General features: G+C 36.0%; 2 protein-coding genes across 4 annotated transcripts in view; one reads left to right on the top strand and one right to left on the bottom strand.

Moving 5' to 3' along the window:
* MRPL19 (mitochondrial ribosomal protein L19) overlaps nt 1-10,100 on the top strand; it is an 11,778-nt gene extending 1,678 nt beyond the window's left edge. The window contains exons 3-6 of the mRNA XM_081069769.1: nt 1,362-1,480; nt 1,691-1,825; nt 4,475-4,656; nt 4,787-10,100. Of these exons, the coding sequence (XP_080925895.1) occupies nt 1,362-1,480; nt 1,691-1,825; nt 4,475-4,656; nt 4,787-5,008 (658 nt within the window). The 3' untranslated portion in view covers nt 5,009-10,100. The remainder of the gene's footprint in view (nt 1-1,361; nt 1,481-1,690; nt 1,826-4,474; nt 4,657-4,786) is intronic.
* An 11,045-nt stretch (nt 10,101-21,145) lies between these two features.
* Nucleotides 21,146-64,473, bottom strand: GCFC2 (GC-rich sequence DNA-binding factor 2). Of its 3 annotated transcripts, none has more exons than XM_081068015.1 (17): nt 64,066-64,473; nt 61,020-61,145; nt 57,005-57,229; nt 55,991-56,088; nt 52,033-52,148; nt 44,940-45,126; nt 43,087-43,210; nt 42,052-42,133; nt 41,396-41,508; nt 39,910-40,109; nt 38,060-38,210; nt 32,648-32,769; nt 28,681-28,757; nt 27,257-27,323; nt 25,073-25,219; nt 22,504-22,628; nt 21,146-21,689 (listed from the first exon to the last, which is right to left on the bottom strand). In XM_081068015.1, the coding sequence occupies exons 1-17, from the start codon at nt 64,346-64,348 to the stop codon at nt 21,572-21,574; spliced, it is 2,361 nt and encodes a 786-aa protein (XP_080924141.1). In that variant the 5' UTR covers nt 64,349-64,473; the 3' UTR covers nt 21,146-21,571. The 3 variants fall into 3 exon arrangements, 2 of the variants coding, with proteins under 2 accessions (XP_080924141.1, XP_080924142.1); XM_081068016.1 differs by having other exon boundaries at nt 55,991-56,085; XR_013994580.1 differs by having other exon boundaries at nt 21,456-21,689; nt 38,060-38,197.
* Between the last annotated feature and the right edge of the window lie 7,616 nt (nt 64,474-72,089).

Here is a 72,089-nt window from a genome sequence, read left to right as displayed (position 1 = left end):
CCACTTTCACAGAGCAGTCAAACCTAGCTTTCCCAATAGTGGTACAAACTGATATTATGTACCTCCTGATGTGGCAAAATAAGATCACATCATCTCTAATATTTTTACCAAAAATATTTAACCTTAGTTTAGGCATGTGGAAACAATAAATAAATCCAGAATCCAGAGATGGCCTATAAGACAGGCTTTGATTCTTCAAAAATGTGTTATAAAAATACAAAGATGGGAAATAGTTCTAGTTTAAGAGACTAAAGAGACTAACAACCAGATACAATGTATAAAGGTTGATTGTAGCTTGGATTGAGTAACAAACAGCTGTAAGAAACATTTTCCAGGACAATCAGGTATATTTAAATACAAACTATGTATTAGATTATATTACTGAATTAATGTTGAAATTCTTAGGTGTCATAAAGGAATTGTAATAAATGTAGGAGAATGTCCTTATTCTGAACAGAAGCCTTCTAAAGTGTTGAGAGATGAAAGGCCTTGCAGCTTGCCATTTTCAAATGGTTCAGGAAAAAAATTAAAAAGATCTCAGGATTCTTTTTTGCTTTATGTATATATAAAGCAAATAAATAGCAAACCTGGTGAAGTATATATAGGTGTTCATTGTATTACTATTTTAACTTTTGGTAGGTTTGAAAATTTTCAAAGTAGAAAATTGAGGAAAAGGAAGAAATTCATAGGAATACTAATCTCCAAATTTGGTTAATTCCATCATAGTAATTAACTGTGGGGGTAGGGAGGGATGTACAGGGGCTTCAGCCATATTGATAATTTATTTTTTGAGATGGATGATAGGGACATGAATTTGCATTGTAGTATTATTTATACTTTTCTATAAATTATTCCATAATAAGTTTAAAATCAGATAAAGAAGAGAATAGGGAAATTATTTTTAAAGTCAGTTTGCAATTGATGATTTATGTGTTTATAACTTTTCCAGGCCTGTGGTTGTGGTTGCAGGCTTTGGAGTCTGCCAGATAACGGCTACATTTAAATCTTAATTTGATAAGTTTATAGCTAATATAATAATACGTCAGTTATTTACCCTCCCCAAGCTTCAGTTTTTTCATTTGTGAAAAAAAGATAATGACACCAAACCCATCTGCTTGTCGTAAGGATTAATTTATGCTAAAAATGTTTAATAAAGCTTTTAACACAATGCCAGGCGAGTACTCAGGGTTGTTAGCTAACTGCATAAGCACTGACAACAATTTTAGAAATAAAATTGACTTTTCTTATGTAGTGAGGGAAGAATAAAACACTTCAAACTCATAATCCTTTTTTAAAAAGAAAGCAACAGATTTTTTTAATGGTCTTTAAAGTTTGCATTTAATTTTTTTTTTTTCCTGCAGGTTCTTGAGTCCTGAATTCATTCCTCCAAGGGGAAGAACAAATCCTCTGAAATTTCAAATAGAGAGAAAAGATATGTTAGAAAGGAGAAAAGTACTCCACATTCCGGAGTTCTATGTTGGTCAGTAAGAGCTGGGTGCTTTCATTATTAGGGGCTTGCGGGTTAGTTTTCTTGCATAGAGAAGATTGTTTTTTCACACAACTGGGTTTTGCCCATATGAGGTACTTATTACTAATATTAAAATCTTCAGGAAGTTATGAAGTTATATAGAAATGCCATTGTTTGTTTCTGCATCGTATGTGAAAGTTCATGTCACTTTTGAATTTATAGGAAGCATTCTTCGTGTTACTGTGGCTGACCCGTATGCCAGTGGAAAAACCAGCCAATTTCTGGGGATTTGCATCCAGAGATCAGGAACAGGACTTGGAGCTACTTTTATCCTAAGAAATACTATCGAAGGACAAGGTAGGTTCCATTTCACTATTTTGATTTTCTGGAAAATGTGATCTCAGGATTCCTTTTTGTTTTCTGCGTCCTGGGATAAGATATCTGGAACTTGGAAGTGCAGGGGGCTCTGACTGGTATGAGAATTGTGGCTGCTGATTGTTGGTGCTCTGCTTTCTCTTGAAGACTTCTTTCTTCTGTTGCAGGGACAACAAGCGTTAGAAGCAGACTTTCCAAACTATGGCAGCATCTCATAGGAGGAGACAAGTGACTATACAGCAGTGTGGGGACATTCATTTTAGGTGCAAATAACCCATCAGAACATTGTAAACATAATGATGTCCTTATGAGTTACTTTCTCCTAAAATGAATGGCCCCCATTTTGCTTTATATTACACCAGTCACCACAAGGATCAGTTTTATGAGAATCAGAGGAATTTTTAAAAAGCCAAAATTATGTTTGCTATGCCTAATAAGGCAGAGGAACAAGTGGAACAACATTTTAGAAAGATTATGAATCAAAATGGCCGGAACAGTGAAGTTTTGTACTTAATGTTGAATGCGTCATTGTCTCCAGCAGTGAAGTATTATATTCAAAAGAAATTGAACGTACGAGAGTGATTGCTGTGGTCCTTATCCTGTAATGACCTGGGTGCTGTGCGTGTAAGAGCTCAGCAGGAATTGGCTGACTGATCAATTGATTGAACTTGTGCATCCAATTGGGTTGCGTATTTGGGGAAACCTTGTCATAGAAAGACATGAGCATAGGTGTGAATCAGAAAAACCTGGGTTTGATTTTCTTCTTTAAAGTTGAGATAATAATAGTTTCTATCTCCCAGGGTTGTGGTCAGTGGATTGTACATGAAGTGCTGGACACAGAATACTCAAAAGTCTTAGCTCCTTCTGCACAGTATGTTTTGACTGTCACCTGCCTGTACCTTTCCCATTGATACTTCCCTTTTTGGTGGTGTTTTCTAGCCCACTGGCTTTAAATACTACCACTATGATGACAATTCCCAAATATGTATCTCGAGTACTGACCCTTTCCTGTTCCAGATTCGCACGGACAGCTACCAATTTGGCATCTCCATATGGATGTCTTACAAGCATAAAACAAGTTCAGAAAAACTCTTTATTTCCCCTCTCAGTGTGTTCTTTTCACGTTTTCTTCTATTTCCATAAATGGTACACTCCCCACCCATTTACTTAAACCAAAAACTTAGGTGCTGTTTTTCATTATTCTCTTTCACCCATCCAGTCAACCAGCAAGTTTTCATGGTTCAGTCTCCAAAAAGTGTATCCCAGTTTTGTCTGTTTCTCCATCTCCGTTGTTGCTGCTCTTGTCCATGCCACCAGCCCCTGGTTGTATTACTTTCCTGGCCCCACCAAGTTACTGTGCTTCACACAAATGGGCCTTTTTATGGTTGTTCCAACATGGCACGTTTGTTAAGATCCCAGGGCCTCTGCATGTGCCATTCTTTCTGCTTGGAGTATTCTTCGCCCTCTGTTGTATCAGTGTAAATGTCCTTTTTTCAGAGAGGCTTTTTCTGACTACTATTTAAAGTTGCTCCTTTCCCAGTCACAATGTCATTACCCTTTATTGTTTTCACTATATGAAATTACCCTGTTGGTTGGTTTATTTATTATTTGTCATCCATTAAACTGTAAGTTTTATGGGAGGAGAAGGATCTTACCTGTGTTGTTTTTGCTATAGGCACAGCTCCTAAATCAGTGCCTGGACCAAAATAGTTGTATAGTAAATATTGGATTATATCCAGGTATTAAACAATAGGTGTTAATGTTCATATATTTTACTATTTGTATTTCTCTTGGGATTATTTCAGGAAACCTCAGAATACACTCTTGCCCTTAAGTGTTTTATGATACAGATGATATATCTTAAATTATTACTTGTAGCATCTTGGAAGCACTCAAAGCTGTTCCTAGCTTGCTTCATGTGAAAAACTCTAGAGAAGGGGTGTCAAAACTGCGGCCCACGGGCCAACTGTGGCCTGCAATCCATTGTTAATTGGCCTGCAGCAAATTCCAAAAATATATTTAGTTTACTTAAATAAACCAGGTGAGGCAATACGTACTTCACCTCGAGTGAGTGGCCCGGCTGTTTGTGTATTTTACTGCATATGGCCCTTGGTAAAAAACGTTGAAAAAAGTTTGGACACCCCTGCTCTAGAGTGTTACAAACCTAGGCCATCCTTAAGAGGGCTTCTAAACCAAAGTTGGAACTGAAAAATATACTTACTCTTTTTGCATCATTAATCCTGTTGCTCTTAATGTAGAAGATAGTTTTATTTAAGTAATTGGGAAATAAACAACATGACAGAGTGAAGAATTTACTCAAATTTTTCTCCAACTAAGTTAATGCTATCAGAACTGAAGAGATAACGTGACTCAATATATGTGACGCAATAATTTATAGATGACATCATTCTGACTGTCACGCTAATTCCAATTTCCTTATTTTTTAATCTATATGAATTTTAGTTTCTGTTTCTTTCAATCATCTTCATTTTAAAGATTACAAATTCATGTCACATTTCCTATGTGCAAAACCCTGTGCTAGTTCCTTTACGAAATGGTTCTTACTGTAGTGTGAGGTTTCTGCAGGAATCAGGATTCACATTGTAAGAATGTTATTTTTCTCTTTTTTAGGTGTTGAGATTTGCTTTGAACTTTATAATCCTAGAATCCAAGAGATCCAAGTGGTCAAATTAGAGAAACGGCTGGATGACAGCCTGCTGTACTTACGAGATGCCCTTCCTGAGTACAGCACTTTTGATGTGAATATGAAGCCAGTAGTACAAGAACCTACCCAGGAAGTTCCTGTTAATCAGGTATATGTTGTACCTTTGGAACTGGAAGTTCAAGTATAAAACAAGACTCATCTTAATGAAAACTTTTAGAAGAATTTTGCTTATAACTATCAGCCTAATTTATTATTATTTTTTTAACTGTCTTCCTTAGCTGAAAGTAAAAATGAAGCCTAAGCCCTGGTCCAAACGCTGGGAACGTCCAAAATTTAATATTAAAGGAATCAGATTTGATCTTCATTTAACTGAAGAGCAAATGAAAGAAGCTCAGAAATGGAGTAAGCCGTGGCTTGAGTTTGATATGATGAGAGAATATGATACTTCAAAAATGGAAGCTGCAATCTGGGATGAGATTGAAGCATCAAAAAAGTCCTGATCTGAGAATGAATTTAGCTACTTGCAGAAGATATACGGACTCACAGAAGACTTTTAGAGACCAGTTTAATTTCATGTATAAGGACATAGTCATTAATCAACTAAGCATTCATTATTTTATGAATACTATTTAAAAAAATAAAATTAGTACATCAGTTTATTACTTTAAAAAGAGAAATGCATGCCAAGTGGTCCGGTGTCTATTCTCTTACTGGAGGCAGAGCTACAATACAGTCAAACTATTACCAGAATGCTCTTCATTAAGCCTGGAATCTGAACAAAGAAGTGCGTAGGATGATTTTTACATTTGTGACATACATTATGAATACAGAAAAACATAAGGTTTAGAGAATAATAGTAAAGGGAGCAGTCATGTATCCACCATCAAATTAAGAAGTAAAACTTTTAGTAATACCTAAGAAGGTTAAGAAACAGAGTTAGGATCTAAGGAGCTTCCTGTGTGTCCGGAATTGGATCCCTCCCCTCTGTCCTCACTTTGTGTTAATCATCCCCTTGCATTTCTGTTAGTTTGTTATGTACTTATGTATTCTTAAACATATATTTACTTTTGCAAAATCTGTTGGCGGGGGTAATAATTGTCATTACATGAAGGCTTCAGGGAGAACATAAAGCCTTTGGGTCATCGTCTGGCTTCAGTTTCCATGGAGTTTACAAAAATCATTTTTGAGAAAGTTCCTGGCCAAGGTCATGAGTGAGTTCTCTTAAATAGAAGGCTCGCCACAGGGCATTTGGCAGGGTTAGGGCGTAGACTGAGTAACTAATGTCTGGCAGAAATGTTGGAGGGAGTAGACTAGTCTGTATTTTCTAGTTCTCAGCTCATGATGACTCAAGCTCCAGCTTGTAAGAGTGGATCAAAACTACTTCCGTAAGGTGATACGAGTGTCTTGTTGCGAATGGAATGGAAAGCTAGCATGTAATCAATCCTACATGGATAGTTAGGGCCAGGCTCTCCTGGGCAGGTTGTTCCACAGGTAAAATTATGGTGGTAGGATAGATGGGTCTGGATGAGGGCAACCCTCAACCTGTCTTGAATCGCTGCTCAGATCTACGCGCTCGTGCCCAGTTATTTTGGGTTTTGCATTCAGTGGTCTGCTGTGAATCCAGATCTGTTTTCTGGATTCTTTTTTTCATTTTATTGGCTAGTAACTCATTTTGGTGGAGCACAACCTTTGGTAGCTTCTGGAGGAAGTATGTGTGGAGGTACATTTTTGGAAACCTTGCATATCTATTATATTTGATGTTGGATAAAATCTAGACAGGATGTAATTTTCCTTCAGAATTTTGAAGGTATTGCTCCAATGTCTCGTTCCCAGTTGTGTTGAGAAATCTCACACCATTTTGATTTCTGCTCCTTGTGTGTGACTTGAAAGCTTGTAGAATGTCTTTGTCCTTGGGGTAATGAAATTTCAGTGACAGGTCTCGGTGTGGGTCTGTTTTAATTCATTATGTTGGACATTTGATGAACACTTTCAAGATGGTAACTCATATCTTTCAGTTCTGGGAAACTTAGTGTTCTGTCTTTCTGGAACTGTTGTTTTCATGTTGGATTTCCAGGACTAGATGTCTGTTTTTCTAATCCCACCCCTGCCCCATCTCTGTTTTTTTAGCTCTTTAATTCAGTCTTGCAACTCTGCTATCATATTTTAAAATCTCAAGATCTCTTTGATTTCTGAAAGCTCCTTTTCTTACATAGTATTCTGTTCTTATTTTATATTCTTGTCTATGGATTTGTTCTGTTACCACTGAGGATGTTCATGATAGTGTTGGTGTTTTTTCTTGTGAAACTGCTTTTCTACAGCATCTGTTTCCTCCCAATTTTTTTTCTTTCTGTGGGTATTTATTTCTCTTTTTATGTTTTAGGCTATGCTAAGACATTTGGCAATACTTGATTGTCTTCTTATGGTTGACTAGTAGACTAAACTGATTCGATGTTGGACTTGTGGGAAGGGGTTCTCTTTAGGATAATCTGGGTGTACTTTTTTTGGAAGTCCTCTCCATGTGAATGTCTTGTTTTGGTCAGACTCTCCAGAATAGACTTTTCCAATCTTCCTCGAGGGTAAGACTCTCTGCCAATGTTTTGGGAGCCATAGTGGGGAAGAAGTTTGGGATTTCTGACACTGTACACGTATATGGACATCCTGTCCACCCCACTCCCCTTTTGGCTTAGTACCCAGTGCCTGCAGTAAACCTCTGGACTTCAGCTTGTGTGTGGGTGGGCCAGACAGGCCTCCAAATAGTTTTCATGAGGTTATTTTAGCTATTGTCCTTCACTCCAGTTGCCGAGGTACTGGATCTGCCAATGGGACAATTCTGAGGAGTGAACTGGATTGATTTTCACCTTTCTCCACTGCCGGCTTGATTTGCCTTTCTTTAATCTGCTACTCCATCCATATGCTTTTTCAGCTTTCAAAATTTTGTTCTGGTTGTTTCTTGTTCTGTTCTCTCCTGTGGTTTTATATGTCATCCCAAATGCTTTCCAACTTTCTTACTGCTTGTACATTATCCTATTTTTTCTCCTTCCTGTGGATTTGTCTTTGTCCCTATGGTATATTTTAATCGTCATTTGAATAGTTCATCCGACAGATTAATTTATAGCCACTTTTCCACTAATAGTGTTCTTCTCTAAAAGAAATTTTTCAGACACTAACCTTTGAGGTTCTCAATATTCAGGGCTTCCCTGATCCTTTTCACTATGTGATGTTACACATCCATGTAACTACTTTCAAAAAGCAATGGACATGCCATCATTCACTTATTTAGATTACTTGTTGAGATAGCCTCTCAAAATAAAATTTTAACACGAGCCTATATCTAATTTTTCTTTTAACTTGTTGGAAGATAGCCAATGCCTGTTCTCATTTTACATTGATAAACACACCAGTCTTGGTAAAAGGGCAGATGAATGAAACCTATCAAGATCTAAAGCTGTGTAAATGTATGATCAGCTCATAAGTACATGTACTCATACCGGCAATGGTTCACTCTAAGATTATCTGTAAAATTCTTGTGAATTTTCCCCCAGAAACAAAGCAAATCTTAATACATTAAATATGGGTAGTATAAAAAATTTTTATTGTGGTAAGACATACATAACACAAGATTTGTCATTTTAGCCATTTTAAAATGTACAATTTCAGTGGATTTAATTACATTCACAATGTACAGCCATCACCACTATCTCCAAAACGTTTTCATCACCCCAAATAGAAACTCGGAGCATTAATAACTCCTTATTCCTCTCCCCTCAGCTCCGGTCAAGCTCTAATCTCTATGAATTTGCTTATTCTAGACACTTATAATTAGAATCGTATAATAATTGTACTTTCGTGTCTGGCTTATTTAATATATTTTCAGATTCATCCATGTTGTAGCACGTATCAATTTCTTTTTATGGTTAAATATTATATACCATATTTTGTTTATCCGTCTATTGATGAATACAGGATATTTCTACCTCTTGATTATTTGAATAATGCTGCAGTGAACATTGACATACAAGTATCTCTTTGAATTGCTGTTTTTATATTCATTTTAAATGTACTCCAGGTATATACCTTGGAGTGGAATTGTTGGATCATTTCACAGTTTTAAATTTCCCTTATTTCTTTGACCCATGGTTGTTCAAGACTTTTGTTGAATTGCCACGTGTTTATGAATTTTCCACTTTTCTTACTGATCTGGACCTTCATTCCATTGTGGTCAGAGAAGATACTTAGTATGATTTCAATCTTTTAAAATTTTTTGAAAATTGTTTTGTGGCCTAACAAAGGGTATATCCTGGAGAATGTTCCATGTGCCTTTGAGAAAAATGTGTATTGCGTTGTTTGTGGGTGGAGTATTTTATATATATGTCTGTTAGGTCTAGTTGGTTTATAGTGTTGTTCAAGTCTATTTACTTACTGATCTTCTGTCTAAATGTTTTTTTCCAATAGAATATTGAAGTTTCTAACTATTCTAGAACTATCTAGTTCTCCCTTTAATTCTGCCAGTTTTGCTTAATATATTGTTGGGCCCTATTGTTTGGTGCATACATTACTATAATTATTTTATGTTCTTGATAAATTGACTCTTTCATCAATATATAGTACCCTTTTTTGTTTCTTCTTCTTTGTAACAATTTTTGGCTTACAGTCTATTTTGTCTGATGCTAGTATAGCTAGGCTGCTCTCTTTTGGTTACTATTTACATGGAATGTCTTTTTTTCATCCTTGCACTTTCAACACATTTGTGTCTTTGGAGCTAAAGTGAGTCTTGTAGACAGCATATAGCTGGATCTGGATTCTGTGTGTGTGTGTGTGTGTGTGTGTGTGTTGTGTGTGTGTATCCAGTTAGCAACTCTTGGCTGTTTGGAGAGTTTAATCCATTTATATTTAAAGTAATTAGTGTAATGAAGGACTTCTACCATTTTGTTATTTGTTTTCTTTATGTCTTAGTACCATTTTTGTCTTTCATTTTCCCCATTACTGCCTTCTATGTTAAAATTGATTTTTTTTGTAGTGAACCATTTTGATTCTCTTCTCATTTTATTTTATATGTTTCTTAAATGTTTTGCAGTTACCAGAAGATTTCATTTAACATCCTCAATTTATAATAATCTAGTTTGAATTGACACCAGTGTGACTTCAATAGCGTCCAAAATGTCTATTCCTATAAAGCTCTGTTCTCCTTTTATATTATTGATGTCACAAATTACATCTTTATGTATTGTGTGCCCAATAACACAGATTCATAATTATTTTCTATGCATTTGTCTTTTAAATCACGTAGGAGATAAAAAATGGAGCTACCAAACAAATTGACAATAATACTAGCTTTTGTATTTTCACATGTATTTACCTTACTGGAGATCTTTATTTCATCATACAGATTGAAGTTACTTACTGTCTAGTATCCTTTCATTTCTGCCTGAAGGACTCCCTTTAGCATTTTGTGTACGGCAGGTCTAATTGCAGTTAGCTTCCTCAGGTTGTGTTTATCTGGGAATGTCTTTATTTCTCCCTCATTTTTGAAGGATAGTTTTTCCAGATACAGAATTCTTAATAAAAACAAAATATTTTTTTCCTTGTGATGAGAACTCTTAGAATCTACTCTCTTAACTTTAAAATTCACCATACGACAGCGTTAACTGTAGTCATTGTGTTGTATATTACATCTCTAATACTTACAACTGGAAGGTTTTACCTTTAGATCACGTTTATCCAGTTACCCACCCCACACCTCTGCCTCTGGTAACGCATATCTGATCATTTTTTCTACAAGTGTTTGTTTCTGTTCCACATAAAAGAGAGATCATATAGGGTGCCTGGATGGCTCAGTTAGTTAGAGCGAGAGCTCAACAACAAGGTTGCTGTTTCAATTCCCACATGGGATGGTGGGCTGAGCCCCCTGCGACTGAAGATTGAAAACGGTGACTGGCCTTGGAGCTGATCTCCTCCCTCCACAACTAGATTGAAGGACAACAACTTGGAGCTGATGGGCCCTGGAGAAACTGGAGAATATTGGGGGCCCCAATATTCCCCAATAAAATAAAACAATCATACAGTATTTGTCTTTCTCTATGTGACTCATTGCACTCAAGAATAATGCCTTCAAGACTCATCCATGTTGTCGCAAATGGCAGTGTTTACTTTTTTATGGCTGAATAATATTCCATCGTATGTATCTCACAACTTCTTTATCCATTCATTTGTTGATGGACAATTAGGTTGTTTTCATGTCTTGGCTACTGTAAATGATGCTGCTACCACCGTGGGGGTGTAGATAATCCTTTAACGTAGCGGTTTTGTTTCCTTCAGAAATATACTCAGAAGTGGAAATGCTGCATCATATGGTAGTTCTATTTTAATTTTTTGAGGAAACTCCATACTGTTTTCCAAATGGTTGTACCAATTTACAATCCCACCAACAGTGCAAGAAGGTTTCCTTTTCTCCATATCCTTGCCAGCATTTGTTATCACATGTCTTTTTGATGATGGCCATTCTCACAGGTGGGAGGTGACATCTCATTGTGGTTTTGATTTGCTTTTCCCTGATGATTAGTGATGTTGAACACCTTTTCATGTACTTGTTGGCCATTCCTATATCTTCCTTGGAAAAATATCTATTCAGGTCCTTTGTCCATTTTTAAATTGGATTATTTGTTGTTTTGCTATTGAGCTGCATAAGTTCTTTATATAGTTTTGGATAATTAACCCCCTATCAAATATATGGTTTTCAAAATTTTTTTCACATTCTGTGGGTTGTCTTTTTATTTTGTTGATTATTTCTTTTGCTATGCAGAAGCTTTCTAAATTTGATTTAGTCCCACTTATTTATTTTTGATGTTGTTGCTTGAGCTTTAGGTATCATATCCAGAAAATCATTGCTAAGACCCACGTCAACGAGCAATTTTTGCTGTGTTTTCTTCTAGGAGTTTTAAGGATTCCAGTCTTACATTTAAGTGTTTAATCCATTTTGAGTTAATTTTTGTGAATGGTAAAATAGGGTTTAGTTTCGTTCTTTTACATGTGAGTATCCAATTATCCCAGCACCATTTATTCGAGAGACTGTATTTTCTCTGCTGAGTATTTCTGACTGCCTTGTCAAATATTAGTTGACCATTTAAGCATGGTTTATTTCTGGGTCAATTTCCACTGGTCTTTCCGTTTTTATGTCAGGACCATACTGTTTTGATTACTGTAGCTTTATAATATAGCTTGAAATTAGGAAGCGTGATGCCCACCTTTTTATTTTTCCTCAGGATATTTTGTTTGTTCAGCTTCTTTTGTGGTTCTATATAAATTTTAGGATTATTTTCTCTTTCTGTAAAAAAATGCCATTGGAATGTTGATAGGGATTGCATTGAGTCTATCTATAACTGGCTTTGTGTGTAGTATGGGCATTTAAACTACTAATTCTTCCAATCTATGAACACAGATATTTTTCCATTTATTTGTCTTTCATTTCATTCCATCAATAGCTTGTAATTTTCAGTGTAGAGATCTTCTACCTTCTTGATAGAATTTATTCTTAAATATTTTTATTGTTTTTAATGCTATTGAAAATGGGATTTTCTTATCTCTTTTTCAGATAATCCTTATTAGTGTATAAAAACACTATTGATTTTTGCATGTTAATTTTGTATCCTGCAACTCTATTGAATTTGTTGATTAGATCTAACAGCTTTTTGGTAGAGTCTTTAGGATTTTTCTATATACAAAATCATGTGATCTGCAATAGAGCCAATTTTACTTCTTTCCAATTTGGATGTGTTTCATTCCTTTTTCTTGCCAGGTTGCTCTGGCTGGTACTTCCAGGACTATGCTGAATAGGAGTGGGTGAGAGTGGGTACTTTTGTCTTGGATCTTAGGAAAAGCTTCCAATCTTTCATCATTGCTGGTCAAATATGGCCTTTATTATGTTGCAGTATATTCCTTCTATAGCTAATTTGTTAAGAGTTTTTACCATGAACAAATGTTGAATTTTGCCAGTTGCTTTTTGGCATCTGTTGAGATGATTATATGATTTTTTTTCTTTAATTCTATTAACACGATATAGCACATTGATTTGTGTATGTTAAGCCATCCTAGCATCCACTGTATAAATCTCACGTGATCATGGTGAATAATCTTTTTACTGTGACACAGAATTTGATGTGCTAGTATTTTATTGAGAATTTTTGCATTTTTATCCATCAGGGATATTGGCCTGTAGTTTTGTTGTAATGTCCTTTTCTGGCTTTGATATCAGCGTAATGCTGACCTTGTAAAATAAGTTTGGAGTGTTCCCTCTTTTCGTGATTTTTTGCAAGAATTTGAGAAGGGTTAGTATTAATTCTTTAAATGTTTGGTAGAATTCATCAGTGAAGCCATCTGGTCCCGGGCTTTTCTTTGTTGGGAAATGTTCTGATTACAGATTCAATCCTATAGTAACTAGTCTGTTCAGGTTTTTTATTCCTTCCTGATTCAGTGTTGGTAGGTCATATGTTTCTAAAACTTATTCCACCTCTTTTATGTTATCCAGTTTGTTGGTGTACAGTTGTTCACAGTAGCTTTGTGTTTTTGTAGTATCAGTTTTAATGTTTCCTCTTTCATTTAAAATTTTGTTGATTTGGGGACTCTCTTTTTTCCTTTTGTTAGTCTAGATTAAGTTTGTCGATCTTGTTTATTTTTTCAAAAAAATAGCTCTTTTGTTAATCTTTTTTATTGTTTTTCTGTTCTTCATTTTATTTATTATTGCTCTAGTCTTTATTATTTCTTCCCTTTTGCTAACTTTGCGCTCAGTTATTTTTTGTTGTTGTTTTGTTTTTAGTCTCTTGAGGTGTAGAGTTAGGTTGTTTATTTAAGATCTTACTCTTTTTTCAATGTAGGCACTTATTGCTATAAACTTTCCTCTTAGAACTTCTTTGGTTTTGTTCCATACATTTTGGTATGCTGTGTTTACATTTTGTTTGTCTTAAGGTAATTTTAAAATTCCCCTTTAATTTCTTCTTTGACCCATTGGTTGTTCGGTAAAGCAGTATTTAATTTTCCTGTGTTCATTAGTTTTCCAGTTTCCTCCTGTTGATTTTAATTTCATACCGTTGTGGTCAGAGAAGATACCTGATATGATTTCAATCTTCTTGAATTTGTCAAAACTTGTTTTGTGGCTTAACATACGGACTATTCTAGAGAATGGTCCAGGACTCCTTTGTCATTATATAATTGTCTTCTCTGTTTCTTTCATCACTTTTAGTTTAAAGTCTGTTTAGTCTGATATAAAGTATAGCTACTCCTGCCTTTTTTAAAAATTACCATTTGCTTGAAATAACTTTTCCATTCCATCAGTCAGTGATTGTGTCTTTAAGGTGAAAGTGAGCCTTTTGTAGATAGCAATTGTTGGATCTTGGGGTTCTTTTGTTTTTTAAATCCACTCAGCCATTCTGTGTCTTTGATTGGAGAATTTAATCTATTTACATTTAAGGTAATTATTGATAGGTGAGGGCTTACTCTGGCCCTTTTGTTCATTGTGTTCTGGCTGTTTTGTAGATAGTGTTCTTGCTTTTTATCATGCTGTGTGTTTTTTTGTTGTTGTTGTTAGGATGTCTTTTGCTTTGACTTCTTCATAATGTTCTGTGTATTTACTACAGGTTTTTCACCCTTGTACTTTCTGTGAGGCTTACAGAAAACATCTTAAAATTATAACACCCTATTTTAAACTGATAACTTTGATAGCGTTCCTAAAATTTAGACTTCTCTCCCCTCAGATTATAGGGTTCATGTTATAGTTTACATATATTTTCATATTGTGTATCCAGGAACAGATTATTGTATTTATGGTTATTTTTACTATGCTTGTTATCTTTTAAACTATAGAGTTATATGTGAATTACACACCATCATTACCATATTATAGAATCTAACTTTGACTATATATTTGTCGTTACCAGTGAGTTTTACACTACTTTATGTTTTTATGATGTAAATTAGTATCCTTTTCCAATAAAAGAAATTCCTTTAGCATTTTTTTGTAAGGTCTGCCAAAGTTCCTGTAGGAGTGTTGCTGGGCTATGCAGCTTTCCAGGTGGTCCCAGTTAGGCTTTTTGGTTAGGTGGGGCTGGGAGCTACACCTAGCAGTTGCCTGGGCTATAAATTAGCTCCCCTGCCCCCACCAATCAGGAAAGCGAGCTTCAAGCATCCTCCCAGGTGTTCCTGGTCAGGCTTTCTGGTCTGGTGGGGCGGGGAGCTACAAATATCAGTGGGTGGAGTTATGGATTAGCTCCTCTGTCTGGGCGAAGCAAGAGAACCAGCTCTGAGCCCGGAAAGCTCTTTATGTGTGGTCTTGACTCAAAGCCAACCTGGACCCCAAATTCCCTGAACAGTGTAACTGGCTTTGCTCTGCGGACAGTCAGCTCTGCCTGCTGTACTCTGCTACACTGTTTCTCAGCTATGAAGCTTCCAGGTGTTCTGACCAGGCTTTTCCTGTAAGGTAAGACTGGATTGGGACTCCCAAGCAGTGACCAGCAATGGAGGGGGAGCTGGATGTGCACCCCAGGCTGTCTTTCACCACTGGAGTAAACGTAGGCTCCGGAGACCTCTTGGTGGGGCTCTGTCCTGGCCTGGGGGAGGGGGCCAGGTGGTCAGCATGTAGCTGCTCCTGCTGTCTCCCTTGGTCTCTGTTGTACAAGAGGTGTTTCAGCTTCACCCCATTCCAAGATTTTCTCAGCGGTGTCCGTCCGTGAATAGTTCAGTTGTTCTTTTGACTGGGGGCAAAGTCTGGAACTACTTATGTCTCCCTCTTGGTGACTTCCTACCATTTTAAAATTGCATTTTGCTCAATTCAGTATTTGCTTAGTTGCCATAAACTTTTGACTGTTTTCAGAGTTATGAAAAAGTTGGTTGTGCCTGTTCCTGTTTGTTTTTCAGTGTTTTTGTGGGAAGACAAGGTCTTGGACCTGTCTACTCCATCATTTTGCTCAAGTGTGTGTTGTTTTTAAACCTCCCTCTAGTGTTGTGGTAGGGCAATTGTTGGCTTACGTAATTCCTAGTCTTTTGTATTATTCAGACTTCAAAAAGTCATGTTTTTCCTACTAGAAATAGAAAAATGACTTAAAATTTCAGTTTTCAGAGATAGGTTAGTCTACGCCCCTTTAGAAGGTCTCCATTGTTTCAGACGTCGGGCAAGGCACGCCGCGTCTCTTAATGTTCAGGAAAACCTTCTGAGATGGGTGCTTTTTATTTTACAAATAAGGTAGCTTTGGAGAGGTAAGCAGCTTATCTAACGTGGCGCAGGAGAGTGGTGAAGCTAATGTCAAAACTTAGAAGTGTCTGAATCTGGACTTTTAAAATATCAGTTTTAAAAAATCTCTCGACTACATCAGAATATGAGGGGAAGGGGGAGGGATGGATGTTAGTGTTTGACAAAGCTCCCCATGGGATTCTAATGTATAGCTGGTTTTGAGAACCGCTGCACTTAACATCTGCCTAGTATAGAAACGGCAGAATGAAGGTGAAATTCAAAGCAGGTCATTTTGCTCTAAATTCGGTAGCTAACCAAAATGCACAGGTACTGTTTTTAGTGAAGGCTGTACAGTGACTGTCTTGTTTGGGTTTGCCAGGGACTTGCCCCAATTTTATCACTGAAAGTCCTGCATCTTGGGAAACCCCTGATTCTTGGCAAACCAGACCACCCAGATATTTATGAAATTTATCTGTAATAGCCTTTTAAGGTTTAAAAATCCCAGATGTTTTCCTGAAAATTAGAGCACAATAAGGTAAGTGGTTTTTCTATTATTCCTTTAGTCTTAAGAAGCCCAAACGGGCCTAGGAATGCTCTGCATTTGTCAATGAAAAAGCTATCAGTGCTTCTAACTTCCTCAGTTCACAAATCCTTCCATTTTGCAGAAATTTTTTCAAGGTTGTCCTTGACAAAGAAAGGCCAAAAGAAACAGTGCCGTTTATTAACCATTTAGGTTCAAATATTTAAAAATAATACACATAAATTAAAAAATATTGCACCCTTAAATAAGTACTAATGGGGATGTGTGTATCTGTTGGCCACTGGGCGATTTATCAAACTTGGGAGTCAGATTGAACATTACCACTCATTTCCTGTTCCACATGGAATTTCATAGGGCACTTGCTTCTCGTCACAGCATCTTCTGACAGCCTAGCTTCACAAATACATATCGTCTGTAAAACTGAAGTAACACGATCTAATATTGAAGCTGAACAACCTCGAGCTCTAAGTTCCAGTGGCTTCTGACAGATGTCAAATACTGCTGTCCCCCTTGAACATTTAAAGTGTCCCACAATGCCTCTGTGAGTTCACATCTGTACCCCAGGGCATCTCAGCGCATAGTTAGGGAACTGTGGATCTATAGGCATTTAATTTTCACACAACAATTTACATGAAAATATTCAAATGAACAGTCAACCTCAATGCTCTTTTGACACTTACTAAAAAGCCCGTAAATTTTGCATTAACAATTCTTATTTCTCTGGACTAACTCCATAAGACTTGAATGTGTAAGAGAACATTGTCAACATAAATCAGTGTTTATAATTGTCTTACAGAGTCTTCCTGGGACATTTCTGTTTAGCAGATCATACTGAATCCCCAACACGAAATAATACAGAGCAGTTATTCTAAGACGCTATTCTTAATGGAAAATTTGTTCTGTGTAGGTATGTTTGAGTAGAAAATGGATTAAGAACCATTGGTCTAATGGATTATGCCATCAGTTTTCCTTCACTGATGTCGGTTAACATCCACTTATGACTTCTGAAAACAATATCATGAAGGGCAATCATTATGGCCTTTGATGGTGCTAAGCTCATTGGTAACACTGTCAGGTAGTTCACTATTCCAGACACTTGTCTGACCTATAAGGTAGTTTAAAAAATTGGTGTGTAATTAAAGTACAGTAAGTTACACAGATCCTAGACTTTGTGTTCAATGAGTTTTTAACAACTGAATACACCTATGTACCCAATGTGCAAATGAAGTTAGAGTATTTCCATTGCTACTGCAAGTATCCTCCTTTTTACGCCTCCATTACTCGTTATAGCTGTTCTTATATTTAATATATATTGAATCATAAGGTATTGTTTTCTAACTTCTTTAACAGTGTGAGATTTACTTATTGTATGGCATGGATTAGTTCATTTCTAATGCTGAGTAGTTTTATCCAGTTTATCCATTCTGTTTAGTTTTGGGCCATTGTTAATAAGGTTCCTACCAACACTTTTGTACAAGGGATTTTGTGAACATATTTTCACTTTCTTGGGTAACACCTAGGACTAGAATTGTATGGTAAGTAAATGTTTAGTAAGAAACTGAACAGTTCTCCAAGTGGTTGTTCAATTTTACACTTCTTTCAGCAACGTACGAGTGTTCCAATGGCTTCACATTCTCGGCAGCATTTGTTGTTAGTCTTTTTCAGTTATCCTAGTGGGTGTAAAATGGTCTGTCATTGTGGTTTTAATTTGTACTTCTCAGAGGACCTAAGATGTTGAATACTTTTGCATAAAGTTTACATTTTGATAAGTACAACTTTTCCTTCTTGGTTAGTGTTTCCTGTGTCCTACCCAAGAAATGTTTACCTATTCCAAGGTCAAATCTTTTCTTCAACAAGCTATTGTTCTTAGTTTTACATTTAGATTTATAATTCATCTCTATTTGGGGTGGTGGTGGTAGGGGTAGGGGATTGTTTGCATATAAAATAAGAGCGTAGGCTCGTTTTATTTCATAGATGTTCAGTTGTTCCACTAATGCTGTTCTAAAGACTTTCCTTTTCCCACTGAGTTAACTTGGCACCTTGGTCAAAAATTGACTGCCTGTGTTTAGGTCAATTTCTGGACTCTTGATTCTGTTCTATTGATATATTAATCTATTATCCTGATAGCATAGACTTGATTACTGTAGCTTTACAGTAAGTCTTGAAATCAGAGCAAGTCTTCCAACTGTTCCTCCTATTCAAGATTAGTTTGGCTATTTTAAGGTATTTGCATTTCCACATTAATTTTAATATACTATATTTTAATCAGTCTATTTTGTTTAAACCTGATGGAACTTTGATAAGGACTGCATAACTTTAAACCAGTTTATAGGGAGAATAGACACCTTAACTAAAATTTGAGTTTTCCAATTCATGAACATGCTATCTCTTTTATTTAGGTTTTTTAAATTTTCTCAGTAAAGTTCTGTAGTCTTCAATGCAGAGGTCTTGCACATCTTTCTACAGACTTGTTCCTAGGTATTTGATGTTTTTTTTGCTTCTCTGAGATGCTATTTTTGAAATGTAAGTTTCTAATCAGATCATTAGCATGCCCCTAGGCTTTGATTTTTGTAAGATCTTTCTAAATATGCTTATTAGGTCTATTTTTTTTTGTACAGTACATTCAAGTTTTCTATGTAAACAATCATGTCATTTGAAAACAATGACTGTTAATGCTTGTATTCCATCTTTATGCCTTTTTCTTGACTGTGTATGGCTGTGACCTACAGAACAATGTTGAACAGAAATGGTGAGAGAAGACATCCTTGCTTTAATTAATATTTCACCATTAATTATGATGTTAAGTGTAGGTGTTTTGCAGATGTTCTTTATCAGACTGAGAAACTTATATTCCTAGTTTTTGTACTGAGAGAGGGTGTTGAATTTTGTCCAATGTGTTTTCTGTAGTCATTGAGATGCTCATATAGTTTTTCCTTTTATTCTGTTCAGGGGTGAATTATACTGATGGACTTTCTATTGTTAAACTAACCTTGCCTTCCTAGAATAAACCTTTAGGTTTCATGTATTATTACCCTTTTTTATACATTGTTGGTTTCAATTTGTTAATATCTCAAGGACTCTATGTTCATGATGGATATTGGTCTGTTCTTTTCTTGTAATATCTTTTTTCAGGTTTTGTATCACATACAGTATTTCTAAGGAGTCATCCACATAAATATCACTTTGTCAAAAGCCTAAGAAAGGCAAAAGTCAATTGGTTCGAGGTGTTTTTCATGGTTACTTTTTGGTTCCTAAACCATCATGAAAAAAAATTTTTAAAAAGGTCTGTCTCATTCTGTAAAAATTTCATTTGAAAAAATTTGAAAATTTCCTTGAAAAAAATCCAAGGAAAGAACTGAGATGTGCGGTGAGTTGCTAACTCAATGTTCTGTTCTTGCTACTTGTATTCCTACCATTCCTTCTATCCGTTTCACAGCAACAGGGGAAAAAATAAGAAAAAAAAATCTGTACTGAGGTTAGGCAAGCTTCAAAAATAAAATGTTTTTGAATATCCTCAATTATAGTATATGGTAGATGAATCTTGAGGTTCAAACTCCAAGCACAATGAAATTTTAGTTGAAAGATATTGAAATTTAAATCAATTTGTAGTTCTGAAAATAGATCTAATATTTTCCATTCTATGAAAGGAGAAATCTCTGTCCAATAGTTAAAATGTTAGGGAACACATCCAACAAATCTTTAATAAAAAATCTTTAATAAAAATGCAAAAGTCAAAGGGAAACTTACAAATGTACTTTTTAATAGTAAAAAATTACAAATTTCATATACAATAAAGTATGTCTCATTTATGTAAACAATCAAGACACACACACGTTTTTGTAAATAGAGAAAAGGTCTCAAAGGGTAACACTGAAGTGAAAACAGCAACTACCTCTGGTAACAATAATTGTGGGAGAATGTGAAATACTTTTCATTAATGGCTTGAATTTTCTAGATGATAGTCTATTCCTGTATAATTTCTGTAACTAAAATAAACTTTTAAAAAATTGTTTGAGTGAATCATAAGTCTTCAGTGCAGTAGAAATAAACACATCCATCTACTAAAATACATGCAGTTTCAAAAGTGCAGGTGATAGTGTCACAGGCCACATGCTCAAATCCTACAATATAATCAATTTTTTTCTGATTATCTTTTGTGCAACAATATGCAATATATATATATATACACATATATATATATATATATATATATATATACATATATATATGTATATATATATATATATATATATATATATATATGTAGGGTTGCCACTGAGTTTCTTTACAAACAGATTTAAGAAAAATTATTAGTAAACCCTTACTTTGAAAAATATGCTCAACTTTTTGATTCAATTATCTTGCCTCAGATTTTAATTATACAAATATTTCATTAGAAGATGAATCACATGTTCTGAATATTTAAAATACCTATTTCTTCTCTAAGCTTACCACCAATGACAAAAACCATAACAAAAAAGAGTAGTAACTACCTAACATGTAATGACTTAGTATACCAAAAACATCATGCACAAAATTAAAAGAACAATGGCAGATGAAGAAAAACTAACACCAATATCTTTAAAACGTGAAGTCCTTACAAATCCGTAAGAAAAAGATGAATGGAAATGTCAAGAAGAATTACAAATGGCCAAAAAAAACCAAGCATTCACTTTCAAATGCCAAAAGAAACAATTAAGATTTTTTTCACCTATTAAATTTACAGTGAGTTAAAATGATAATGCCTATTGCCCATTGGCCTCTCTTGCACTTGTGTTGGTACAATACAGTGGTATAGATTTCAGAAGGACAATCTGATAATCATTAGTCATCAAAGCCTTAAAATGCCTTAATCAATTAATACTTAACAAATAATTCATTCCAATTAAGATTTCCATTTTAATTTATTTGTAAGTAGAGGTAACTAAAATGAAGAGAACTAAAAGATGTATTTATGAATCAGGACAGAAGACACCAAAGCCAAAGCAGCCATATAAGCAAGGTTTTTCCAAATCCTCTCTTAAACTGGAAAAGCATCCAAAAGAATCAAAGGGAAATACGTTAAACTCTTCTGTCCCTGTGTGCTTAATTCCTGCAAACACCACAGAATTAGGAGGGGCAGCCTTTCCTGCTACCAGAAGATAGAAGGTGGAAGGAATGGAGGGATGAAGTCCTTTGTTTTTTTTTTTCCCCCAAAGACTTGTCTCCATTACTAGGAATAAAGAGGCACCAGGTGTTTTTTTCCCCCAGCAAAGGAGCAGTGTGACTATACTAAAATTTCATTTTAGTACTTTCCTATAAAGTTACTCAAACTTCTTTAATTACTGATTTAAGATGGTCTAAGTGGTATTCTTCTATAAAGGATTCTGCTTGATTCAAAGCTCTTACTTTCACCAGAATAAGGATTATTTCTTTGACTTCATCCCTGAAAAATAAACAAAAAAAGCATTTTCCCCCTTAATGCAATGTATGAGAACACAGTGAATCACCAGTTGTTAATCTGAAACAAAAACTTTACCTTAAGCCAGTATCTAAATAGCATAGATGCTACCCTCTCCACATAAAGTTGGAACACAGACTAGTTAGTGGATGTATTCTGGCAAATTTTAACGCGAACGATTTTAAAAAGCAGAAAATCACAGAGCAATCTATCATCAGGAATCTGAACTGTGGTGAGCTGCTGCTAGCCTGTCTGGGCTGTTATGGTGGAAGCCTCGGTGGGAACACTCACCCCACAGACATCATCTAGTTCTACAAATGGGGGGGGGTTTACCTTTTTTTTTTTTGAGAAGTGGTTTACCAGTACACCACTGTCCTTACGCCCCTGAACATCTAATGCTGTGAATGAGGCATGCAAAACAGAGATCCCGCTACTGTTGGGTAAACAGCAGGCTGCAGATCTGTACTTAAACAGTGTTGACACTTTAAAAATAGCCAGGGAAATTAAAAACATACTTAAAAAGAGGCTTTTGATTTATGTTTTTTAATTCTAAATTACCATGTGCTATAGTTTTCTGGAAGTGCATATTTTGGAAGAGATTTACATTTAAAAATATGAACTAATATGCATGAGGTGTGAGTATAAAATAGTGAGTGATTCCTAAGTTTACACATGAAAATGTCTAACTACAGTGATAGTCTCAGCAGATTCTTAGAATAAAAGTACGAACCTTTCTAAAAATTGCGAAGAACAGACTCTTTGAACTATGCTTATGGGGGTACAATTAAATATGCATTACCTGAATTCACTTCTAGATAATTTATGTGCAGACTGCAATAAAAACTGGATGAAGTTTTCAAGCTGGGGAATAGATGTTCTCATGGCAGAATTTTCAAACCATTTTTCTGGTAAATATGCTGCTATCTGTTAATCAAAATATACAGTGGTTTTTAATAATGATAGTTATCATCTAAGGACTTTCGCTAACATGAGCCTCACAGCGATCATGCAGGTTGCATATTCTCCCATTTTATAGTTTATGATTAAATAAATTTTGAAAATTCTCCCTTTCTTTGGCAAGGGTTATACACTTGAAAAAAAATACCTTATTTTATTGCCAACAGGTTCAAACAGACTACTCTTTATGAATATTCTCTAGTGGTACTTGTAGTACTTTCTATACTCTGTATTCTTGAGCCATTAAATCTGTATAAAAAATAATTTACAACTAAATGCCAGAAATTACTAGACACAAAACATTTCTAGTCAATACAACTATAAAATACATACATTGAATATTATTTCACTAAGATATAAGGTGACTCAGCATATGATCTACAAATTAGAGTTGAGCAATCAAGTAGGTAATTCTAAGATACATAGAATTAAAAAATTAATTATGGCTTTGATTTTCTTATAATTTAATAAATTGCTTTTAAATGTCCATGGCAGCATAAAGACAGTGTATGTGCAATTTTTCTTTTGAATAAAACAAAAACAAAAACAACCGCTTATCATCATCATGCTAAAGGTAATACATGATTTGGGGAAATGTTTTGGTAAAAACAGAAAAATGCTAACAAAAGAAGAAGAGAAAAACTTCATAGCAGGAGAAGAATAAAAGGGAGAGGAAAGGGGAGAAGGGAAAACCATTCAAACAAATTCTTGGACAACCAAATAGGTTATGCTACAGTTAGTAAGATCAAGATCAGTTCTTATATAAAGTTGGGGGGAAATGTACCACATATTTATTATAAAACGTGTTAAATGAAAGTTCTGCAATGCACTCTTTCTAAAATAAATCTGATCGGTGGCATTGAAAACACACATAAGGAAAAAGATTTACACTACTCCTTAATTACCCTTTGCAATTATCCAGAAGAAATGCAGAAACATTGCCTGACTAAGGGAAAAAGTCCTACAAATTTTATTATGCAAACTATATCTCATGTTTTAAACAGATAAACCAGCCCTTACTGGCTTGAAATTTAATGTCATTTGCACTTGGCTTTCCCTTTTTTTATCAAAAGTCTCAATAAAATTCTCATGAAACCATCTAGCTTTTCCATAAGTGATCCCAGGATGTAAAACCACATTGTCTTGGCCTGGTTTTCTAGCCACAAGCTGTGGAGAGAATGTCATGTGTCCTCTATTTCTGCATGGTAGACTCAGGGTCAAGGGAGACTAAGTGGAACTGAAACACACATCATTGGATGCTTTAAATTTTGGTAGATAATGTAGTTTAAAACTGCATGATATAAAAACTACAGCCAGAGAAATCATGGTTGGCTAGAAACTGCAACCTAACATTTTATATATTGTTTTTTATTTAATTTATACTGTAAAGTAAACATTTTCCCATATTAAAAATTCTTCAACATTACTTTTATGGATAATGTTTTTGGACAATTAGGTTGTTTTCAACTATCTTCTATTATACATAATGCTACAATAATAGTCCTATTGTTAACCCTCCTTCCACTGGTGCAGACTGTTTCCCAGAACCACTGCACCAAGTATTCCAAGTGAATGATACCCCTGGAATAATACTGGGGCTGTTGTTTCCCTGTGCTGATGACAATACTGGGAATTATAATGAAAACAGTAAAAAAAGTTTGCCAACACAATAGGTAAAATAATATTCTTATTGTATTATTTGCATTTCTCTGACTACTAGTTCTGTTCATCTTTCCACATGTTTAGAGGTTATTTTGCGTATTCTTTTTTGGTGAATTGAATGTCTTTGGGCCGTTTTTAATTGGAATATTTAAATTGTTTACTGATTTATAAAGAACTTTTTTTATATGTAGATATTAATCCTTGTTATATAACTTTTATCTCTCAGTTTTCAACTCCTTTTCTTTTTAACATTTTATTATAGAAAATTTCAACCAACTGGAGAAAACATAATTATAGTGAGCTCAATGAACCCATCTTCCAGTTTTGACAATGATCAAATAATCTTGATACCTTTTTGGTTAATGTTTTTTGATCCACTGGAATTTTGTATTTTTATCAAATCTATTCTTTCTTTTATCATTTCTTCTTTTGGTTTTAGGTTCAGAAAGGACTCCCTTACCATCAGATATAATCATTTATCTTCTTAGTACAGTATTTTAAATAATTCTTTATTTTACCTGCAATTTATATAAGTATTTAGTGAGAGGTAAAGATCTAATATTCTTTTTGTAAACAGTTAACCAGTATACTAATTTTTAAATATTGAGGGGTTGCTTCTGGGTTTCTGGTATGTTAAACTAATTTGTCTGTTATTATGTGAGCAACACAATTTTAATTTCTACAAAATAGATTTTAATAACTGAATTTTAAAAAATGATAAAATTAGAACAATTTCCTCCATAACTCACCTGGCTGCACTTTTTAACACTATCTGGCCCCGGTATGGCATTAAGAAGAGCTATGATAAGGTACCGATTTAGCAGCTTCCCCAGTCCTAGCTCTTGCAAGGTGTCATCTGGGAGGAGTCCATTCCATAAAAGAATATTGCCGAAGAGCTGAAATAAAATAAAATGTCAAGTGACTATGTACCTTCCTCCAAAGGAAAACTGGAACAGTCTCCAAACAAACATAAAAAGTTGGCCAAACTCTTACCTTCACTACAATTAGCACTACTGGAACTGTCCATTTTAGAAACAATAGAAAATATTTCTAAATAAGTACCTGACACTTTCCAACCTCCTCCTATTTGCTCATCCTATTTTCCTTTTTTAGGACAACCACCTAAAAGCCCTCTCAAACAAATTCACTGGAGCCTTTCCAGATCAGTAACCTTCCTTCTCAATCCATACTCCCAAAACCTAGGGCCAGCAGATGCAAGACCACAGGACCCCAGGATTCATAAAGGACTGTTAAAGCCAGTGCCACTGTTACCAATGTGTGTGACCTTGAGAAGTCAATCAAACCTGAGAACCTCATTGCTCTGATATACAGAATAAGATTAATAATAACTTGTAAGTTTGGAGATAACTTGGGTAAAATACTTAAAAGAAATCCTAATAAAATTAATATGAGTTGCCTTTCCCTCCTCTAAATCCAGATCTTTCTGTGAATTTGACAGTGTTTCCCACTTTCCAGTATTATATTTATCACTCTGAGTGCTAAACTACATGCCATTGTACTAACCTGCAGTGCTCTTTATACTTGGTCATTGTGATGTTGCTCCCTCTTCCTGGAAAGCCTTTTCCTTGACTCAACCACATGACAAACATGAATTTACCCTATTGATACTATTTTTGCTGAGGTCACCTATGATCTCTTAATCATCAAATACAATAAACATTTTCAGTCTTTCTCCTAATTCTTTTCAGTGGCATTTAACACTTTAAGACTTCATTCTTGAAAACCCCTCGCTTACCTACCCTTATGCCACTCTCTTGTGACCATTCTAAGTTTCATAATTCATTTTAAGGTTTCTTTGAAGACCGAATTTTCTCTATTCACCTGTTATGTCAGTGTTTTCCAAGGGTCTGTACTTAGCCGCCTTCTCATGCTTCACCCAATCTCCTCAGAGGCTATCTCATTAATGACAGTGGCTCCGAACACTGCCTACATGGGGGTAACTCTCAAATCTCCAGCTCAGATTTGTCCCCTGCAATTCAGACTCGTATGTCCAATTGCCTCTTAGACCTCTATTCCTGTATTTGTCCCATAGGTATCTTCAATTCACTATGTCTAAAACAGATCTTATCTATCCTCCCAAACCTGTTCTTTCTGTATCCCATCAAATGCCCTTAAACAATGTCATAAGTTATCAGGCTGCTGAAGTCAGAAACTTGGCTAACACTATACATTCTTCACATATAGTCAACTAGTCATCAAGGCCTTTCACTGGTTCAGCCTAAATATCTTTTGAACCCACCTTCTCCTTACCATCCATCTATTGCTACTGAATTAACAATGACTTCATCCATCACCTTTCAGATCAGAGGTTAGGCCAAGTATGGCTTGTGGTTTAAATCAAACTTACTGTCTGTTTTTCAGAGCTGGTGAACTACGAATGGTTTTTATATTTTTAAATGATTGAAAAAAATAGAAGAAAATTTTGTGACATGTGAAAATTATAATATATTTAAATTTCAGTGTTCATAAGTAAAGTTTTATTCGAACACAGCCCTGCTCATTTGTTTACGAATTGTCTAAGGCGGCTTTTGCAGTGGCAGACCTGAATAGTTCAACAGAGATTATATAGTTTACAAAGCCTAAAATAGTCACTCTCTAGTTTAGGGGTGTCCAAACTTTTTTCAAAGTTTTTCACCAAGGGCCATATGCGGTAAAATACACAAACAGCCAGGCCACTCACTTGAGGTGAAGTACGTATTGCCTCACCTGATTTATTTAAGTAAACTAAATATATTTTTGGAATTTGCTGCGGGCCGATAAAAAATGGATCATGGGCTACAGTTGGCCCGCGGGCCGCAGTTTGGACACCCCTGCTCTAGTCCTTTACAGAAAAAGTTAGCTGATCTCCACTCTATAGTACACTGGATTTAAAAGAAAAAAAATTATTTTTATTTTTGCTGTTTTCGGCTTACCTTTAGACCTGACCAGAACTGTCTTTCTTGGAACTTTGAATGTGGTGATGTTTTATTTTCTACAGCACTAATTTGAAATGAAAGAGAAAGGAGAAAATGCAAATGACTATTAGTGTTTCAGAACCATAGTTTAAGCCTTAAAGGAAATGGAGGTGCTTTTGTATCTATCAAAATTATAAATATATGCACACTTTGACCCAACCAACCCATTTCTGAGAATGCCTTCTGTAGATATTTTTGCACATGTACAGAATATATTTATAAAATTATTCACAATATTGTTGGTAATGGTTTATCACTTATGTGCCCATCAATTACAGGACATCTGTATGATGGCCTATTATGCAGCTTAAAAAAGAATGAGGAAACTATTATACTTATATAATCACATGGAAAGATCTCAAAGGTGTGCTAGGTAAAAAAAGAAGGTAAAGACAATGTATAACTATTTACAATATACTTCCTTTGCTATAAAATGAGGGGAAAATAATATTACAACACATATAAGTATTTAATTCTAATTGCATAAAGAAATTCTGGAAAGATTAAAAAAAACACTAACAGTGACTATTATTGCATGCATGTACATGCATAGAGGAGGAAGGGCAAAAACCTGTGGATGGAGGTCAGGAATGGCAGGGAATAAGACTTTTCATTTTAAATATAAATTAAATTTAAAAAATATACTCATACTTTTAAACCATGTGAATATATTACTTATCTAAAATATTAGAACACAGACCTCAACAGGGCAAAAGTTTTACATGTACACATTTTCTTGATTCAAATTCACCAGAAAGCTTAGAAATTCCTTTCTGTTCTCTCCATAAAGCTCTTCCATCCTGTGAGTACTTGCTGGATAGCTTGAGTTCATGATCCATTACTATAACTGATGCCTTCTTAGCAAATGGATGGACATGCATCAAATACTACTTGTTTCAAAATTTAAAGCTAATACAGAATTCACAGATGCAGTTTCTGGCCCTTCAGTGATGTTCTAGGCCTTATGCTGTGGTTTCTCTATGCCAAGCATTGTTCTGAGCACTCTGCACCTTCATAATGTCCTTTGAAGTAGGCAGTAATTTAATGCCCCATTTTACATTTTCAGTCACAGAAAGGCCCAAGGTCAAATGTCTAGTAATGGTGAATCTGGGCTCCAAAATCTGTACTTTTAATCATTCTGCTATGCCATTTGTCATGTTCTTAGGAACAACATTAAAAAAAACCCCTATGTCCACGTGCCAAGCTTCATACATGGCATATAGAAGGTGACTGAGAAGTATTTGTTGAAATCTCAATTTGAATCTTAATAGTGTATGTGTGTTTTGGAGACACTTAATATAGTTTGTTTTGTATTGCATTCTAAACAACTCTGTATTACATGATTAGCTATTTCATACAATTTAGAAATTAATAGCACTTACCTCTTTGGATACAGAGGAATAAAAACATCATCTTCAATTGCCTTCTTTATTCTTGAAACAATGGATTTAAGTAAATCCTATTAGTTAAAAATTTAAAAGCATCAGTGACAGTCATAGGTAGAAATAACTTTTCCAAAAGAAGTAATTTTAACAGTATACAGCAAATTTGTACACTCACAGAATGAGGTGTTAAAATATCAATTAGGTACAAGAGAACTTTATTCATCCATGTTGTTGCATATCACTGTAGTTGGTGCATTTTCATTGCTGTATAGTATTCTGTTGCATGCATACTACTGATAGGACATTTAGATGCTTTCCAGTTTGGGGGATATTATGAATAATGTTCCTATAAAAATACCTGTACGTCTTTTAGTACTTGTATGCATGGGCATACATTTCTAATGGGTATTCACAATGGAATTTAGTTGCTGGAATATAGTTCATGTCTGTATAGTCAACTTTGTACAGAATGCCAAATTGTTTACAGAAGTGGTGTCCCATTTATATTCCCACTGGCTGTGTATGAGCAACCCTGTTTACCTGTACCCTTACTAAAATGTACTTTGTTTGTTTGCAATTCTAGTGGAATTTTAGTTGTATTTTATATTTTAATTTTTATTTTTCTGTTGAGTAATGTGACGTTGAGCATCCTCTGATATTTTTATTTGCCATTTGTACATGTCCTTTTAGAAAGTAGCTAAGCTGCCTGTCTACATATCTGTTTATTTATTAGGTCTCTTTCTTTCTTACTGATTTATAGACTTTTATATACTCTAGCTAGGGGTCCTTTGTTGGTTTGTCAGTGTCCTTTGATGCACTAAATTCACTTTGGCTAATTCATTTTATTTCCGTATGTCAAAAATTGGAAAACAACTAAGATACTCAATTATAGGAACTTTTAAGAATATCAAGTTATACTCATTTATATTGCTGAAACATTTAGCTAAAGTTTGTGAAGATTGCAGTAAGATACAAATTTAAATATTTAATGAGGCAATGTTAATTGGAAGAAGTAGGTTACAAATGTACATGTCTGTTAGGATTATAACTTTGAAATAAAAGGCTGGATGAAAATATCCTACAGTGGTATCATATCAGTCCTTGAACTAAGATGAAAAGGGGAGTTAAAAAAATTTTTTCCTTGTATTACCAAAATTTCTAAAATAAGATATGTCCTTATTCTTAAAAAGGAATCTATAGTGGAAAAATGAAAATGTATACTACACACTAGAGTGAGTTATTTTTTAAGTCAGTGACAATGTATATAGCACAAGTTAAGCTATCATATACCCTATATACTAAGTAAATTACTCACAAACAGCTTTTTTCAACTAAATATATTTTTTCATAGAAAGTATATCTAACTGAAGTTCTATTTCTCTTTCTACTTAAGTATCTAACATTTTCCTTAAGTGGCCACAGAGCAACATTTAATAAACATTAAAAACAAGTAAAAGGTCAATTTTCTTTTATTCCATTTGTTAAACATTTTGAGTTCTTTTATATGGGACATGGAAGGTGACGAAGGTCATTTTTCTAGGCAATATCTCAAGTAGTATACGAGCTTGTGTAAATTATTAAATTAGTGCTAAAACGATAGTTATGCTTTGATATTTTTCCATTTAATTTAAATAAATGCCAACCTTGACAAATATTTCCCTATTGTTCAAATTTTTGTTTCATCCAGTTCAATAAAAATACTGACCAGGGCAAAGTTGAGAAGATAATCTAATACTAAAAGACTCCCCTGTAGTCACATCCCAATTGGTCAGTATTCTTTAGGTACACTCTACCAGCTTTTTTGTATCTAACTGTACCACTAAGCTTATCTTTCCCCAGTTGATCCATAAGAACAATCAAATATATTACCTACTGTATTGTATGTTACCTTATTTATTAGTGAAAGTTACAGATAATGTAATGGGAGAATATGCTTTGATAAACAATCGTTTGTATTTAGGAGCCTCGTCAATGAGAGATTCTAGTAATCACTTTCTTTTCTAAGTGTTCATAATCCACCTCTGTAGTAATTTATTTTAGAACCTTAACCAGAATCAAAACTATTCTCACCAGGCATTAGCTTATAAAATTGTTTCTTACTTCAAAAACAGGAACTATGCTGTCTGACTCCTTGTGGAACTTTTCTCATTCTCTTCAATTTCTTATACATCACTGAAAAAAAATACAGTGGTATCTCACTGGCAAACTGTCTTAGTAACCCAGAATATTATGTAGTTCCCTGACTCCCAACTAGGAGTAGTTTTGTTATCCAGGGAGTATTTTACAGTCTGGAGATATTTTTGGTTATTAAGAGTGTGGAGTGCTACTGGCCTCTAGTAGATAGAGGCCAGGGCAGCTAAGCATACTACAATGCACAGGACACTCTCCCACAACAAAGAATTATCTGTTCCAAATGGCAAGTGCCGAAGTTGAAAACTCCCGATGTAGTCCAGTATAATAATGTAGCATTATTATTACTAATAATGCAAAGAACACATTTTTCAGCATTAATAGCGGGAGGGCTTCCATAATAAAAATTATCAGTCTAAAAACTTCCTGTTGCTATATGTTCAAATCCTATCGTTTCAGTTAGATCCCAGCTCAAATGCCACCTCTAACATAAACTCTTTCACTGTAGAAAGTATCTTCTCTCTCCTGCCTCCATTTAGAAGTTTCATAGCACTTTACCTGTGGTGCTCACGGCGACGCAATGTGGTCAGTGAGATGAGCTCAGACTTTAAAGTAAGACTAACCAAGGTTCAAGTAAATCCTAGTTTCCTAGTTGAAACTCCAGGTATTACTGTAAACAAGTTTTTGAGACTCAGTTTTTTCATGTGTAAAATGAAGCTATCGCCCATTTTTCATAGGACTGCTGGGACTAAGCAGGATGATAAAAGTGTACGACTTACCAGAGTGCTTAGTATATAACAGGAATTAAATAAGTGTTCTGTGTCTTCCCCACTTCTCACTTCCTATTTGAAATGATAGTTTATGTACATCTTACTTCCTCTAAGATGACATGCTTCTTAAAGGCAGAATCATGCCGGTATCCCTCATCTCTTACTTCCTATAGCTTCCCTCCTTCACGATAGTAATTTCAAGTGCTAAAATTTAATGGTGTTCAAAATACGAATGTCACATGCCTCCCAGCTTTTCAACCACTTTGATTATTCTACTCTGGGTGCTCTCCAGTCTGCTTTCTTAAAGCTCAACATAAAATTCATTTACTTATGTAACTGCATTAAGTATACAACATTTTCATCAACAAAAAGAATGCTAAAAAACAGAGTACTACAATAAAAGTAAGACTGAACAGATTCTTACCAGGGACTTTAGAAAGTTCCTCTTTGTGTCTCATGTTCAATAAAACACAATTCTAACGCACAGTACGATGAAAATCTATCCTACTGAACTCTGGATCCTTCAAGAGATCTCTGCTCTTAACTTCAGCAGATTACAATTAGTTCATATAATGAATGTCAGCCTCATTTAAAAATCACTGTTAAAGCAAGTCCATAATACCACTAGGTTTTTGCCAAAAGAACACAGGTAATGAGGTGGGTTTTGTTTTTCTTTTTTCCTTTTATAAGGAATGAATTTGCACTAATGCACTGATGCCCATTCATCTCGGTACAAACCTGCAGGATGGCTGTCTGGGCCATGAGAACACACATCAGACCGACGAACAGAGAGACGCTAATAAAAGCAATAACCTGGGTCTTATTAAATGTATATGTGTCCTTTAATGATTATCATTCCTGTTGTATTCAGGAATATCAAGGTACATTCTTTTATCTTATTATTATAAAAAGGAAAAAATGGTCAATCCTAGTTTCTATAAATCAGAACTGTTTTTCCCCAAATAGTTTTCTGATAATTACTTCTTGTACATCATCTGAAAACAAAGATTTATAATAAAATTATACTGATTTATAAAGAAATTAATAACTCTGGAAATTATTACCTGTTTGCCTTTACTAACTTCACTCTCACTTGTGGAATGTTCTTCAAGAATCATTCTGCAGTGCGTTATTAAACTTGTTGTCTGTGAAGTTGACAAGGGATCCCATATGAATTCTACGAAGTCTGAAACAAAAATTTCACTGGTGCATGACTTATTAAATGGCTTTGTTACATATAAACAACCAAGGTTTTTAGCAAAGACTACTTCCTTATATGGTTTGAAATCCATGCCAATCATTACCATTACATACGAGGTGTGCTCAAACTATCCTGTAAATGTTTTAAACAAAAAAACAATTATTACAGTAAAAGACATATTGCCATTAATCCCCATCAAAATACTCCCCCTCGCTTTGAACACACTTATCCCATCGTTCTTGACACTTTCTGAAGCAGTTCTGGAAGTCCTCTTTCGTGTCTTTAATTGAGCTGTGTGGCTGCCTCGATGTCCTGAATTGATTCAAAATGTTTACCTTTCATGCTCGTTTTTACTTTGGGGAAGAGCCAGAAGTCGCAAGGTGACTGATCTGGTGAATAAGTTGGATGAGGACACACCGTAATGTTTTTATTTGACAGAAATTGCCGTACCAGAAGCTTTGTGTGACATGGAGCCTTTCCACTGTGATCACAAAATATGGTGAACACCGCTGCCGAGTGCCATCCAATGGAAAGGCCAGGATCTTCAAATATGGGAAGCGGCGTGTCAAACCTTAGTAACAGTGTGTGACAAGTTTCAACTTGTTCGGTGCAGTCAGTTAGGTATGAATTATGGTTGAGAGGTGTGTTTTAAAGTGTGCTGTAAATACTCATTCCATCATTACAATGCTCCGTGTCACACATCACTTCTGGTATGGCAATTTCTGTCGAATAAAAACATTACGGTGTGTCCTCATCCACCTTATTCACTGGACCTGGCACCGTGCGACTTATGTCTCTTCCCCAAAGTAAAAATGACCAAGAAAGGTAAACGTTTTGAATTGATTCAGGACATTGAGACAGCCACGACAGCGCAACTAAAGACACTCATAAAAGAGGGCTTCCAGAACTGCTTCAGAAAGTGGCAAGAATGATGGGAGAAATGTGTTCGAAGTGAGGGGGAGTATTTTGAAGGGGATTGATGGCAATGTGTCTTTTATTGTAATTTTTTTTTAATTTAAACATTCTCTGTATTGTTTGATCACACCTCATATTTGCATACATCTTCAATTTCCTTGTCCTTTTTGGGCTTTTTTGAACTTGTCTGGCTAACCCACAACTCTAGTTAAATCCACCATGTCACTGAGTCTGTGCTTGCAACCATGCAGCTAAAACGTGGCTGGAAAAAAAATACACTTTAAATTCATCTCAGTGAAACTCTAGTGAGACCTACCTTTATGCCGCTGAGCAATCATATTCTGTTTCCCTAGTTCATCCCTTCTCGCCTAGAGGATTATTTCCTGTCTTCTCCTCCCTCCTTGCTTATGGAGTTAAGAAAAGTCCAGAACTTAATGGATTTTACTCTTCTAGATGACTGTTTCTTACCATCTATCTTCTCCTCCCCTTTGCTCTCACTCTTAGCTGATTACTTCCTAGTTTGATGAGAAAACACAATCGAGCAGAAGAGAAGCTCCACAAGCTCCTACGACAGCCTCTGCACACCAACCCGGCATCTCTGCCCACAAACTTGTCTCCCATTCCTACGGATGAAGCGCTCATGCTCCTCCCTACGGCCAACTCTTTATTGGGATAAAAGGGCCAAATCCCTTTGGCTTAGTTGACGATCTTGCTCTGGAACTTTATGTTCTCACTCTGGTATTTCATCACTTGTACTGGATCTTTCCCATCAGCCCACAAACAGTTGTTTATCTTGTATTAAAAGTAATTGCTCTCTTGACCCTATTTTTCCCTCCAGTCCGTCACTATTTCTTTCCTTCATTTTTATAATAAAATTCTTCAAAAAATGGTCTAAACTTCCTATCTCCAATTTCCTCCCATTAACTCTTGAATTTACTTCAATTAGGCCTCATCTCCAGCCATTCTAACTAAACTACTCATCAAGTCACAGATGACCTTTACATTGCATGGCTGATTTCCAGTCCCCATCTGATTTATCAGCAACAATTACAATAGCTGACCATTTCCCCTAGAAACACTTGCTTGACTTGGCTTCCAGCATACCATGGGTTTCCCACCTACTTCTCTGGTCTCCTTTACTGGCTGCTTGTCATCTCTGACTTTCTAAATGCTGGAGTACCTCAGGATTCAGGTCACTTACTTTCTCTTTCCTACTTATATCTCATATGTCTCTTTCCTACTTAGCATTTAAAGTCAGTTTTGTGGCTTTAAATGCCATCTATGTGCTGATCAGTTCCAAATTTACATCTTCTGTTTGGACCTCTCCTTTCACTCATATACTCAACAAGCCTCATTAACATCTCCACTTGGATGACAGGTATCTCAAACTCAAAACATGTCAAACTGAGCTCCTGGTGATACACTTTCTACCCTAAACTTGCTCCTCTCAGTCTTTTCCACTTCAAGAAATGGCAACAAAAACCAACTGCTCAGGTCAAGAATCACCTAGTCATTCTTGATTTCTCTCTTGCTCCACAAGCAACATATTAGCAAATTAGCAAACTCTGTCAGTGCTATGTTTGAAATACATACCGAAGTCGACCACTTTCAGCAACTCCACTTGTAACACCCTAACGCAAGCCACTATATTCTGTTGCTTGGATTACTGCCAAAGCTCCCTAACTGATCTGCCTACAATTCATTCTTAACACAGTAACCACCGTCATTCTAGTAAATATTAAGGTAGATGTCATTTCTCAGCTCAAACCTCTCCACATGCTTCTTACTCTTTCACTTACAGTAAAAGATGAAGTCCTTACAAATGATTTTATAAGGCCCCATACAATGCAGCCCCTGCCATTTTGCTAACCTCTTCTTACTCTCCAGGTTGCTCACTGACTACAGCTACACTGGCCTAATTGCTGTTTGTAAAGCAAATCAGGCTAGCTCCTGCCTCAGTGCCTTTGCATTTGCTGTTTCTACTGCCTTGGATGCTGTTCCCTCCGATGTTCATACAGCCCACTTCTTTACTTACTTTCGGAATCTGCTCCGAATTGTGATATTCTCAGGAAGGCCTTCCCTGGCCAACCTATTTTAAATTGCATTCCTTTTTGATAATTTGTATTCCTTTCTCTTATTTCGTTTCACCTTAGCCCTTCCTTACAACTAACATGCTCTAGATTTTATTTATTTTGTTTAATAATCTGTCTTCTTCACAGAATATAAGCCCCATGAGGACAGGGATTATTTTGTTCACTGCTGTATATGCTGAAGCAACAACAGTGCCTGACATGGGGTAGACCCTTGTAAAAATACAAGTTAAATAAACTAAAAAATAGGTTTAAACAAAATAAAAACCAGTCAAAACCCAAACAGCTATTTCTCAAACATCTAAGTTAGGCTTCTAATAACCTTAGAAATAGTCCACTAATACTGAGAGTCTACTATGTGCCTAGCATTAAATATGGGAGACATAGTAATAAATAAGACTAGGTAGCTGCCTTTGAACAATTTGCTTAATGGCAAATACAAATGCTTACATAAGCAATATAATTTGGTGTGTAGGTGTCGCTGTATGTATGAGTCCAGGGTGCTACAGGACCCCAGAGAGGTCTGCCTAAACCAGTTCCTAGAAGTGATGTCCATAAAAGTCCTGAAATATGAAGGGGAGTCAGACAGAGGAAAGCGTTGGGGCTGGGTGGTTTGTCAGATGGGTGGAGCACAGGAAATGTAAATGCCTAGGAGAGTACAGCTGAAGTGCAGTAGAGTTGAGGATGAGGGGAAGGACTAGAGCTTGGCAAGATGGGGCTGGAGATTTACTAAACATAGCCGTGATTCTGAAAGGCCTAGAAGGCTATGTTAGAGTTCAGACTTCATCCTTCAGGCAGTTAGGAATAATGAGTTTTAAGTGAGGTAAGACAGAATCAGATTCACTTTTCAGACAGATCATTATGGTTATAGTATAGAAAGTAGGTTAGAAAAAGGGAAAAAATAACAGACTTGGCAATTGCTTATAGAAAGAGGTAAGAAAGAGGGAAGGGTGTGTGTCTTGAAGGTTCTGGTCTGAATACATGGGCAAATGGAGGTGCCATTCTCTAGATAAGGAATATCAGAGGAGCAGGTCTGCAGCCCAGATGACAAGCGTGATTCTGCACGGGAGGCGGGGTGCCTGTTGCTCATCCAAGTGGACGTGCTCAGAAGGTAGACTGATAAGAGAGATCTGGTGCTCCAAAAAGAGATGTGGACTTGTTCTTCTAGCCTTTTGGATTTATTCATGTAGAGCAGCAGTATCCAAAAGAACTTTCTGTGATGATGGGAAAAGCACCTTATAGCAGCCAGCACTATCTAATATTGTAGCCGTGAGCTACATATGGGTATTGAACATTTAAAATGTGATTAGTGTGACTGAGGAACTGAATTTTAATTTTACTTAGTTGAAATTTATAATTTAATAGCCACATATAGTTAGTGGTTACCATAGTGAACAACAAAGATGATGGTGACACTAAAGGAGAGCGTGAAATTATCCAGGGAGCTCATGAAGAGTATAAATACGGTCTAGGACAGGACTTGAGAATAAATATACAGTATTAATTTCTCATAATGTTACTTACTTGAGGGACTGTTTATTTGTAAATGAAGTATTTGGAATTTTTAGAAGAGTACTCAAATGAGGCACACATTCTATGCTATCATTAATACAACTAGTTAAAAGTGGTAACTTTCTAATATACCTCATGATTGCACAGCAAATTACACTAAGAAAAATCTAAAGTTTAGTCAAGTTGGCTGAGAAGCAATATATATGCAAAGCTGGCTGCTTCATCTTTTAAGAGTTATGTAGACTTTGCTGTCAGAATCCATTCTCAGCAATAAAAATCCTTATCAAGTACCATTTTAGGTCAAACAAAGGTCTTTAGACAAAAGCAGAAAAATCAATGCTAAGTGCTTCTGACTGTCAGTGGCAGATGTGAGGGAAAAGCAGTAATTTTTTTTTTAAAGAAAGAAAAAAATAGAAGAAACATAAGGGGATAAGTTAAGGAAAAGGAAGAAATACATGTAGTAAGGATGCAATCGACTCTCTAATAAATGAACTAGGAGTTATAAAAGCAACACCAAAACCAATGTCATAAATGCTAAAGTCCAGAGATTATCAACAGCCTGGTAGCAAATTTCTAGCATAAACAGCATTTTTTTAACCACCTTAAATTATGCCATCAGTTGTTTTTTACTGCATATATTACATTTCCTTGTATTCAAAAACTTGTGAGAAAAAAATAATTGAGTATAGCAGAAATTAATGATCTTATACTTTGACCAAGAACAGTTTAATTTTATCAAGATTACAAAGCAGCAGTACCTGTAAGTCGAGGGATAATTGTTTTGTTGATGACAATTGGCAAGATTTTCTTATCAGAACTATCTTCCTTCTTTGAATGTTCCACACTGCTATTCATAAATTCTTCTATAGATGTGAACCATGGCAACTGTTTTAAACCTACGGAATCAAACTTATAAATAAAATTATCAGTTATAAATACATTCTTAAACATTATTTTATTTTTAATGGTTAACTTTTTCAGTAATCAGGAGCGCTTTCTACGGATCAGAGAATAATCCCATACTTTAAGTCCATGTACACAGCACTAGACCACCCAGGCTAGGAAGCATGACATGACTAAGACAGGATGTCTAAGCCATATGCATGCGTTTCATACATTCATTCTTATGACAAATATACCAAAAATGCCATTTGTTCAAAGCCGACCACATGGCAAGTACTGTTAGGAGCAAAATATACATTTATAAGTACAGCACTTAAAATAGCCATGGAATTCATTTATAAAAATTCATTTACCTCATGCAAAATTCACTTCTGCTCCCTCAATTCTCACAGGCCAAATGTGTATTTTGCATGTGGTTTAGCTTAGTGGGCAAACTGCAGACATTTACTACTTGTTGAATGAACGGATCTCTGCTATGCATAACAGAGAACTCCATTCAGCTTGAGTGGTTAACAACCAGGCTGCTGTCCCACCAACTACCTTCCACTTTCTTAGGGACAAGCTTGGTTCCTGTACTATGAAGACTGCATGCCTTGAACTTAACACAGAGCCAACAGGCATGCATGACTAGGGCAAAGAAAGATAAAAGGACACGGCTCCATCCTTTACTTTCTAAAATCCATCCTTTACTTTGTAAAATCTTTACCTTCAGCTCTCCTCTCTTCCTAGAATTTTATTTTCTCATTCCTGTTTGTTTACTAGTAGGCGTATCCACATGGATGTCTGCTATCATTTCGTTATCTATAAAGTGAAATTCCCTTCAAAACCTTTTTCCTCTCTGAAAAGTCCCCACTTCTATTAATGGAATTACCATCGTTCTAATAACCAAGAATCCAAACCTTCGGGCAGGCCACATTTGCATGTGGCGTGTTAGGGTTCTTGTCAGCATTTTAGTGATTCTTACTTCATAACACCTCCTTTTTCAACTCTTTTTTCTCTTCTCTTTGTCACTATCACCCCATGTAAGGAATTCATCACCTTGAACGTGGGCTCTAGCAAATCCTTCCAATATACAGCTCTACTTCTTATCTGCCTTCTCTCCAAGTTAGCCTACTGCTAGGACTTCTGAAAACATTACTTTCATCATTCACTCCTTCAATAATTTACCGAAACAAGTTCATCTCTTAATTTAGGATCTGAGCATCTGTGCATTTTCTAACTCCTAAACTATATTTCTCGCTATGCACCTTTATGAGATACCTTTTTCTCTCTCCCCCTCCTGTTTAAATCTTATATACCCTTCAAATCCCCATTTAAATTCTTCCTCCTTACTGCGTCTTTCCTAACCAACTATTCCCAACGTATCATCTCCAACTTCAGAACTCTTGGTACCTATGTCAATTTCCCCAGATTGTATAATTCTTAAGGACTAATACTACCTTTACTTTTTTTTTTTTTTTTTTAATGATCTTAAACTTATCATAAAAGATGCTAAAAAAAAGTGTTTCCTTTACTGGTGTTTAGTGCCCCTCAGACTCAAAAATAAAGTGAGAACCAAGAAAAGATGGATGGAAACTATTACTCCAAAGCACTAATTATCAATTCCAAATGTAAAGGTGAGGTAATTTTTGGCTAATCTGCTAACAAAAGAATTTAAGTAACTAATGTGATGAGAATTAGTTTTTCACACGTTAAGCTTAAATACCTTAAGAGGATTCCAATCAATCAACTGAACCCGTATTAGGGGATTTAAAAGCTTCGGTATGCATAAACTAATGAAAGCGTCATAGTAAGAATCAGGAAACTTTTCTCGCCATTGTTGAAATTTCAACAAAATATTCTGGATATTACAAAAATCATCATGCACATCTTCAAAAATCTTCTTATGAACCTGTAAAATGTCACCTGTGAACAAAATGAGTGTGTATTATGCATTTTACGTTTGTGAACTTTGTTTGCTTACTATAAACAGTCATGTATAACTGTGTAATCAATAGAGCCGAAAACTTTTCTTTGGTATTAACATATACATTCGTTTTTATTAAACAATCACTTTAGTAATAATGGTAATACTGACCCAAAATCTACCATTTATTGAGCCCCAGCTATATGCCAAAACATTATAAGTACATTATCTCACTATCTTCCCTACAAAGTAGGTGTTAATAGCCTACCTATTTACAGACAGAAACAAGCAAATAAACAACATCAGATTTAGGGAGGTCAAGGAATCTGCACAAGAACAAAAAGAAGAGTCCCTCTTCAAACCCATTCAATTGACTGTAAAGCCCATGACTCTTTCAACTAACATATTTTACCTTCTCATAATGGTAAGATGGTTTTACCATATTCAATTATTTTAAATAAAAAATGAAAATATAGGGCAGCCCAGTGCCTCAGGCGGTTAAAGCTCCATGCTCCTAACTCCGAAGGCTGCCAGTTCGATTCCCACATGGCCCAGTGGGCTCTCAACCACAAGGTTGCCAGTTCAATTCCTCGAGTCCCGCAAGGGTTGGTGGGCAGCGCCCACTGCAACTAAGATTGAACACGGCACCTTGAGCTGAGCTGCTGCTGAGCTCCCAAATGGCTCAGTTGGTTGGAGCCAGTCCTCTCAACTACAAGGTTGCCGGTTTGACTCCCACAAGGGATGGTGGGCTGCGCCCCCTGCAACTAGCAATGGCAACTGGACCTGGAGCTGAGCTGCGCCCTCCACAACTAAGACTGAAAGGACAACAATTTGAAACTAAGACTGAAAGGACAACAATTTGACTTGGAAAAAAATAAATAAATAAAAGTCCAGGAAGTACACATTGTTCCCCAATAAAGTCCTGTTCCCCTTCCCCAATAAAATCTTTAAAAAAAAAAAAAGAAAATATAGAAAGTATGTAACGGAAAAATGAAACCAAAAATGAAACCAAAAATGTTCATGGTTCCTTTATAACAGGAGATGAGAAACGCTGAGGGAAAAAAACTATAAAGATGGCAATAATACTCACAATGCTCCTCCATTTTATCTAATTTTTTGAGAGGCAGGAAAAGTATTAAAGAAGATAAATAAAAAATGTATTCCTTTTTCCCTGAATTTTCCCAACTATTTTATATAGCTTATGTATTTAAGGTCAATCACTGCAAAGCATTTCCCACCATTTTAATACTTCAAATCAAGACACATCAGAAATTTGGTGATTAACCTTGGCTTTTTTGGAAGTCAATCTTGTCTGATGAAGACAGTTCATCATCACTAGATGTCCCTTCCTGATGATCACAATTCCCAGAAAGCTCCCTTGCTTGTCTTCTTTGTGCCCTGTATTTTATGACAAACCAAAAATCAATTAAAAACAAGTAGCTCCTGCTGAAAGTAAATGCCTTAAAACAAAAGGTAGAAGTCATAATTTATTTAAAATGCTCAGAAATATAGCATCATATTAGCACACAGTTTTATGTTCATATTTTTGACATTTTAGCTTCATTAATCTTAACTGGTGGTTTTCTCTTTTTTTCTTATAACACATTGCCATTTAGCGTGTTCCCATAGGCTACCCAGATTTTGAAGAGTGGGCCACAGTATTCTTAGGACTGGCTGCTACTTAGCTGCAGTTCCCAGCCTGATAAATGCCCTCTTACCCATTCCTTTTGACTGATCCAAATACACCAGTGTGTCTTTAAATCCTGGCACTGAGGATTTAAATAAATTTAGTTAAGACTGCTTAACTATATTTTGGTTTTACATCATTCTCTCAAATTAATCTGTTAGGTTATGGTTAAACTATACCACAGGGTTAATTATATATAAGGAGTGGAAAATACTTGCTCAATGACACTTTAAGTCTTCACTTTATATAGCTACCTTCGAGATGCAATCTCTTCTAAAATCCATTGAGTTTTTTCATCTATAACCAAGGTTCCATTTGTTGATGTCTCAGCTTTGCCTGTTCTCAAAAGAAATAACGTGAAACACTTTGAAAATAAAAGTTATATCTTGGGTGTGTAAACATATATGTATATATAAACACACACAATATGATTAAATTCCGTATTTCATCATGCAATGAAATTGCCATGTTAACTTTCACCACAATATTAGTAAGCATTGAGTTTGCAAGCCTAAGAAAATGTACTTTGGCTGGGGACTACAGTTCAGCATTTTAGAACAGTAATAAAATCTGCCTATAAAGTTTTCTTTCCCTCATATTCTTTTTTAGCAGTTCTCACCAGTTTTTTTCTGTCCCTATAGTCAAATGCTAGAAATATTTGCATTACCAATATGTCATTCATATTATTTCCTATGTTAGTATGTACCATAATGCATGACCGACTAAATGTCGTATGTTTGAAAGTCATTTTGCTTTTGCTATTGTCTGCTGCTTGGTTATGGTCTTATCACTTTCACTATCCCCTGAAGCACCTTAATCAAAGGAAGACATCTCTGAAAATACAAAACTAGATTGAGAACTAAAAGGTAGCATTCTAATTTTGTGTAATGAGATTTTATACATAATTCTATTTTGAAACCAATCAGAATTCCTCTAACCTCCCACAACCAATCTGTGGAAGGGCCATGAAAACTTTATATATAAAGTTAGATTTCTGATAATCTATAGATTTATGTAAACTCACCAAAACAGTCATTAACTGGCCATATAAGTATATTGTCTCAAATACTAAGTCATTAGGAATTATTTATTTTTTAGTCTTAGACATAATTTAAGACATTTTGAAGCTCTAATTCTAAATGTTTTCGGGGTTTTGGAAGGGGGTAGGTGAAAGGTCAGTAGGAAAATACACAAAGCATTTTTTATACAGGAATAAAAATATTTTTATTCTTCAGCTGATAATTTAGCTTCATGAATAATAAATCATACTGAACATGAAAAACACTAACGTGATAACTGTTGTAAATACGCTGATTCATGTTTTAATTCATCTTGCCTGCGTTTCAAAAAGGTCATGGCTTGTTTTAAAAGGAGAGCATGCATGGATGATTCTATTTCTTGGATGCTGATAATCTGAAATACAAATAAAAGTAACATTTTGTGGGTCATCAATAATGAATAATAAAATGTTGTATTTATGTATTAGCATATGTATATGTTCAATGCTCATATAAAGGAACATGTTATCTATCACGTCAGTTAAAAAATGTGAGGAACAGACCTAGCTGCCAATACTTTTATTAATAAAACCAGAAAAATCAACTTATCAACTTACTGTACTAAAACAGCTATACATATAAGTCACGAAACCAAAGGGGCTGGAGTCAGGAACATGGATAAGAGTGGATAAAAAAGAAGGATCTTCTTTTTTGAGATAGAAGATGAGGAGGAAATGATGGGTGCAGCCAGTTTTTATAGGCTAAGTGGTCAGATTGCGAGGAGCACTGAGGAAAATGTAAAATTATAAAAAATAGAGAACACGGGCCGGCCCAGTGGCTCAGGCGGTTAGAGCTCCATGCTCCTAACTCCGAAGGCTGCCGGTTCGATTCCCACATGGGCCAGTGGGCTCTCAACCACAAGGTTGCCAGTTCAACTCCCGCAAGGGATGGTGGGCTGCGCCCCCTGCAACTAGCAACGGCAACTGGACCTGGAGCTGAGCTGCGCCCTCCACAACTAAGATTGGAAGGACAACAACTTGACTTGGAAAAAAAAAAGAAAAAGTCCTGGAAGTACACACTGTTCCCCAATAAAGTCCTGTTCCCCTTCAAAAAAAAAAAAAAAAAGAGAACACAAGAGACCTCAATAGACAGATAAGAAAACTGTGGAACTGAGTGATCAATTGAAATTGGCATTCTTACATTTCTTGGGTAACCTTCCCAACTCCAATGATGTTCCATAGCTGCTGCTATGTGCTACCAATGTGTAAGATGACAAGACTAACAGTGTAATCCTTCAAACATGAGTGAAGAAAGTTATACTGTAACAAATACTTCAGAAAGTACCTAGTGATATTAAAAGATAGTCAACTTAAAATAATAGTGAATAAAAAGTAATGCAAAAAGTAGAGTACATTTTTAAAATGGTTAAAAAAAGGACAGCTTAAGAGCCCAATATAAAAACTGAGTATGTGTAAAACAAAAACAGGAACCATAAAGAGAACAAAATGTTTCATAAATCTGATTAACACAAAGATTTCAAGACATCTGGATATCAAAAAACCATTGCAAACAAAACTGAAAGACAAAACAAACTGGCAAGTTTATCTACATCAAGTAGGATAAATCATTAAAAATTTTAAGCAATAAAGAATTGCTCACAATACATGGAAAAAAAAGGAAAAAAATTCCCATTATGAACCAAAAAAATAACATGGCAAAGGAGACAAATAATTCATGAGAAAAAATAAATGTGTTAATAAAGCAAAAGATTTGCCTGAGATCAAAATATATAAAAACAAAAACCATTTTTAATGTAGTAAACTGAAAATAAAACAATCTTTCTGGAGGATAGTTCAAAAATGTTTCATAAGCCTTAAAAATATTTAGAGCTTTTGACTTAATAATTCACCTTCTAGGAATTCTTCTTAAACAGATGAAAACTTTAACACAAAAACTTACATACAAAACTTTCTAATACCTTAACTATCCAACATTAGGGGAATGCTTGGTATCATGGTATATCAAAAATATGTAGGAAAAGCACTATATGAAAGTATTTAGTTGTAAGAGTTAGGCTTTTTGTAAATCACATGGTAAGGGAATTTATGCATAAAAAGGAAACGTAAATATTTACAGCCATGTACCTTTTCATTTAGACAGTCAATTAAATTTTCCACATAAATTTTCATGCTTTTATAGAATTTAAAATTTAAAGCTTGATTTGATGAATTCTCTAGGTTCTGGATGGTATTCTTCGAGCTCTTCACATCTTGCATATATTTTTCATATTCCCTTAGGTGTGAACGGTGAGTATCCTGTAGTAATGTTAATCTATTTAAATAAAATGAAAAATAAAAATTGATTTATTTTTCAAACTTTTATTTCTACTATACTAAATACCGTACTTTCCCAAAAATAAGACCTAACCAGAAAATAAGCCCCAGCATTATTTTTCAGGATGACATCCCTTGAATATAAGCCCTAATGCATCTTTTGGAGCAAAAATTAATATAAGATCTGGTCTTATTTTTGGGCAAACACAGTAGCAGTCTGATGAAAGATTTTTCCAAGTTACCTTATAGAGACCACCAAGGAAATTGCCAATCACATAAACTTGGGCTTATGAGACTTGTTGTGCAAAGGAGAGCATCACAATGAAAGCAGTCTCAAAGGGAGAGGTAGAAAGTACACTTAGAGGTTTTTAGGTGCTCAAGCTCATCATGGGGTAGTTTTAAGTCCTTTCCTACCTTTCCTTGTGCATAAATGCTGAGTTACATGCAATATTAGATGCAATAGCTGTAATTCTAGCTCTTTCAACTGAAGAAGGAATATCAAAAGGGCAGTAACAATAGTGAAATTGTCACAAAAATAATCTTAAATCAAGGCAATCTCATCATTCAACATCACTACTGAAAAAAGAATGATGTAGAACAGATGTCAGAAAACTTTTTCTGTGAAGGTGCAGACAGTAAATATTTATTAGGATTTGGAGACTAGATGGTTGCTGTTGCAACTATTTAATTCTGTGTTGTATCATGAAAGCAGCCGCAGACAATACATAAATGCATAAGCATGGCTGTGTTCTAATAAAACTTTATTTACAAAAACAGGCAGTCGGCTGGTAGTCTGTCTACCCCCTAAAATACAGATAACCTAATATTTGAAAACTAGTACAGATGAATATTTTCATATATTTATTTCACTATAAAATTCTACAAAATATCCCTTTCTATGTCAAACCATTTAACGGAACAAGACGTTTAACGGAACAAGACCATACGATCCAAGACATTTTGTCTGTAATATGATAAAAGTGTGAAGCTATTTTAAAGCTGACTTATACAAAATATACAGGGGAAGAAAATTTTAACCTATTCCCAGGTATAAAAAAGAGGCAATGAAAATGTTCTTTAAAAATACTTGCTCTGGCAGGAGAAACAAACTCTCTCCTTGTATCAAATATTATAAGAATTAGACTCTTACTATCATACTTATTCTTTCATACATCTAAAGATGTATACTAGATCCTTAGTAAAACAGAAAATATATTTAAAACAACCTATCACAGGGTTTGCCTTATTTTTTTGCAAAAGTATCACTTATATTGAGATTAATACTATTTAAAAAGATAACTATTAATAGCAGTAAATAAAGGTTAGCTGTGTTTCAGAAAGGTAATCTGTATCGAGCCATAAAAATATGCGTAACTTTTGTCAAAGTCAACTTTCCCTGGAAATATTTTTTAAAGAAATAATATAACAGATTAAATGACCTACAGAAATGTTCATTTATCTGTAGCACTATCTAAAATAGAGATAATTTAGAAATCAAAATATCCAAAAAATACTTAAGTAAATTATGTCAACTACATGGATGGACAAATGTTACTATTATGCTTATAATTTTTTTATTGTACTTAAGAACATTTAACAATTTAGAATCTTAATGATTTTAAATACAGTACAGTAGTATTAACTATATGCACATTATTGTGTAACCAATCTCTAGAACTTTTTCATCTTGCAGAACTGAAACTTTATACCCACTGATCAACAACTGTAATTGCTGCAATTCTTCTTCCCCATCCTCCTGGCAACCACTATTTTACTTTCTGTTTCTAAGCATTTGACTACTTTAGATACCTCATCTAAGTAGAATCATGTAGTATTTATCTCTTTGTGACTGGCTTATTTCACTTAGTCCTCAAGGTTTATCCATGTTGTAGCATATGACAGGATTTCCTTCTTTTTAAGGCTAATTGTCGGAAGCCATAGAAATCCCCAGGCCTTGCCTAGGCAGAACTTCCTGGTCACAAAACCCAAAGCCCGTGCGCGCCAAACCCAGAGCCCGCGCGCGCCAAACCCAGAGCCTGCCCATTTCCTTGTACCTCATATGGCATCGCCCTGTCCTAGCCTATCAGCCCGCGACAAGTACCTCGCCACCCTATGACATAGCATATCCCACCCCCATCTGACATAGCTATATATATAACCCGCCATCGTAATAAAATTTTGAGGCTTGATCAGATCCCTGTCTTGCCTCCATTCTTCGCGTCTCCTGTCTCCCCTTTTTTTCTCACTCTCAACAGGTTTCTTCCCCTCGTCCCACGTTGCATTTTCCTGCCGGTCGGGACAGCTAATAATATTGCATTGTATGTAAATCCACCTTTTCTTTATCTATTTAACTGTTGATGAATATTAGGTTGCTTCTACCTCTGAGCTACTGAAACTAACGGCTGGAATGAACATGGTTTGCAAATCTTTTTTCAATTGTTTTCAATTATTTCCGCTATATACCCAAAAATGGGTTTGCTAGATCAGATGGTAGTTCTATTTTTAATTTTTTGAGAAATTTCCGTACTGTTTTCCATAGCAGCTGAACTATTTTACATTCCCACCAACAGTAAGTTCTCTTTTTTCTACTCTTGTTAATTTTTTTTTTCATAGTGGTCATCCTAATGGGTATGAGGCGGTATCTCATTGTGATTCTGATTTGCATTTTCCTGATTGGTGATACTGAGCCATGTTTTCATGTTTGAGAAATGTCCATTTAAGTCCTCTGCCCATTTTTTCAGTTGGCTTGTTTTGTTAAGTTGCATGAGTTCTTTATATATTTTGTATATTAACTACTCATCAGATACGTTGTTTAAAAATGTTTTCTCCCATTCCATAGGTTGCCCTTTTCGCTCTGTTGATTGCTTCCTTCGAAGGGTAGAAGCTTTTTAGTTTGTAGTTCCACTTGTCTATTTTTGCTTTTGTTGCCCGTGCTTTTCTTTTTCAAATTGTTTTGGTTATTCAAACCAAAACAGGCCTGGGTCCTTTGAGATTCCATATAAATTTTAGGATTTCTTTTTTCTATTTCTGCAAAAAATGCCACAAGGATTTTGGTAGGGAAATGCATTATAGCTATAGACTGCTATGGGTAACGGACATTTCAACAATGTTGTCTTCTAATCTATAAACCTGGGATATTTATGTGTATCTTCAATTTCTTTCAGCAATGTTTTGTAGTTTTCAGTATATAGATCTTTCCCCTCCTTGGTTAAGTTTATTCCAAAGTTTTATTCTTTTTGATGCAATTATAAATGAAAATGTTTTCTTAATATTTTTTTGGATTTAAAATTTTTAGTGCATAAAACTGACTTTGGTTGATTTTGTATCCTGCAATTCTGCTGACTTTATTAGATCTAATTACCTCTTTCATTTGTGTTTGTGTGTGTGTGTTTGTGTGTGTTGTGTGTGTGTGTGTGTGGTCTCTAGGGTTTCCTACATATAAGATCACATCATCTGCGAACAGAAATACTTTTATTTCTTCCTTTTCTATTTGGATGCCTTTTATTTTTTTTCTTGCCTGAATTCTCGGGCTAGGACTTTCAATTATTTTGTTGAATAAAAGTAGCAAGAAGAGGCATTGCCTTGTTTCTGATAACAGAAAACTTTCAGTTTTCACCACTGACTATATTAGCTGTGGGCTTCTCATATATATAACCTTTGTAACGTTCAGGTAATTTCTTTCTATCCCTAGTTTGTTGAGTGTTTTTTTTTTTAATCATGAAAGGGTGTTGAATTTTGTGAAATGCTTTTTCTGCATTGAGATGACCATGTGATTTTTGCCCTTCATTTTGTTATGTGGTGTATCACAGAGATTGATTTTCATATGAATCATCATTGTAATCCATGAATAAATCCCACTTGGTCATGGTGTATAATCCTTTTAATATGTTGTTGAATTAGGTTTGCTAGTATTTTGTTGCGTAGTTTTGCATCAGTATTCATCAGGGATATTGGCCTATAGTTTTCTCATAGTATCTTTGTCTGGGCTGCTGGGATCAGGGTGATGCCTATCTCACAGAATGAGACTGGAAGTCTGTTCAGTTTTTGAGAAGGGTTTGAGAAGGAATGGTGTTTATTCATCTTTAAATGTTTGGTAGAATTCTCCAGTGAGGCCACCTGGTCCTGGGCTTTCTTTGTTGGTAGGTTTTTGATACTAATTCAGTCTCCTTACTAGTAACAAATTTGTTCAAGCTGTTTTTATTTCTTAGTGAATAAGTCTTGGTAGGTTTTGTTTCTAGAAATTTATCCATTTCTTCCTGGTTATCTAGTTTGTTGGTTTTTCATAGTGGTTATCTCATGATCCTTATTTCTGTGGCATCAGTTGTAATGTTTCCTCTTTCTTACGTATTTTTGTTATTTGAACCTACTCTTACCCTAAGAGTTTGTCAATTTATTGATTTTTTAAAAATTTAGTTTAGTTGATCTTTGTCTCCTTTTTTCCTGTTCTCTGTTTATTTCTGTTCTAATCTTTATTCCTTCTTTCTGCTAACTTTAGACTTAGTTTGTCCTTTTCCTACTTTATTGAGGTATAAAGTTAGGTTTTTGATATGAGACCTTCTTTTTTAATGTAAGCAAATAGTTAGATTAAAAAAAATCCTTCAACTACTAAGTCTTTTGATTGTAGAGTTTAATCCACTTATATTTAATTACTGATATGGAAGGACTTATTATTGCCATTTTGTAAATTGTTTGTCTATTTTGTAGTTACTTTCTCCCTCTTTTTGTCTTGCTATCTTGTGTTTTGTAGAGTTTTTCTTCTTGTTGTACATCTCCTATAGGTATTTTTGTTTACCATGGGGATTATAAAAACATCTTATAGTTCTAGTAATCTAGAAAACTGATAACTTCAATCAGATACAAAAACTACTCCTTTACATCTCCCCTTCTACCTCTTATTACTGATGTCCCACATTACATTTTTAAATTTTGTATCTATTAACATAGTGTTATAGTTATTTTTTGTGCTTTTCTTTTAAATTCTATATCTAAATTAAAATGTATTTTCACACCACCCTTACAGTACTACATGACTCTGTCTATATATTTACCTTTACCAGATAACTTTATATTTTTGTATGCTTTGTGCTAGTCCTTTCATTTCAACTTGAAGGACTTCTTTCAGCAATTTTTCTAAGGCAGGTCTAGTGGTGATGAACTTCCTCAGCTTTTGTGTATCTGAGGTCTTATTTCTCTTTCATATTTGAAGAACAGTTTTGCTGGATGTAGTATGTAGTTGGCAGTTTCTTTCAGAACTTTGACTATATCATCCTACTCCCTTCTGGCCTATACTGTTTCTGTTGAGAAATCTGCTGGTGATCTGATGGGGCTCCCTTGTAGGTGATGAGGTGCTTTTATCTTGAGGCTTTCAAAATTATTTGCCTTTAGAAAGTTTGATAATGTATCTCAGAGGGAGCCTCTTTGGATTCATCTCATTGGAGTCCTTTGAGCTTCTTGAAATTGGATGTTCATTTCCTTCCTCAGGTTGTTAAGTTTCTGGTCATTGTATCTTGATATAAGCTCTCTGCTCCATTCTGCCTCTCTTTTCCTTGGACTCCCATAATATTGATGGTGTCCATAAATCCCTTAGACTTGCTTCACTTTTCTTCAGTCTCTTTTCTTTATGTTCCTTTGACTTGATAATTTCAAATGATCAGTTTTTGAGGTAACTGCTTCTTTGTTGTGCTTGATTAAGTCTGCTGTTGATCCTATCTAGTGAGTTTTTCAGTTCAGTTACTGTATCCTTCAACTCCAGAATCTCTGTTTCTCTTCTATAGTTTCTATCTCTGTTGATATTTTGTTCATATATTGTTTCCGTGTTCTCTGGTAATACACTGAGCTTAAGAGGATTATTCTGAATTCTTTGTCAGGTAACTCATAGATTTGTTTCTTTAGGGTTAGTTCTGGAGATTGTTCCTTTGATTGGGCCATGTTTCCCTGTTTATTCATGTGTTTGGTTCTTCCTTTGCTGTGTTTTGTGTATTTGAAAATACACTTATGGGGAATAACTTCATACAGGGGGGAACTTCACCTGGCTAGAGGTTTTCAAGGGATGGGAGGATGGGTATCTTCTCAAACCTTTTATGGGAGATGCATCTTATCTAGGCTTCTACCTGAAATTCCCCAACTAGAGAGGTTTGTGGGTTTCTTTTACAGGAGAGTTTGTAGTCTCTTGTTCCCTCTGGTGTTTATCTGTAGTACTGCCGCCTTTCTGGCACTGCAACAAGCCACTGAGCTCTCCTTTGTCCACAGGCCCCAGGCATCCAATGTATGACAGTGCCCAATCAGTGCACTAAGATAAATGGGGAAGAAATGAGTCCCTTGGGCAGTCGCCCCAAAAGCAAGAATGTTGGATGTCTGTTCCATTCTTTTTTTCCCTTTCCAATGGAGAAGCCGTGAGTTGGGCCTATTCTATTACAAGCAGTGCGGGCTTATGGGAAGGGCTGATGCAGCAGTTGAAATGAAATGGCGTTTCTTGCCCATTAAAATGTGGATAGTCTTGACTTTGAGCTTGCCTAGGGTACTGTGATTTCTGAACTGGTTTCTAGCGTTCTAATAAAGGCTTTTTAAAACATATATTGTTGCTAAGTTGGCATCTCTATGGGGGAATGAGGTCTAGGGCTTTGTATTCTGGCATCTTGCTGCCATCACTCCCAGCATATTATTTTTTAAAATTAAAGGCTATTTAACAATGCAGATACTTATAAAAACATTAAGTAAAAAGCAGAATTTTCTGTTTATTGATTTTAACCATGTAATATATACCTGTTATACAAAAAAGGTGACTTTCCTGTAAATCTGTTTATATTTATATTTAACAACTTAAAAGATTTTATCTATATAACGCTAATTGTTTTACTAGTATATGTCTAGGACAAATGTAAATTTTAAAATGAATATTACTTACCTAGTATTTAACTGCTTCTTTATAATTTCTAAATTTACTGGTGGAAATGAAATGGAAGTATCAAACTTCTTCACCATTTGAGATTCACTACGGTGGGAAAGGTCTATGTCTCGCCCCTAAAAATAATATGAAAATTTATATTGTTTTCAACATTCATTAATCTTACAACTATTAATAGCATAAAGGCAAACTGGATATACCAAGGTCTCACCAGCTCAAATTCCATGCCACTGACGTTTTTCATAGTTACGATGTTTTTCAAATTCTCACTGTTTTAAAATTTAGAACTTTAAAATAAATTCACATGCAAGAAGCAAATTAAATCTTCGTTTTCACAAAAGCTCAGTTCTTAGTGTTTTTAAAGATAGTTTTATTTATGATCTAATGTACTCTCAGAAAACTAAACACGTGTTTCCCATGACAGAAGTTGCCACTTAACTCACTAGACAAAGAAAAGTTAATGGAAGTCTGCTGGTGGGTTTCTAGATAAAGCTTTTAATTTTGTTCAAGCTACTCTTATCTGGGTTTTCTGTTAACTTGCAGAGGAACGCATTCCTAACTAATACATCTTGTAGAACATGGTATATTTCATATTACTGTCTTCTGGCTAATCATTAGTTATTACTATAATGCTTAGAATGTTGAAAAGCTTTTGAAGAACCTGTTTTAGACAAGGACATGTGAAGAAGTGGACCAGAAAATTAGCTAACTCATTAGCTTAACTATCCCTTTTATATTTTTCATGAGGCACCATCATTTATCCTATCAATTCTTACCAACCCTTCCATCTAGCTCCAATTATACCTGCAAATCCTCAAACTAATCAGACTACTTCAAATCTTCTGTCTTTACTCCTGACATCTTATTTTTTTCTCAGATCCCTTACCTCATAAACATCTTTCAAAGACCCATTCAAATATGACCATTTCTGTAGAGGCTTTTATAAACCTCCCCGTTTACCTTCCAAACTATAAAACTGACCATTCACTTGCTCTTTTGTACTATCTTGGGACCCTGTACACAGTTCTGTCATAGAAACTACGAGATTTCACTCTAATCATTTTGTTTCGCTGCCTCTCCCCTGCAAAGATTGTATATTTTAGTGCTTATCACTGTTAAGTGGCTGTAGAGGATGAATGGTGACTCCAAAAAGATATGTGCATGTCCTAATCTGCCAAACCTGTTACTACTACCTTATATGGCAAAGATGTGATTAAGTTAAGGATCTGGAGAGGAGGATCTTATCCGGAGTTATCTATATGGGTCCTAAATGTGAGTACACAGATCCACATGAGAGGAAGAGGGAGTTCTGGGATGCAAGAAAAGGAAGTGATACAAAGATGCAGTAGAGATAGATATAGCTAAAAGCCAAAGAATGCCACCAGAAGCTAAAATAGTCAAGGAATAGATTATCCTCGAGTACTTTTGGAAGGTGTAGCCCTGCTAACAACTTGGCTTTGGACTTCTGGCCTCCAGAAGAAGTGTGAGAAAATAAGTTACTGTTGTTTTAAGGCACCAAATTTGTGGTAACTTGGTAGGGCAGTTACAGGAAACAAGTACAGTGGCATGTAGCAAATCTTCAATAAAGGAAACAGTAAATGTACCCATTTGAGTAATAAAAATGCAAATCAAATAGCTTGAGATTGCATTTAAACTTGAGATTTCAATTACACTTGTACCTAAAGCTGGCAAGACTGTGGTGAAACATTCCCATAACACTGGTAGCATTACAGACTGATCTGAATTTTCTTTAGAAAGCAACAGATAAAAATTTAGTAAGTGCCATAAAAATGTTCATCTCCTTTATTAATAATACCACTCTTGGCCCTCATCCTAAGAGAATAATTCAAAATACACATTTGAATAAAAGAAAAAAAAGGGAAAGGAACCAAAAGATAAGCAAATATTTACCAATTCTTATTAATAGTAAGAAAAACATTCAGATTCCAAATAACCTAGTGTTCACCAAAAAGAATGGCTAAGAAAATCACGATTCATTGACTCCAATAACTATTATGCAGCTTTTAGAATCAGTTACTATCATAACTATATAGAAATAGGGAAATATTTATAACATGTCAAGCAAAGAAATCAAGATTCAAATCTGTATGCATATTGTGCATACTGTCCCAAATGCATATTATCCCAAACTGTGCCAAGGCATCCCAGTGAACTCCAAGGGGTGGTATGAGGTATTTAAAATTTTTCAGGGAAACACAATACTCAACATTTGTTGGACTACTAGTCCTAATTATAATTTGTTCACAGTTGCAACATTAGCTCACTGTGCTACATTCCTTTTCCTGAAGTCTTATTAGCGAAGCTGGGTTTTGGGCAGAAAAATATAATAAAAAAGCAAGTAATGACAGAAATTTAGTGTGGAACAAGAGATGACGGCAGCCTCCAATCTGATTCCAAGGTCTGAGAGGTCATGAAGCACCCAACAGATACATACATCCCATTATGAAAAGTCTTTCTCTTCAATTTATCTGTATTATTTTTTCCAAATGGATACTAAGTTATCAGGACATAAATCTTATTAAGTTCTTTGGACCTAATTACTAAATAAATGGAATTGTTTGGTAACTTCTTTTGGCCAATGCGCTCCATGCTGAAATTATAGATACTAAGGGCTCCATGAGTGGAAAAGTTTGGGAAATTCTGACATATGCTTTGGGAACTATGACTGCAATTAAACAAATACTTCAAATAAAAAGGAATTACAAATTTGAGCAGTTAGAGTAAGAACTGTGGCATATTTTTTCTAAAAGTATTTTTTTTTAATGCTGCTGCTATACTGATTTTACTAAAAGGGGTGGGTGGGTGGAATCTAAGCCTGTTATAGTCATAAATATAGTCACAAATCATTTTTCTAGTAAGAGAGTTCTAAATTACAATCAAAGGGCTACCTTTACTTAGTTTCTTAGTTTTAATAACATGGAGATTATACTTACTTAAAAGAGCAAATATCCTTTCAAAGCATTCTTATTAAAAAGATTAAATGAAACCTTAGATCTGTATACTATTATAGAATTTATAAGCACTCTGATTTAAATCATTATAATTTTAATCACTGCAGCCTACTCAGGTAGCATTATCATTCCCATTTTATTGATGAGAAAATTGAGATTTACAAAAATTAAATGATTTGCTCAAAGTCATACAAATATTTATAGAGCACTCACAATGTCAGACACTGTGGAATATATCATGAACAAAACAGTTAATAATTCTTAACCTCATGGAGCATATATTTTAGTGGTAGTGCCAGAACCCAAATCCAGGACTTCTGATCCCAAGTACAATATTCATTTTGTTCCTGAGTTTTGTTTTAAACTTCACTATTTATTTGTTTCAACTTCACATTTATACTTGCCACATAATATATACTGTCAGTTACTGTACCATTAAAGATGAAAAAGATAGGGTACTCTCAAGTGGCTTATAATATGTGGAAGGTGTTTATAAGCTAGTGGGCAAGGAACATACGCGTATACATACATGGTATAGAGGGTTGAATGGTGGCCTCCCAAAAAATACGTCTACGTTCTAATCCCTGGAACTTGCAAATCTGACCTTACTTGCAAAAAGGGCCTTGGTAATTGTAATTAAGTGAAGTATCTCAAGATGAGATCATCCTGGTTTATCCAAGTGGACCCCATATTCTACAACAAGTGTCCTGATAAGAGACACAGAGTAAAGGCACAGAGAAGGCCATGTGAAGGAGGTAGAGGAGTAATGCAGTCATATAGCAGAGAAAGCCGGGAGTGACCAGAACTTGGAAAGGCAAACAAGAATTCTCCCCTAGAGCCGTCAGAGGGAACATAGCCCTGCCAACACCCCTATTTCAGACTTCTAGTCTCCATAACTGTGAGAATAAATGGCTCTTCTTTGAAGCCATCAAGTTTGTTTAATACAGCAGTTGTAAGAAACAAATACACATAGTATAAAAAATTACCTCTGTGATTTTAACTGCTTTCCTCATTTGCTGCTCTTCCCAAATGTCTTGATTTTCATCTTCCTGGCTTTCTTCACTTGTTTCTTCATTTCTAGCTGCTAGGGGGAAAAAGTTCATGTATAAATATTCAGTATTTTTTCCATTTTAATAGCAGCAGCCAACACTTTTGGGGGGCTTATACTGTGCTGGCTTAGTATCCACTTATTCTTCACAATAACTCTGGGAAGAAGGCAGTATTATCACCCTCATTTTATAAATTAGGAAACTCAGATATCAGAAGGTTAACTTGTATGAGGACTGTATTGAAGCTGGGACTTGAATCTAGCAACCTGACTCCAGAAACGGCATTCAGCGCCAAACCGTCCATTCAAAACACTACAGACTTATGAAGAAAGCTTGGAAAAGTTGAAACATTTGGTTTCTCTTATCTGAGTTTCTCAATTATACCTGAGAATCTAAATATTTAAAAATAATTTCTGGGTTATACAAAACCAAGTCTCATTCTATTACTTGAAATGACAAAACTTTTGGTAAACATATTATTTATAAATGAGAAATGTGAAAATGGTCCTTTGAGAACTAAAGATTCTTGTTAAGAAAATTATTATAACAGGGAAGATTTATACATGACACCTAAAATCTCTGTAGATGCTTCCATGTTAAAAAAAAAAAAAAAAATATATATATATATATATATATATATATATATATATATATATATATAGGTGACAATGCAAGTTTTCAGTATCAAAAGTAAGACAGTATAAATTTTTTTTAACCCGTCAAAAAGATCAAGTAGAATCAGATACATATGCTCTTGAATAATAACATTTTGAAATAGACATGTGTTTTAGAGGGCATAATGTCACTGAGTAAATTGGAATTAAATAAAAACCAACTTTAACACCCTTTAGAATATGAAACACTACATTACATTTTCATGGAGACTTTATCATATTATATTCTAATAAAGATGCCTAACATTCATATATTGTAAATAAATTAAATATTTACTTGTTTCTTCAGCCATTCTTTGTCTAAGTGTTTGAGGCTTTGGGGTAAATAGTATTCTATTTTCATGGTCATCAGGCTCACTCTCAGAATCTTCATCACTGTTTTTCTTCATACCAGAGATGGTGGAAGTATGTTTTACATCCAAAGAAATGTAGTCCTCTTGGGTCCTAGCTAATTCACGTTTTCTGCGGGCTGCCTGAATAAAAGCTGCATCAGGGATATTTACTGAAAGAAACAAAAAGGAGGACATTGAAAACCAAGCACAAACAGACATAAATATTCTTCACATTTAAATAAAGAAAAAAGACACAGTTTTTCACATTTTTTAACTATTTTGAAATGAACGTAACTAAGTGTCTCCAAATCTACATTAGTAATAGAAGGAAATTATTTTGATAGGGATTAAATTACAGAAATGAACCAAATCTAGAAGTACTAGAAAATATATTGAAACCATTGCAATTTATCTTTTAACTCTTATTTATTAGACGTTACTGCTGACTTTTTGTTGAGGGCTAGCTATTTCTCATTTCCAGAAGCTCAGAGGTTGTCAGGGTAGGATACGGAGAGGGCTGAGTATGGTGTTGCTCAGTCAGTGACAACTGTAGAGGTTATAACGGGTGACAGACAAGTCTGACATACAAAGTAAGAGGGACACTATACTACGATCCATTCCTCTCCTTTGGGCATCCAGGCATATAGGGAGTGAGAAACAGACTACAACCAACCAGCACAGAGCCAAGTCAGCCTTCAAGGTCCTGTGGTGATGCCCTTGTGAATAAACGTGAGAAGTTAAAAAGTATAAAGGAAATAAGTTTATTTACCAGGTGAAAAATACTTATGTGACATCTTTTAATAGAGCCATTTTATTTTTTTCTTTATACAGTATAAACCTCATTAATGTCTTCTTCCAATTCAAAACAAGTTTCTTCGTGCATGATCTAAGCTGAAATTAATCTTTACCTTCTGAGAAAAATGGTTTCTCAAGTAAAATACTAAGGTAAACAAAATGGCAAGAGAAATTTTCACCATTTCAAGCACTTCAAAATGTTAATTAGGCATGTTAAGTCACCGAGGTCTCAAGTAAAATTTTCTAACCTTTCCCATAAATTGGTCTAAATTCTTTAGGATATAAATAGAAAAAAATGTGATATGCCTGGAGATGCAGAAATGTTCCAATTTTTGAAACAGAAAAAAGATTTCAGAAATCACAGACCAATGTGCTTGAATTAAGTGTGAAGCAGTAGGTGGTAATCACTAGAAACCAATATATGCTCATTAAAAACATGGAATATCAAATCAAGTGATTTGCTTTTTATAGATTAGTGCTTATTTACAGACTAGTATCAGAAAAATGATGCAAGTCAGGTGTCTCTTCATCCTCCTAAAGCATTTAACAGCTGCATGTTTTCCTTGTGGATAATGTTAAAGTATGTGGGGAAAAATCACATAGTGCACTGGATTCTTAACTGGTTGAATAACTACTCCAAAAAAAAAAAAATGTTGATTATGAAGCAATGTAGGGATCTGTGAGAGGGTTCTGCATTTTTGTCTTACCTATTTTAGTGATTTTATTGTGATGTGACTGAAGACAACAACATGTCTTTAAAGCTGAGAGATAGAACTAATATAACCTAAAGCAGAATTAAAATTCAAAACCATCACAAGTTATGCTGGCATTTCTTGATCCTGGCTACACATTAGAATCACCTGGGAAGCTTGATAATCTACTGGTACCCAGGTTCATAGGTCAGAGATTCAGATGGTCTGAGGTGGAGCTGAGCTAAAGTATGTTTTTATAGACCTCAAGGGGATTTTAATGTGCAACCGGGTTAAGATGATATGCTCTGGTTCAAATACTCAAGTGTATGAATATAGCAACAGAAATACTGAATTGGAAGTGATTCACCTGCAAATGACTTGTTAGGGTTTAATGAGTAAGTCACAAGGAATAAACTCACTAGTGAGATACTAGTGCTACATAATGCTAATCCCCTCAGGCTATAAAACAGAAGTAAAAAATCAAAAGAGTACTCTACCCTGACCTGTTGTCTATATCCAACACTTAGCTCAAGGTTTCACACATAGCAGATGTTGGGCAGACATGGGATTAATTAACAAAGTTAGCATACTGCTTTATAATAATAAAACATGTTTTTATAGATTTAGAACTCGTAAATAATTTTCACATGCATCATCCTAAGGTTATATATCATGCCTCATTAGTAACAAACGGTTTCTACAACAGTGAACATCTCAAGACAGATATTCCATTGCTGGACCATTCTAATAGTTCCATCATTTGAACAAAAAAGTAAGTGTACTCCTTCTTCCACATACCAGTCTTTAAGTTACCACATTCCTTCTTCATCTTTTCTTCTCCAGAAAAAAGAAGGAAAAAAGTGTTCCTCACAGACAAGTTTTCAACTTTCAATCAGTATTTCTTAAAGTGACCATGAGGGACAGTTCTTCACTGTGCTAACTTGTCCTGCTCTTTGCCAGACATTTGGCGTCGCTGCTTCCAGGGCACTACATGCCAGCAACACCTCAGTCCCTATGTTAATTACAAAGTATCCCACACATTTCCAAACATTATCTTCTCTCCTTAGGTGTACAGTGCAGCCAACACTTTACACCTACTGCCTTACACTGTCTAATCCACCATCTTCTACGACAGCACTGTTCAATTTGGTAATCACTAGCCATATGTGACTACCTTGTTTCCCTGAAAATAAGACCCAGTCTTATATTAATTTTTGTTCCAAAAGCTGCATTAGAGCTGATTGTCTGGCTAGGCCTTATTTTCAGGAAAACACAGTACTTAAATTTAACCAAATTAAAAATCCAGTTCCTTATTTGCATTAGCCACATTTCAAGAGCTCTATTGCCACACGTGGCTAGCAGCTAATGTACTGGACAGTGAAGATACAGAATTTTTATCATCATCACTGAAAGTTCTATTGGACAGCACTATGTCTAGAATCTAGACAAGGCTTCACTTGTCTACTAGGCTTCAATTCTTAATATTGGCTTCATCACTAAGTATTTGCACCTTGGGAACTTGTGTAAGAAAAAAACTTAGAAACGCTACTGGTTCTTGTTATTTAATAAGTTAATAAATTACTACTATAAGTCTCTTAAAATATATTTTAAGTTATATTTCAAATTCATTTGTTTCCTTTATAAAGCTATGTTTTTCACTTTATTTTCTCAGAAAGGTCTTAGGTTTCAAGAAATTGAAAAGAGTCCACAGCACAATTATAAACCCATGAGCTAGAGTAAAAGGCCAGATAATATTTTTGGCTTTGTGGGCCATAAAGTCTCCGTCAACTCCTCAACCCTGACATTGTAGTACAATAGTATCCACAGAATATATGTAATTGAATGAGTGTGGCTGAGGTTTAATAAAACTTTAGTAATCAGGTAGTGGGTCACATCTGGCCCACAGGACAGGAGGTAATTTGCTGACTCCTGAACTGGACTGATTTTTCTAATACACAAAAATGGCCATGTCATCAAGTTACATAAAATTTTCAGTAGTTCCCCCAAGCCCTGTATTTTCTGACTCCAATTTGTCCCTCTGCTTGCTTTCCTTTTGTTCCTTTCTGAAACTCCAAGCACATATTTTCAGTCCAACAACTATTTTTAGTTCTCTACATATGCTATGTTATCTTCCCTAGAGTTTTATACATGTTACATCCTGTACCTGAGACTTCCTCACTGACAAATTCTTACTATCCTTCAGATATTGGCATGAATCACCAAATATAGTACACTGGTTCTGTACCAGATTGTGGGTTTGAATCTTAGCTCTACCTCTTAGCAGCAGTCTGAACTTGGGCATGTTATGTAATGGAAATGAGCAGTCCATTTTGGCAGTCTGACAATCATTAGTAATGACTTACTTGCCCCATACTTCACGAGAGTTTGTTGTACTATCAATAATTAAGATCACTGGCATAGAAAACACTGTGTTAGAAATAGAGTTCTTAAACAAAATCACAAAATTACCAACCTATTGATGAAAATTCTTCTTCTAGAGAGCTAGAGCTATCGGAAGATGAACTCTGATCATCCTTACTTTCTGAGGAATGATGTGTTCCGTTCTCTTCATCTGTTGAAAGATCAACTGTTCCGGATTCTAACAGGACATTTTTTAAATATAACAAAAAAGAGTCAAGATATTGAAATTAATAATTATGAGCAACATATGGAATATTATAATATGGTGTTTTAATTTTAATCCACCTACTTAAAGTAGATATATAGCTCTTTTTCCAACTTTCATTCTTTCTGAAACCAAAGGATGGTCTAAAAAATCTACAAACAGTTTCCCCATTTGTACTACCTGCTTATTTAGTACAGTAAGTCCTTTAAAGGATGCACTGAGGAGGGGGAAGGGAACATGAGAGAAAAACTGAAGGAATATTTAAAATAAGAAAAGAAAAATAGTTGTAGTGAATAAGTAGAAAAAGAAAAAATATTAATGGACACAATATGTTAGGCACATTGAAATGTTTTACAAGGTTTATTTAGTTTAATATTCACAATTCTATAAAGTAAATGCTATTACTGAGGAGGATTAGTGTCCTCATCAGGATTGGAGAGGCTAAATAACATGTCTAGTGTCATAAAGTAAGTGGAGAAGCAGGGCTTTCAACCAAATTTCATCCAACTCTGAATTTACACTTTCTTTACGCATATTATGTCATATTTCAGTGGCTGGTGGCAAGAACTACTGTAATGAGCATTATAGTCTCAAGTTAAATCATGTATCTATTTCTATTGTGTGATTTTGGGAAGGACACTTAATCTGTCAATTAATCTATTAAACAAAGATAACATTAAGAGATAATACCCATAGGGATGTTGTGAGAATTGAATGAACAAAATGTTAAGGAATTCATGGTATTATTGACAAGAAAGGACTTGTCAGTTCACAATTATTTTGTAATTTTTATGAATAACCTTATAATTTTAGATTACATAAATAATACTCTTTACCTTAAAACTTTCCTTAAGTGGAAGACCTACATACAACACAAAAAAGTCTTTAGATCAAAACTTAAAGACAAAGGAACACAGCTACAGCTTACATCTTTCACGTTGCTGTTATTTATGTTATTATGTCCTACCTGTTCTCAAAATGGATTAACTCCAGAGAAGAGGTTTTCAGAGTATGGTCCATCAACCCTTGGAGGTCTCTGTGACCTCTCAGAGGGTCTATGAAGTCAAAATTCCTTTCATCATTATACTAACATTTTTTTTTTTTGCCCTGTTTACTGTTGATATTTACATAATGAAGCAGAAACAGTGGTGAGTAAAACTGCAGGCCTCTTACTATGAATCAAGACAGTGACACCAATATGTGGTAGCAACCACCGTATTTCTTCAACCATACATTGAAGGGGAAAAAAGCCAGTTTCGCTTACGGTCCTCATTAAAGCAATAAAAATTATTAATTTGATTAACTCTTGACCCTAGAATATGCATCTTTTTAATAATTTGCGGAACAAAATGGAAGCGTGCACAAAGCACTTCTGGGACGTACTGAAATGCAATGGTTGCCTCAAGGAAAAGCACCTGTGTAATCTGCAAGTTGAACTAGCCACTGTCTTTGAGGAGGAACACCATTTTACTTGAAACGAATATGACAACCTAGTTATTTGACGTGGATATCTAACAAACATTTTTTTCAAAAGTGAGAAAGTTGTGCCTATCACTTTAAGAATTAGAGATTTCAAGTGAAAACTGGAATTTTGGAAAACTTACGTTCTCCAATGTGAACTTGATAAATTTCCAATACTTAAAGACTGATGACATCAGTAAGAGATTTTTGTTTTTGTTTTTTGATATTGTATAATAAAATATACCAACATTTGCAAGACCTGAAAACTCAGTGAACCAATACTTTTTAAACAGTCAAAGCATGATGTTACCAACCACGCATAGGGAAAAGATCCATTCAAAATATAAAACAGAACAGTGGATTTTAATAAAAGCAATACCACTCTTACTGTTTTTTGGAAAACAGTTATTTTTCACAAAAATATGTTCCTTATCCTTATGTGTAATGGGTTAATTAAAAATGAATTATTAAAAATTTATCTTAATTTTTAATATGGTAAATACTGATAGATATAATCCACTGAAACAAAAGATCGTTAGGATGTTAGTCATTTTTAGGAGTATAAAGGAAGTAGTAAGACCAAAAGGTTTGAGAACCACTTTAAGAAGGCAAGAGAAAAGGTCTTAATTCTCCCTATCAAAGTTTAATCAGATAACTTACATAAAATAGAACAATATAAAAAGTTATCCAAAATTTAGACAAAACCAAGAAATCACTGAAATTCGTGGACTAAAAATAGTGGGGAGAAAAATTTTAACCTTAAGACTAACCGAAAACTGCGTTTTTATAGAACACATTCAATGCAAACAACTTAACGTTGCCTGAATCCTACATTTAAGGACGCAAAGATATTTAACAATTACTACATTGTATTTAACGCCATTATTGGTACGGTCGACAGCGTCATCAATCTTGTTACTTAACTGACACGTATTGTTATTTTTCTTATCTGTTTTCGCAAATAACTGATGAAAAGGAAAACAGGCACAAGGCAATGTCTCAAAAGCCCGTCACCTACGTTCTTCTAACGTATCATTCCGGCTAAGTGTTTTCTGGAAAAATAATTGGGGACAGTTCCAAAAGGTACGTGCAACTGTCTTCTACCTAAGAGTATTACACATTTTAACTCTTTTGTGACGATTTAACATAACCAAATACTGCACTAGAGCTCTAACTGGTGGTGGTCCATCTGACGGTGCAAACGCAGACGAGCCCCCAAGCGTCCAGCAGTCTTACTACGGCCCCAGAGTCCCACGTGGAGATGCGGACGGCGGGCGAGTGCCCGCAGGCAGGCTGCCATGCCCACTGTTTCCGCGCACCAGCGCCGCTGCGCTCAGCACCGCGTTACAGAAACCTCCAGAGAAGCCCGCGGGCCTCTTCCCGCCCCCCTCAGCTCGTCACTTTGGGCGCCCACCCCGCCGCTCCGCGTCACCTGGGACGTCCGAGCCGCCATCCGCGCGAAGAGCCGCTCCCGGAGCGCGCCGGGAACTCGCCCAGACCCGGCCCCAGCCGCGGCCCCGGCCCCGGCCCCGAGGGACCCGGACTCGATGGGCCCGTCCGGCTGCCTCTGCGCGGCCTCCTCCAGGGGGCGGCCCTTCCTCCGCAGGGCTCGGGGCTGCCTGCTCCCCTGGTTCAGCAGAAGGCTCCTCTGCGCCGTCGCTGTCACTAGAGTCGTCTCGGCGCTGTCGGAAAGTCCTTCTCGGCCTGTGAGCCATGGCAGAGATCCAGACGCCTTCAGCAGGTTCTCTTCCGGCTCACGCCAACCCAGGTCAACCACGTCCACTCAGGCGCGCGCTCCGCCTTCCTCCCGACCGACGCGTGCGCGCGCCCGTTCCCTGCACCGTCGACTACGCTTCACCCTGCGCATGCGTGCTTTGCCCCCTCGGATCTGCTAGGCCGAGACCCGTTCACAGCGCACGGGTCTAGGGATGCAAAGTGTTTTATTTGCGCGGCCAGCTTGTGCAGAAGATCGTCAAGCGATTCCCGCAGACCTCTCGTACCGCGTGCCATGGACAGCATCCCTCACAGGCTCTCCTTGTGCAAACCCTGTCTGGGGAGTCGCTATGCGCGCGTCCCGGACTGGAACCAGATCACCTGTTTCCTGCTTTATGGAGAGAGCAAAGTTTTCTCTCCAACCAAGAATTAAAACAAACAAAAAAGAGTGTGTGTGTGTATATGTGTGTGTTGCTTCTGAAAGCTAAACAGTAAAATCTACGCATAGATAATAGGCGCACAAATAAGGAAAACAAACAAACAAACAAGAAAATCAAATGATTGCTTCTCGGCCTTTTGGCTAAGATCTCAAGTGTAGTATCTGTTTTTATAAGTTTAATATCTGACACGTCCTCTATCCGAGGACAATATATTAAATGGATTTTTGGAATTAGGAGAAGGAATAGGAGCTTGCTCCGTCCACTCCACGCATCGACCTGGTATTGCAGTACTTCCAGGAACGGTGCAGAAAAAAAAAGAAAAAATCAAATGATTGCTTCCAGGCTTCAACAGAACCTGGTTAAATGCTTTGGTCCTCAAGAAAATATTGCATCTGAAAAAAAGGGGGTGCTATTTAGAAAGACACTCAGATAAAAAGGACGGCTGAAGCAAACTTGGACTATGTCCATTAAGCACTGTCGAGGTTTGGAGGGAGGGAGGGAGGGAGGGAGGGAGGGAGGGAGGGAGGGAGGGAGGGAGAGAGAGAGAGAGAGAGAGAGAGAGAGAGAGAGAGAGAGAGAGGCTTCACCATGGAGTCTGAGTTGTTGGTTCCCTTGGTAAAACCCATTCTTGCCTTGCTTGGGTGCCTCTGAACATATCCATTTGGGGCAAATAAACATTCAGTTCATTTAATTCCTCTTGCTGGGGTCTGCTTTATATGTTACATGTTTCATTCACTGCTTTAAATTTCAAGACTTTCCCAGAGGTTCATAGAAAGGATTATTTTAAGGGATAAATTTCCAGGTACTTGGCTCAGAAAGGGAGAAGTTTATTTAAGTGTGATGTTGACATTCCAGGAGGCAGTCCTTTCCCCTCAACTGTCACCAATTCACAAACCGTGTCCAACCGAAATGTGACTTCAGTGTTTTCAGCTAGATTCAAAGCCTTCAGCTGATGTGGGCTACTTACTTACTTCCTCATTTTAAACTGCACTGCCTCCACAGGTAGGGCCCGCTCTTACTCACTTTGATATGCCCATACTTAGTGTAGATCCTAACTCAGAGTATTCACGGAATGAACATGAATGCAGTGGACTAAATGTGTGGATGAGGCGATTCTGAAACCCGAAAACAAATCCCTCTGTTTAACATGTTGGATGCAAATATGTTAGCTGACAGGTGATATACTACTGAGATAGAAAGAAAAACTGTTATTTAAAACAAACCAAATATTTGTTCTAAGTGAAGTGAGATAAGTGGTTTTCTCTGGGTATAGCCTGGATAGAAGAGGATGAAATAGACAGCACTTGTTTAATAAAGGGAAAGAAACACTGGATTTCCTCCTCTGACCCCAGGGAAAGCAGCGTAAAGGCTCCAGGGTAGAGTTGTTACATTTGGAAAAAAAATATAGGGTATCTAATAAAATTTGAATTTCAGATAAACAAGGAATAATTTTCAAAAAAAAAGATTTTATTGGGGAAGAGGAACGGGACTTTATTGGAGAACAGTGTGTACTTCCAGGACTTTTTCCAAGTCAAGTTGTTGTCCTTTCAATCTTAGTTGTGGAGGGTGCCATTCAGCTTCAAGTTGTTGTCCTTTCAGTCTTAGTTGCATGGGGCGCAGCCCACCATCCCTTGCAAGACTCCAGGAGTTGAACCGGCAACCTTGTGGTGGAGAGCCCACTGGCCCATGTGGGAATCTAACCGACAGCCTTCGGAGTTAGGAGCACGGAGCTCCAACCTCCCAAGCCACCGGGCTGGCCCAAGGAATATTTTTTTTTAGTATAAGTATGTCCCATCTAATATTTAGGACATACTTGCATAGAACATCTTGGAACCCTAATCTATGATGAAGAGAAATGTGGAAAAAAATTCAAGTGTAGAGTCTTACAACCTGGGGCTGGTAGTGCTTCTGGAACCTGAGGAATAGTGATGGTCAGTGAGAAGTTCCCATTTGCAGGGGGTTGGGGAAAAAGGAACTTTTAAGACATAGTGCTGTTTCCCCTCAACTTTTAGTAAAACTTTGCTTCACACAGATATGAGTTAACACTGCTGTTGGGAATAAAGGACTCATCAGCTGAGGTCATGATGGTGGCAGTACCTTTGTGATGAGGAAAGGTGATGGCTCTTCAATTTCTGAGCTGAGAGTGAGAGAAGAGATGTAGTGGATGACAGGAGAGAAGCAGGCTACTGAGCACACTGGCTTAGGAGTTGCTAAGAGATAGCCCCTTTCCCCAACTTTAAAGGGGGTGGATGCTTCACAGGGTTATGCATGGAGACAGGAAAAGAGCAGCCAGAGAGCAAGAATTGTATTTCCCCAAATAGCCTTTCTGAGTACTTGTAATCATTACTACCTTATTTTATTTGCTCTTTCTCATGAATACTAGTTATTTTTCTCCCAAGAGGACAAAGACAATGCCACATCTCTTATTAGACCTACACCATACTTATTTTAATACTAGCTTATTAAATCAATTGACTTTCAGGACACTTTGCATTATTCACCTCTTATATAATTTAAAATTGCAGAGGTTAATAATTGAAGAAAACTGGCACATGAAAAACATTCCAACTTCTGGAAATAGATGTCATATTTACTCACAGACCAGTTTTCCCCTGAAGTGAAATGGACATTTTATTCTTCTCTTGCCTTTGATCCGTGGGTTCTGAGCTCCCTCTAGTGAGAAATATGTTACTTACAGAAGGATTGTGTCAATCTGTTGGAAATTGGCTTATTAAAGAGCTATGTTTTCATCCTCTCTTGTTATAAATAATGGTCTTATTTTCATTTTTAAGCCAACCTATGTCAAACCTATTCTCAGAGGACAAAATTTTGGAAAGTCATGTTTATAATTAAAGTGTCATTCTTTCTTTTGGGAATTAAAAAAAATATTATGGAAATGCATCTAAAATATCGACCTAATTGTGCTTTCATTTTTACAGCATCTATTCTTTGTTTTTTTGAGCTCGTACTATGATGGGCAACTTGTGCTGGGACCAGGAGGTCCTGTTCCCAAGGGTCGCATGCTGTTAGCAAAGTTAGCCCTACAGGTTGGCTTATTGAAAACTCCTTATTAAAAATTAAAAAATTGTAGTAAGAACACTTAACATGATATCTACCCTCTCAACCAAATTGTAAGTGTACACTGCAGTATTGTTAATTATAAGCACAATGTTGTATAGCAGATCTCTAGAACTTCTTCATTTTGTTTAACACAATATTTATACCTGCTGTACATCAACTCCCCATTCCTCCTCCCCTAGCCCCTGGCAACCACCATTCCCCTTTCTCCTTCTATGAATTTGTCTATTTTAATACCTCATATAAGCAGAATCATGCAGTATTTGTCAGTCTGTGACTTAGTATAATGTCCTCAAAGTTCATACATGTTGTTGCATGTACCAGGCATTCCTTCTTTTCTAAGGCTGAACGATGTTTCATTGTATGTAAATAACACATTTTCTTTATCCGTTCATTGAACAATGGGCATTTAGGTCATTCCAACATCTTGGCTATTGTCTTTTTTATGATTTTTATTGAAATATAGCTAACATACAACGTTACACTAGTTTCATGTGTACATCATAGGTATTCAACGGTACCCACCTAGCACTACACAGAGTTATTACTACATTATTGATTATATTCCCTATGCTAAAGAAATGATCACCGTGGTAAGTCCAGGTGATCTGACACTATACCACACTATCACAATATTATTGCTCTTTCCCCCCTTTTCAAATTTTTCAATTAGAGTAGACATTCAATGTTATTTTATATTAGTTTCAAGTGTATAGCATAGTGGTTAGACATTTATATAATTTAGGAAGTGATCCCCCTGACTAGTACCACTTGGCACTATACATAGTTATTACCATATTATTGATTATATTCCCTATACTTTAAAACCCCATGACTATTTTGTAACTACCAAGTTGTATTTCTTATTCTCTTCACCTTTTTTACCCTCAGACATTCCTCCCATCTATCACCCTGATAGTCTAGTACCCATCTGACAGTATACATAGTTATTACAATATTGTTGACTATATCCCTTAAGCTATACCCTACATCTCCATGACTACTGCATAACAACAAGTTTGTACTTCTTAATCTTTTCCTCTTTTTCACTCACTCCCAAACCTCCTCCCATCTGGCAACCATCAAAATGGTCTTTGTATCTATAAGTTTGTTTCTGTTTCATTTATTTATTTTGTTCTTTAGATTCCACTTATAAGTGAAATCACACATTTTTCTTTAGCTGTCTGACTTATTACACTCAGCACAGTAGCCTCTAGGTCCATCCATGTTGTTGCAGACAGATGCCAAGATTTCCTTCTTTTTTTATGGCTGAGTAATAATATTCCATTGTATATATGTACAACCTCTTTTTTATCCATTCATCCATTTAGGGACACGCAAGTTGCCTTCATAACTTGGTTTATGTAACTAATGCTGCAATGAACACATAAATGAACATGTCCCCTTGAAGTAACATTTTAGGTTTGTTTGGGTAAATACCCAGAAGTGGGATACTAGGTCCTTCTTTGTCTCTTGTTGTAGTCTTTGTTTTAAAGTCTATTTTTTGTCTGATAAAAATATTGCTACCCCAGCTTTTGTTTGTCTGTTTGTTTCCATTTTCATGAAATATCTTTTTCCATCCCTTTAGTTTCAGTCTCTGTGTGTTTTTCAATCTGCAGTGCGTCTCTTGTAGGTAGGATATGTTAGGGTCTTGTTTTCTTATACATTCAGCCCTCCTATCTTTTGATTGGCACATTTAATCCATTTACTTTGAAAGTAATTGTTGACATGTATGTAGTTATTGCCATATTATTATTCATATTTTTTCATTTTGTTTTCATCTTAAAGAAGTCCCTCTAAGATTCCTTGTAATACTGGTTTGGTGGTGATGAACTCCTTTACCTTTTTCTTGTCTGGGAAGCTCTTTATTTGTCTTTCAATTCTAAATGATAGCTTTGCTGGGTAGAGTAATCTTGGTTGTAGGTCCTTCTTTTTCATCTCTTTGAATATTTCCTGCCAACCTCTTCTGGCCTGCAAAGTTTCTGTTGAGAAATCAGCTGATAGTCTTATGGGGGCTCCCTTGTAGGTAACTAACAACTTTTCTTTTGCTGCTTTTAAGATTCTGTCGTTGTAATTAACCTTTGGTGTTTTAATTATGACATGTCTTGGTGTGGGCCTCTTTGGGTTTATCTTGTTTGGGACTCTGTGTTCTTCTTGGGCTTTTATGTCCATTTCCTTCTCCAGGTTTTGGAAGTTTTCTGTCATTATTTCTTCAAATAGGTTTTCAATTCCTTGCTTTCTCTCTTCTCCTTCTGGCACTCCTGTAATGTGACTGTTGGTATGCTTGATAATGTTCCAGAGGCCCCTTAAACTCTATTCAGTTTTTTTGGATTCTTTTTTGCTTTTTTGCTGTTCTGGTTGGATGTTTTCTGCTACCTTATCTTCTACATTGCTGGTTGGATCCTCTGCTTCATCTAATCTACTGTTGATTCCCTGTAATGTATTCTTTGTTTCCATTATTGTATCCTTTATTTCTGACTGGTTCTTTTTTATGGTTTCCATCTCCATTTTTATGCTTCCTATCTCTCTGTTGAAGTTCTCCCTGAGATTATTGAGCATTGTTATTGAGCATTCTTGGAACTCTGCTTCTGATAGATTGCTTGTCTCCATTTTGCTTGGTTCTTTTTCTGGAGCTTTGTTTTGTTCTTTTATTTTGGACATGTTTCTTTGTCTTCACATTTTAACTGCCTCCCTGTGTTTGTTTCTATGTATTAGGTAGGGCTACTATGTCTTCTGGTCTTAGTAGAGTGACCTTATATAGTAGGTGTGTTGTGGGGTTCAATGTCATGGTCTTTCTTGTCACCTGAGTCACGCACTCCAGGTGTGTCCCTTGTGTGGGTTGTGTGTGCCCTCCTTTTGTAGTTGAGCCTTGGTTGCTATTTGCACATCAGTGAGAGGGATTTACCCTTGGGCTCATTGTCTGTGAGGACTGGCCATGACTACAGTGGAGGAGTTGTGGTGCAGAGGCTGACCCTAGAGAGCAGGATCAGCCTCAGAAGGGCTCTGGTGCCTGACCAATCCACCCCTCGTGTATGTAATTCTTGGAGGCAGCCTAGTGATACTCCAGCTCGTTTTGAAACTGGCCACTGGGGGTGCCAGCCCCAGGACAACCTTGGAGAGGATTTGCTGCAGGTCAAGTTCAGCCACAGACCACGCCCCACCTGGGGCCACCTGGCAGGAGCAACAAAGAAATACACAAATGGCTGCCACCTGTGCCATGCTTGGAAGTGCCTTGAGAGGCTGGCTGCTGCTAATGCTGGGCTTAGGGATGCTCAGCCAGAGGTATAGGACACTCAAACCAGATGTGGCTTGGCTGGGTTCTGAAAACCTTTGAGAAACCCTAAAAACATCTGCAGCATAAGCTAAGGCATGTGGTTTGTGTGGATAAAGTTACTGGAAGTGGCTTGTGCCCGAAAGTTGGGCAGGGAGGGGTCTGATTGGGACGTGGTGAATGAGCAACATTAGCCAGGTTTTTGGAGACTCAGATAGGGCTGCTGCTTGCATATGTATGCTGGGAAGAGGGAGAACCTGATAAAGAAACAATTTGGCCTCCACTAGTTCCTCCATTCAGGATAAAGCTGCCCCTCCAGCCCCCATCCCAAGATAGACAACTAAATTCTCCACCATACACCTCTGCGGCCTTTCCAGCTGCTGCCACAGCACTGGAGCACAGAGCCAGTGATTCCATCAGCGTGTAAGTCCATGTGCAGGCCCTTTCAGAGGAACTGCTGGGACTCAGTCACAATCTGCACTCGTTTTCACAACCAGAAACTATGGGGACTTCTCTCCCCAGCACTGGGACCCTGGGCTGGGGAGGGTCTGGGAACTCTCACTCCTCCAGGGGTGGGGGGACCTCCACAGGCGAGATATCCTTCCCAATTTTTAATGATCACACTCAGGTGTGAGACCAGCCTGTTCTGCATTTCTGCCTTTCTTACCAGTCTCAAGGTGGCTTCTTCTGCACGACCTTAGTTGTAGGGCTTTTGTTCAGTAAGATATTAGGTGATTCTCAATGATGGTTTTTTGTAGTTTAGTTGTAATTTTGATGTGGTCGTGAGAGAAGGTGAATGCAGTGTTTACCTACTGTGCCATCTTGACTGGAACCATCTTGGCTATTGTGAATAGTGCTGCAATAAACATGAGAATGAAAATCACTTTTCAAGATTCTGATTTCTTTTCTTTTGGCTAAATACCCACAAGAGGGGTTGCTGGATCATATGGTAGT

Source organism: Rhinolophus hipposideros (assembly GCF_964194185.1).
Source record: "Rhinolophus hipposideros genome assembly, chromosome: 12".
Lineage (NCBI taxonomy): Eukaryota > Metazoa > Chordata > Mammalia > Chiroptera > Rhinolophidae > Rhinolophus > Rhinolophus hipposideros.
This window is presented reverse-complemented; position numbering and strand designations above follow the sequence as displayed.

Bases quoted from the DNA above. Each gene is read 5' to 3' on its own strand.
- GCFC2 (XM_081068015.1), bottom strand. From the start codon at position 64,348: ATGGCTCACAGGCCGAGAAGGACTTTCCGACAGCGCCGAGACGACTCT. The intron at 57,230-61,019 runs GTTGGTAATTTT...TGTTTCTTTCAG, and splicing joins AGAAGAATTTTCATCAATAG to TAAATATCCCTGATGCAGCT. The intron at 25,220-27,256 runs GTAAGCCGAAAA...ATTTTATTTCAG, and splicing joins AGTTCTGGTCAGGTCTAAAG to CTCTTCGGCAATATTCTTTT.